The sequence below is a fragment of the Pinus tabuliformis genome, chromosome 5_2, assembly GCF_031772625.1.
Source record: "Pinus tabuliformis cultivar Carrire ecotype Pingquan chromosome 5_2, CPIR1, whole genome shotgun sequence".
NCBI lineage: Eukaryota > Viridiplantae > Streptophyta > Pinopsida > Pinales > Pinaceae > Pinus > Pinus tabuliformis.
This window is the reverse complement of record NC_142306.1, coordinates 933,269,574-933,341,662: the sequence shown is the minus strand read 5'-3', so window position 1 is coordinate 933,341,662 and position 72,089 is coordinate 933,269,574. Positions and strand designations below refer to the sequence as shown.

General features: G+C 42.0%; 3 protein-coding genes across 3 annotated transcripts; all 3 read right to left on the bottom strand.

Moving 5' to 3' along the window:
* Window positions 1–36,179: 36,179 nt before the first annotated feature.
* Window positions 36,180–38,907, bottom strand: LOC149162322 (uncharacterized). Its single transcript, XM_089435160.1, has 3 exons — window positions 38,827–38,907; window positions 38,392–38,691; window positions 36,180–38,254 (listed from the first exon to the last, which is right to left on the bottom strand). Exons 1-3 carry the CDS (start codon window positions 38,905–38,907, stop codon window positions 36,428–36,430), a joined length of 2,208 nt encoding a protein of 735 aa, XP_089291286.1. The 3' UTR covers window positions 36,180–36,427.
* A 25-nt stretch (window positions 38,908–38,932) lies between these two features.
* Window positions 38,933–40,726, bottom strand: LOC149162320 (disease resistance-like protein DSC1). Its single transcript, XM_089435159.1, has 2 exons — window positions 40,022–40,726; window positions 38,933–39,929 (listed from the first exon to the last, which is right to left on the bottom strand). The coding sequence occupies exons 1-2, from the start codon at window positions 40,114–40,116 to the stop codon at window positions 38,933–38,935; spliced, it is 1,092 nt and encodes a 363-aa protein (XP_089291285.1). The 5' UTR covers window positions 40,117–40,726.
* On the bottom strand, window positions 40,164–40,661 carry LOC149162321 (putative 2' cyclic ADP-D-ribose synthase BdTIR). Its single transcript, XM_089435158.1, has one exon. The coding sequence runs from the start codon at window positions 40,659–40,661 to the stop codon at window positions 40,164–40,166; it is 498 nt and encodes a 165-aa protein (XP_089291284.1).
* Window positions 40,727–72,089: the final 31,363 nt, after the last annotated feature.

The window sequence follows — 72,089 nt, the reverse complement described above, 5'->3', positions numbered from 1 at the left end:
GGGAGAATATCTTCTACAAGTTCATGTACCCAAGAGAGTTAGTCACAGATCAAGGAAGTCAGTTTACTTCTAACCTGATTGAAGACCTGCTTGCTCATCACAAGATCAAGCATAGAACTTCCACCCCTTATCATCCGCAAGCGAATGGATAGGTGGAAGTCACTAATAGAGCTTTGGAGGAGATTTTGACTAAAATGGTGAGCAGTAGCAAAAAAGATTGGGCAGATCACTTGGTTGAGGCCACCTGGGCCTACAACATTACTTGGAAAACTGCAACAGGTTTCACACCTTATGAGGTGGTCTATGGGAAGAAGGTTTTGTTGTCCATAGAATTTGAATATAACACATTGAGGTTGGCAACTCAGCTAGACCTAGATCTCAGCCATGCACAACAGGAAATATTTCTTCAGTTGAATGGACTAGATGAACAGAGAATGCAGGCCCTTCTCCACTCAGAGGTGATCCAACTTCAGAGGAAGATATGGCATGACCGGTACCTTAAAGAAAAGCAGTTTCAGCTAGGAGATTGGGCACTGTTATATGATTCAAGATATAAGGATTTCAAAGGGAAGTTGAGGACAAGATGGCTGGGACCATATACAGTGGAGAGATGTAATGACAATGGTTTAGTCCTTATCAGGACCATTGATGAAGAAGCCATCTCCATGCTTGTCAATGGGCATCGATTGAAAAGCTACAGGAAGCCCCTTTCTAAGCAGGAGTTCATTGAAACTCTAGATAAATCAGTATTGGTAGTGGAGCAGGCCCCTGCCTCCACTCCACCCACACCTTGAAAAAAAAATGAATAAAAAATAAATAAATAAATAAAAGATCCTTGGGTGAAAACCTCCTGGAGGTGCCCAGGGCAGATAGTGAGGGTGAAAACCTCCTGGAGGCGCCCCAACTGTCTAAAAAAAAAACAAAACAAAACAAAAAAGAGAAAAAAGAAAGAAGAAAATAGAAAGAGAATGAACCTAATTTCTGTTGAATAATTGCAGGTTGCAGGAAGGATATTGCAGGTTAGGAGGATCGCACAAGACAAAGACAGAGGTTAGCACTAGGCTGCAAGCATCCCTCACCATCCATCCCTCCATGACCACTACCCTTTCCTAAGATTTGGTCTCATTCGGACTAAGATTTCACCTTCTACAGGAAGTTCTGTGTCTTCTACAAGAAGTTCCTGTAGAACCTGCAAACAAGCCAGAATTGATCTCCGAAGAGGACCCGAAGGTTGGGAACCTGTCCATGAGGCCTGTAAACATCCCTGTTTCCATCCATCGCCATATGTCACCTTTTTCCATCTCCGTACACCTCCATTGCACTCATTTTTTTTATGTTCCTGCATAGTCACACACAGAAATCCTGTTTTTTCATACTGCCAGCAAAAACTCCTTAATGACAAATCAAGCAGCAGTTTTACTCACCATACCTGTTACCCTCCATCTAGATTCCTCATCTACCAAGACCCTCGTTAGCAGTATAGCCCTGCTCATTCTAGCTTGCATTCCAGGAGGAGAAGCAGCCACAGGACATCCTACAGGAATCCTGTAGCAGCTGATCCCACTGAAAGACATACTCTAGAGATAGGGACAGCAAAGTATGGTAGAAGAGACATGCATGAAGCTCTTCTTGGACATAAGAACATCAGCAATAGCAGAGGCCAAGCATGCAGTATGCATGCAGCAATAGTAAACGAAGGAATGGGTTCCAAAACCTGAAGTCTGCATAACACGGTCGCGACCATGCAGGTAAGTGCCTAAACTCATTCTTCAATTGCATAAATCATATTTTAAAAGCTGCATGACTATGGGAATGGTCCGGATTGGGTGAAATCAATGGCTAGTCAACTGGCCACCCTCAGCCAGTTACATATCCTCGTGAAATCCAAACGAGCCCCGTTACATTCAAAATTTCCGATTAGATGTGTAGCCAGCACGTGCGGAGTGTCCATTCAGAGAGAAATCGTCAGGACTGGTAGTGGTGGCAGTGGATAATGGGAGAGCGGAGGTGATGGTAGTCAGAAACATGCAGAAACATTATGGCTGTGACGTCAGATCAACGGTCTAGTCCGGCCACCTCATTTCCTCACCACGAATCACGCCGCAGTTAAAAAATGCTCGGTCGAAACATGCACCACCCTCTATTCATTCTGCACTCACGACGTTCTTGACTAGAGTATGTATCCACCACTTCCAAAAATAGTTAACCAGTCATCCTCCACCAGTTTTTTGGCCTATTTTTAAAAATCTCCCACTTATTGGGCTCTATCGGAAGCGCAATTCCATTCTAAAGGAATCGAGAACCTTCTACAGGAAGGGTTCTACAGGAAAATCAGAGAACCACTCAGCAAGAGGTAACCCGGAGTCTCCGTTGAATTTCAAGCTCCAAATGAGGTAGGCCCGAGAGAACTTCCTGTGCATGATTTGTTGGTGCAAGGTGGTGAATTGAATGACGTGGTGAATTGAACGACGTCAGTTTGAAAAATAAAATTCTACCTGTGTATTCAACAAACCGTGAAAGATTGCCCGCATATCTCACTGTATTTTCCTAAGTTCTTTCTCTACACTCCAAAATCTCCTCATCATTTTTAAAATTCTCTTGTAAAGAAGATATATGCTGCAGTAGAGGCCACCTTGTGTGCATGAAAAAATGAATTTACATATCTATGTGTTGAGAAGAGAATTTGTGCCTTTATGCTCTGTTCTGCAAAAACAACATTCTCCTTTCAATAAACCGACAGTCGAATTCTAGGTGACAAAAACAAGGGAATTATTGCTATCTGGTATTGTGAGGAACACAAGAGAAACTCCTCCCTGGGTTCAGAAGACACCAAATTCAGCTATCCTCTGTTTCAGTGATTGACTGTTGTTTTCCTGAGCATTTTCTTTTCTGATTAATACATAAGAAGAACACTCAACACCATGCCAGGGGGATTCATAAGGAAAGAGCCCTCAAACTCCAGCAAGCTGTACGAGCACCCTGAGGTGGTGGACCTTTTCACCCGAGCAAATTGGATATCCTTCTTTGACAAAATTCAGGGTCATGATGAAGAGATAACCGAAGAGTTTTTGATATCCCTGAGACCACATTCAAGGACACATGCCACAGTTATTTTTAGGGGTTTGACCCTAGAACTCACCCCTGAGCTCATCAGTAGAATTATTGGTCTACCATTGGGGCTCCTTTGGAGAAAGGAAGAGAGATCAATGGGCCAGATTGCTAAGAAAATATTTTTTCTGCCCGAGGAGCATCCTGTAGAGGACAAAAATGGAGTTAGAAGGACGAGTCTGCCCCCTCTCTGGAGTGATGTTAGTTATCAAATTATGAAGTACATCACATGTGAAGGGAGGTTTAGCATCATCTATGGATACCATTTCAGGTTGTTAAGTGAATTAAGGCATGGGATTGACCTGCCTCCAGCCAAGAAACTAAGCATCCCATATTTCCTTCTTCAGTCCCTAATTGAATATGGTACAAAGCTAAATGAAGGGATCCCAGACGAGTTGGCCCACCATGGGCTCATCAAACTATTAGTGGAAGATGCTTTACACACCTACACTGTCCCCATATCTTGGGAAATCTTCATAAACATGTCCAGAAATGATAACATTAGGAATTTGGCTGAAAACATCATTCCATCCAGCAGTGAGGAGGGGGAGCAAACTGAGGAAATGGCGAAAAAAAATGATGAGGGCACACAAGGCATCCAAGCAGAAGGTAGAACAGAGGATACAAAGTAGAAAGGAAAAGGTCGAACAGGCCCAAATGAAGGCTGCCACAGCTAAGGCAAGCACCCAGAAAGAAAAGGAAAAGGCGCACCCTGAAATATCAGTCACACAGACAGAAATAGTGGACACAAAGGTTTCTACAGGAAGCAAAGAAAAAGACCAGCAGGAAGAGAAATCCCTGGAAATGTTGGCAAGGGAGGCAACAGCTGTGCTTGCTGCATTAAGCACACCTGCAAAACAAAAAGGAAAGAGAAAGAGGCAAACCTCCATGTACTTCAAAGCCAGGAGGAGCACACGGATCAAAATGGGAAAACCCCAGCCACAATCAAAGGAACCAATTGTCATTGAGGACACAACCACTAAACCAAAAGAAGAGTCTCCTTCAAAGATATCCATCACCTATGAAAGAGGAAGCCCAAAAACCTCCACCTGGAGAGAAAGAATTAGGATGATGGACTCAAAAACAACTCTACAGGAAGATGAAACGACTCTATAGGAAACTTTGGCGAAGTTAAAAGAGACCGAGAAATTGGAGGAGAAGGCAGCCAAACAACCACAAGGGGAAGAAAAGACTGAAGAAATCTTGGAGCTGAGCCCTCAACCTAGCTTGGGCTCATATTACAACCTGTTAGAAGGTGGGAAGATTATCCCACAGAAGTTTGTTGTACCACTCTTCTTTGCATTGGAACAAGAGAGGGTTAGGACTCACACTTGGATGAGGATTACCAAATCCAAGGGTGTTGCAGACATAGGCCACCTAGAGGAACAGCTAAAGGAATCAAGGAAAGAGTTGGCCATGGTGAGGCACATGGAAAGCAGTTAGAGAGCCAAATTATAGGAAGAGAATGAGCTGCTGAGGAAGCAGTTGCAGCTACAGGAAAGTCATAAGGAAGATAGGCCATCCATTGTGGGAGAGAAGCAGCAGCAAGAAAGACCTCCAGCAGACAGGGAGACAACTGAGGAACAGCAGAGAGAAGAAAAGCTGCCAACTGATGTTGAGATGCTAACAAAACTGCTACAGGAAAAGGAGTCACAGGCAGCAGAAGAAATACAGGCTTTGAAACAATAGGTGCAAGAGAAAGAAGCCCAAATGGCCTGCATGGCCAGCTGGGCAGTAGAAGCCTTACAATGTAGGCAACCTGCAAAGTCATATGCATTATATCTTAAGGATCAATGGTTGCAATTTCAAATTAACACACTGGCCCAAAGGGGCACCATTCCATTCCAGAACTACAATCAGTTCATGTATTTGTGTGACAGTAGCTCAGCGAAAGACAAGGCCAAGTTAGCAGAATTCTATTTACACAACTTGGCACTTCCAAACATGAACCTATGGGACCCCAATGCAGCATTGGGAGATGTGCAACTAATGGCCATGGCCTCTTGGTTAAACCATGAGGAAAAGAGGGTAGCAGAAATTCGGGAAGTTATGGACAGGGAGCTGAGTGAGCCACTCATGATCAGAGCAGAACCAAAAGATCCCTCAGCTTTAGTGTATGCCCATCAGCACTTGGCCAACAACCCTCGGGTTCTCCCAGACTACATTGAAAGACAAGCTCAGGCCATTGTGCACTTTGAGGACATGGAGAGACTGTTGGGTGATAATTGCATACATGCTTGCACCAGGAGATGGAACACCTTGTCCCACAGTCTAAAAATAAGGGAGTACCACTCCCCAACCAGGATGAGGGAGGCTTTGGCCAGAGTACCTCTCTACAAACAATCAATGCAAAATCTGAAGGCCAGCTGGATTGGCCTAAAGTTCAGTCCTCCATTACTTTTGGGACTACTGGAAGGGGTCAAAAAAGAAAAAGAACACAGGCAATGGGAGGAGGTAGAGAGAAAAGCAAGGTTTCGTGACCAAGAAGAGGACATCACCTCAGAAGCCTGGGATGTTAGAGAGGCAGTCAAAGCAATCAAAGACGATGAGCTAGATTAGTTACTCAGAGGATGAGCAACACATTCAGCAGGGGGTGATGATGAGCCCCAAAAATGGGTAACTTATTGGGCTCATTTTGCCTATTATTATCGATTAATCCACAATTCTTCATATTTCTATGCATTCTTTTGAATATATTTATGTTAATTGAATGAATGAGAATAGTCACTTTACCACAAAGTCTAATATGTGTTTATTGCAGATTTTTGGACATCTTTTGGACCAAGGTCAAGAATTTATGAGCCAGTTGACAGCCAAATACGAAGGAACAAGGCTGAGGATTCGTAATAAGGGTGTCTCCAACACTAAATGACACCTTCCTTGAGTTCTCCACCATCAGCTCGGAGTTCAACAACCCACCAAAGATGATTTCAAGGGGCAACTGAGCAGATTTTGTGAAGTGGTTGATCAACTGCAGTCTTGAGAAGCCAAGATCCTAAAGTTAAGGAGGGTTTTTGGGAGTCCTCGTAGTTCATATGTAGGAAGGTTTCCAGCCTTAGTAATTTAGCCATTGAACAATTTTTTTTCGCACTTGAGTGCAGCTCTGCATTTCAGCTCAACTTCGAGCTTTTGTTGTAAATAGTTTTGTGACATGATTATTTTTTGAGTAATGGAGATAAATTTCACCTGGTACCAGCTATGAGCTTTCTTAGGAGGCTTTAGCTCTTGGGGTTGGGCCCAACCCAAGTTCCAGTACCTCCTTTGTGTATTTTTATGTGTCTTTGTTGCATTCATAGAATAATTTCTACTATTTTGGTTGAAATCTTGTTTTGTTTCTTAGGTTGTTTTTTATGATTAAAGTAGTTTTTCATACTTTAGGTTAATTTGAAAGTTTGGTAAAGGAAAGGATCTGCAAAAAGGCCATCAAGCAATCCTTGATCCCATCTCTCCCTCCTTGGGACCATGAGCTGAGACCAAGGCATTCTTGCTGCCACAAAAACACTGTTCTTGCCTCTTCATGCAATTGCTAGTTTTAGATTTTTAGTTAGAAAAGTTGATACCAGTTGTACTTGCATGTTTAAGATCTATTCTTGCTTAGTTTCCATAGTTATCTTGCATGATTTCCTGTGTATAACCTTCTGTTCATCATGTTTCTGGTTTTTAGGTCAAATTAGGTCAAAATAGCTAGATCTTTGGTTTTCCTAGTCTTTGTTCGATCAGTTTTGGAAAATAGTGTGCAGAACACCTGTAATACCTCCCTACCTATCCTCCCTCCATTGTACAACCTGCTCCAACCCCTAACCCAAGATTCCTACCCTTCATTTGCCACACTTTTCCCAATTTTCCCTAATTCCTACATTCTTGTGCAGCATCGCTCCTTCCATCCTTGAACGAATCCAACCACCTTAATCACTCCTTAGCCTCATTTACCAAGTCCTAGGCCCCTTCACATCCTCATCCATCCTCCATTTCCACTTTCCCACCATTTTTCCACCATCAACCCTCCAAAATCCTCTTTCGGATCTTCCTGTAGAACCCCTGCAGACTTCCTGTAGAAGTTCACGTGAGCGGTTTTTCGAGATCTGATCACTGTGAAACTCTCTGGAAGGGTGCTAGGGACCCCTTAGGCCCTCTTCTCACCTTCCCAACCTCCTACAAGCACCTACCCCATTTCCTTTCATCAATCAACCTCTGCACAGTCAAAAATAGTTAAAGCACATGCATAATAATTCTGCAAAATTACTCAAAAATGCAAAAAGATGTTTTTTTCCAGATTTTACTGCAGAAGTAGCTTAGTCACATGCATTTTACCTTTCTAAAAGTCAATGGCATCCATTTCCACCGCTTTCATCTCTTTTCTTGCACTAGTAGGGCTAGTCAGTAAAAACTAGGGTTTGCCAGGGTTTGCATTTCTTTTCAGCTTTCAGCTTCTTTCTGCAAGTAGACTAGCCTCTTTTGAGTTAGATTTCATCCATCATAGTTAAAAGCTTCTTCTAGAGCTCATAGAAGTTGGCTTAAGCTCCTAGCGGACTTGTGCCAGTTGATCAAGTGACAGCGTGCGGCAAGAGCTAGTACTTGTGCATATAGCACCGTCGCTTCCAAGTTTGTTACGAACAACCGGGTTAATAAAAGTAAAGAAGGGAGTCCCAGGAGTTGCAACATCATTGCTGCAATACTGGAGCCCACCACTAACCCCAGGAAAGCAAGGGCCTGACATAACCATCAGCTCAGGCTGAAGTGCCTTGACAGCCTGCAAGGTTTCCACTTTGTCCATGGATAAATCATCGAAGACCAGTGGCTTACAAAGATTAACAGTGAGTGAATCAACATTGTGATCAAATGAAGAAGTACATAGATCACGACAGCCATGATCAGAAAATTCGAGATGTTCATCGACATCGTAATGATTTGATGAATCGTGCAGAGGGGTAGATGAGAAACAAGGATGTTCACCCCCTGTGTTTTGAGAAATGACAGATGATATATGGGACGTATTTTCAATGGAACATTTGTCATCTTCATAATGTAATGACGGGCTAACATCTGGTGTGCGTTGTGAATGGTCGGAAGTAGAAACATCTAGAGATGAGTTTCAGAGGGAAAATCAAAAGTGGGAGAATCACAAGAGATGTCGGGATAGAGTGGATGAGGGGCAGATGGAAGGGAGTCATCCTTCACCGCGGGTTCTTCTTTAGATTCTCACACACACTCATTATGAATGATAGCATAGGTTGGTTGCACAACACCAAATCCATTGATAGCTTGATCCTCATTCACAACAAGTGTGGAGAACAGAACGGAAGAACACAATACAGTACAATATGAAGGATCAGCAACACATGGGGATGGAGGTTGAGGTAACCAATCCACGTGACAACCAGCATGCTTGCAATCCAAGTCTATGCAGATATTGAGAGCAGGTGGGGTGGGAGGATGTGACAGTTCAACAGATGTGCACGCACCTTCTCCCACCTCGTACTATGAAGCTATAGCTATTTGATAAGAAGAAGACAGACAATCACTTGTGATAGCGACCTTGTCCATCTTAGATTTGGAAGCTCTAACACTGAGGTATGCTAGGAGGGGTTCGAATAATTCCAAGAATTGCGGATTTTCGGACATGTAAAGAAGATACTTAAATCCCATCGAGAAATTCTCAATCAATTTAATCTTTAGGAAATCGATACGCAATATTATGAAAGCATATGTGAAATTGTTCAATGGATTCATCAGGTGCTTTCCTTAATTTCAAAATTTATTTATTAAGTGCTTTACGGTAAAAAATGATTAAAATCACGGGTTATCTCTGTGAAAAAATGATGGAAAGAGTGAATAGATTTTTAGAGTAGTGTGGCACACCATAGCATTGGGTGCCCTTGAAGCGTGTATGTGAACAATGCGCATGTCATGTAATATTCATGGATTTCATACCTTTCACAGGAGCCTACAATGCCAACTACGTGTCTAAGCACAAATGCTCTTCCTTCACCATCTTATGTATTACATGAAAATTACTTCCATAACTCTTCCGAGATTTCAAAGTCGTTTCCATAAGACATACAGTCGAGAAGAGAAATTTTGTGGTTATTCATGATAAGTATACAAAGATTCAAAACAAATTGTGAGGACCTCAGCTTGTCATCTAGCCCTCCTTCAAGCGCCAGAAATCTTGATGACGCTAGACCTGCCAATATTCAAGGGATCTCCCCAGTATGAAGTCCCAACTAGACCTCACATAGTATGGTTTAGGAGTCTCATCCGATATGATGGCCCAGTTGCCATTATCTTAAAGATATGCCTTAACTCTTGCTTGTCAGCACATGAGAGTGGTATACATAGTCTTCAAACAATGAGGTTCGTGTGCCTGGTGAGTGCTCAGTATAACTTGTGTCTAAGTTATTTCACTGCAGAGGGAGAGGGTGAGAGTGAGTCTTATGTCGAAAGGGAATAGTCCCAACTCTGTTAGAGACACACAACACAACAAAATTTGTGCAACTTCTGGTGGAGTAGTCCACACAGATGTAGCAGTCACAAACACAAAGGTGAGTAGATAGCACGTACAACACCCAATGGAGTAGTCCACATGAATGCGATGGTCATTATAACAAGTTTACAAGAATGAATCTATTGAGTGACCAATAGAGTAGTCAACACGGGCGAGACATAATAGAATCTGATACAACACATATCCAATAGCATAGGCAGTAAAACAACCAAAATAGTTCAACTATCTTAGTACAGGTTAAAGCAACATGCATTACAAGCGTCCATATAATAGTCTTACAAACGAATACAATACATGTGTGAAAATGTGTTGGCCTATTAACAAGCTTCTGAATTAAGAGAAAATTCCAAGACACATTCATACAACATATATCATTAACCCCAATAGCAGGGCATTGGAGCCATTGGTCACTCCTCAAATAAAAGATTACAGACTCTCAATGCTACATGGGAGGAGACAAGGTGAAAATTCCATTGCATGTACAAGTGAGGGGTATATATAGCCAAGGGTGAAACTAGCCCTTGTGAATGTTTAACTTCCCTCATGACTATTCGACTTACATGAATCTTTGACAGACATGACTCTTTGACTTCATCCGTGCATCTCTTGGACTTCCACATTACACTACATTGATTACACAAGCATGATCCAAAGTAGTGTTGTGGCCGAGTGACTCATGACACAACTCGACATGACACTGTTGGTATGTGCATGCTCATTGTGTTGTTTGTGTCGAGTTGATGTGCTGCTGAGTGATGGTGTGCTCGTGGTGTACCATAGTTGTTTGGGTGTGGAGCATGATTGTTCAGAGGTATTTGTTTCAGTCGGATGTATACCCCAGGAAGTTTTTACACCCCTCCACGTGGGGGGTGCGGGGGGGACTTGTCCCCCCCACAGAGGTTCGGGGGGGCCGATCCCCCCTGGCTAGGGGGTCTGGGGGCCAGTGGTTCCTGGTGGGGGTTTCGGGGGCAACACCTCCGAAGCTAAAAACAAATGTAAAATTGCCTTGTAAAAGTATAGTAATTTCTAGTCAATCTAGTCCGTTCATTAGGCAGATGATCTGACGGTAGAACTTATGTTTAGTTTAGGTTTTTTTGCCCTAGAAGGCAACCCCTCTCTTTGTATGAGGGCATTATATTTGAGTTTGTATAATAGATGTGTATTCTGCGAGCGAGAAGTAGAGAGGTGAGATTGTGAGAGAAAATAGAGGATATTACAGTGGATCTGATGTAGGTTGTGTCTCTTCATTTTGTTGGATAATAGAAAGGAAGGACTCACTATTCGGGGTGGACGTAGCCCAAACTGGGGGTGGACGTAGCCCAAACTGGTTGAACCATGTATATCTGTGTCTCTCTTGTTTTATGCATTTTCTGTGTTTATATTTCTGCAATATTTTATGTGTTCCATTGCTCCGTAATATATAATTTTCTAACAATAGCTTCACCTTCGAATAGAAAAATGCATGGAGTCATCAATGGCCTTGGTGTTCGCTTGATGGTTCATGCATGTGCATGTGTCTCCTTTGCTTGCTACTTGGTTTGCTTCGTGTGTTCATCCAACTGTGAGCAAGCCTTCTAGCATGCGCTTCTTGTTCATCCCGTTCGTTGGCACACCATGTCTTATCCATGTCCCTGTTCCTGCAATCACTCATGACGAGACGAAATCAAATCCATAAATCCCATAGTTTACCATGATGCATTTCCTTCAATTTATGGGTACAAGTGACTGGGAGAGAGGACAAGGCTCTGAAACAGCATAGAGCACATGTCAGGCCGACATCTGAAGCTCCGGGGCACTATCGGGAAAAACTACGTAGAGGTCACTAAGAGGCTAGGTTAAGCAAAAAGGGAAAGTAGTGACATCTGCGGGATCTGGTTCAGCTGGGAGGCAGACCTATGTAATTTTTTCAGGGAGGGCAATGTGAGCAGTAGGAGGCATTGGTAGTGAAAACTACATAGATTTCCAAAGGAGGTCAAGATCGGGTTGCGGGAGCTTGTTGGACTGAACTGTGCAGATATGGGAGGAAGTCATGCAGGACATGTCTGTGTAGTTTTCGAGTTGAGTGGGTTGTCAGGAAGCAGGTGGACTGTCCAAGAAAACTACGCAATTTTCAGGAGGAGTGGCTAGCAGACCAGCAAGGGGCTGACTAACAAAACTGCGCAATTTCCAGAGACGGTGCAGTGACAGGCAGCGGGTGCCTATTCCTCTTATCTGCACAATTTCTTCAGGCAGTACAAGCAGGCAGGCTAGAATCTTCTATGCAATTTTGGACATGAGTGCAACCCTTGGTCACTACTCAGTGAAATTCTCTGGTTGACCAGCGAGAGGCTTGATGGATAGGCTTGCGGAAAGCGCAGACTAAAATGGCTTCTTGGGCAACTTCTACATTGTTTTGGGTGATAGACTGATCCGTGTTGACTCAACTTCCAGATTTAACCAAGATCTTTTACTTCCATGATGTAGTTAGAATTGCATTTTACAAGAGCATAAATGAACATATATGTATGCTTAAGCAAATGGAAAAAATAAGGATGATCAACAAATCATAAACAAGAGACATTGATAACGGATTTCATTTAATGTGGATTTTGTCTCCAGGCCCGGTGTCAAGATGGTGTTGGCTGCTTCATTCAATGCTGGAAATGGTGAAGATGTACATGGACTATGTTTTCAGTCATACAAGGATATGTGCCCTCTACATGAGTGGCAAAGTCTCTTCATGAGACATTCTGCTACAGGAACTATCACTCACAATAGACCTCCTATCAGCATGACATACAATGAGTATCTTGGCATCGTGGCATCAAAGGGATCTCAAACAAAACACCCATGGTGACAATGAGTATCTCACCGTCATGGAAACAAATGGATTTCAATAAAAAAAATATACATACAATCCATGATGAATACATCTCACATGTATTAGACACAGATATTCTTCACCATACATCAAGTAGGAATCGAAATAACATAATACATCTCACAGCAAATGATCAAAGAAGTACATGACAACAATACTTCATATACCTCGACTTTGCTACTGGGTGAAGAATATAATACTCATCTATTGGATCTGAATGCACCATCGATGTTGGGCATGGAATCCCCAGAAGGCATATTTTGGGACTTAAAGCCCAAGTTTTGACCGAATCTTGTTGTAAAGCTCCGCGAATTATGGGTGTCATGTGCGAAAGTATGATAGATTCACAGGGCTCTCCTCCCTAGTTTTGTAATGTAATGTCGGCTGGATAGACCTACCCATGGTCCACGGACCATGGGATTGTATAAATAGAGTGAGGCTCTAAGTGTAAAAGGATATAGAAGACACATAATAGATAATAGAAGAGAATCATGAGAAGTATGAGTGATTGAGTTAGAGAGTGAAGTGTATCTTTGGGTCATAGAGTAGGAGAAGGCTCTGTAGTTGAGTGTGCAAAGGCCTAGTAGTCTACAGCTCAGTGCGCAGGGCGAGTCTAGTCTGTAACTGTAAAGAATCAATAAAAAGAAGTTTGGTTATAATTTTTTGTATCTGTTCTTGGGTTAATGCATGATCGATATAATTTGCAAATATACTGTTTATTTACTATGTGCACCTGTATGAATGTTTTATGTTGTAAAGTATAACTTAAAGCACTCAAGTAGGAAAAGATAATTAACTAACATTGGAATATAAGCAAGCTCTTGGGCAATCACGCAGAGCGCGGTGCTCAGTCCCTAGGTAGGGCTACGGAAAGGCAATCTATCAGGCCGTGAGGAACGGGAAAGTGCGTGAAGCAACATGCACAGGGACAAACCGTAAACCATTCGAACTCGTCAAACATCTTTAGGGTGAAAAAACTTGGTTCTAGTACCCTCCCGTACTACTTCGGGTGAGACCTCAGTCCGCGCTCCACGGACTGTTGCCAAAAGGGCTAGTAGTACCCAGATTTGTTTGGCTAATCAACTCTAAACCTGGGTCAGGCCCCAACAAGCCAACAAATGGTTCCGTTATTAGGACTGGGATATGCATAAAGATGTTTGAAGTCGAATCACTAGAATCCAACAAAGAAAGGAATTGAAGAGTGGTTGGAAAGAAAGATTCACGAGTTTGCAGCACAGGAAAAAAGGAATCCGCGATTATCAAAGGAAGAGTGGTTAGATTGCTATTTATATATGAAAATCCACAAAATTTTCTTTGCATCCATCCCTACTGAGTTGTACGAGTGGATCGCGAGGTTAACAGATAGCCAAGGAAGGTGTAAACTCAACAAACCTATTGTGTGGACTCCAGAGTTGGTGCGCAGACTGGAAGAATCGGAAGATAGGATCGCGCACGTTGTCGATCACTGGCTGGATCGGATCATAGGATGGTTCATCACCGAATTCATGGTAGATACTTCAGTCAGCCACAACAAGGCAGAACGACGCTTCCTCAAGGGACCGCGAGATAAGTATGTTAAATCTTTGAACACTTGGATTAAAATTCTACTGTGTGAAAAGCAAGTTATGCGAATAAATTGATGTTTGGGGCTATGCAGAGTGGGAGGATCTACAGAAATGGAGGTAGCTCAGTACTAGAAACTAGCCCCTTGATTTCACCTCCACAAGGAGGCGAAGAAGAACTCGCCAAGGTTTCACCAAGAAGTGTGATCAATCTGAAAAAGCAGAGAATTCCGCGCATACCACCCCCACCCACACCACCACCAGTTTCACCATCTTCACCTCCGACTTCACCCATACCACCTCTGCCACCACCGCAAAGCAGTATGGCCAATGCGATAAAGCTACCAATGTTCAAGGGAGTAGGGAATGAAAATCCGGACCAATTTTGGTTCATGGTAAAAGTGGTATGGGAAGCATAGGGTGTCACAGACGACAATATAAGGAAGGCAATGTTGGTCAGCACTCTGCAGGATCACGCATTGACCTGGTACATTAAGCATTCCAATGACAATCCGAATGCGGGGATAGTGGATATCCAAACTGCGCTAAAAAAGGAATTTAGTAGACCAAAATCGAAGGCACAGTCGATCATTGGATTCAAGAAAATCACAATGCTACCAGGTGAAACCTTGTGGGAGTTGGATCAAAGACTGAAGTGCACAATTCGCGAAGTGAACATGACCTTAACAGATGGGCAACACCACGAATGGTTTGTAGCCTCGTTAACACTACATCTACAGAATGCACTGGCACAAGGCTAACCACTCAGGCTGAAGCTTTGTAGGTCACGATGAGATTGCACGAGACTTCGATAAAATATCCTAACCTGGAAGTCCAACAAATTCACGCGCAGTTGAAAAACTTGTGCCTTGAGATGTAGAGTTTGAAACAAGACAGGACGGCTCGTCCAGAAGTGCACGACGAGGTATGGTGCGTAAAGTGCAAGGGCCAGGGGCACGACAAGGACCACTGCCTGGTGTTCGTGAATTACCTCACGGGAGGAGGACCAATGCCATTGAGACCAGAAGCACAAGTATGACCAAGCGTGGTGCCTGCATTGTGATGCGCGATTTGTCAGATAGGAGGGAAGCATGCTACAAATAACTGCCATCTGTTACAGAAGTATACACAGAATTCCCAGCAGTTGTTCTGTAATTTCTGTAGGTCAGTAGGCCATGATGAGCGCACCTATAGAAGTTATGAACTAATGATGGATCAAACTCCTGCCTACAGAGTTCAGGCCGAAACACGGCCCCTCAATCAAAATGCAGGAATGATGCGCACTGGATTTCAGGGGCGCGGACGAGGCGGAGGTGGAATGGCACCAAGAAGAGGTCACAGACAGTTGATATGTTACAATTGTGGAGGGCCGAGGCATTATTCCCGTGATTGTACAAATCCAATGAGAGCATCATGCTTATATTGTACCTAGTTTGATCATGAGACGGAGGACTATCCCACGCTAATAGCAAGGTTGTGCGATAAAGGAGCACTCCAACCTCCCCTTACTTAGAACCTGCAAATGATGAGGTCTGAGCCGTGTGAGGAAGACCTGAATCTACATATCGTGCTCCAGAGTGATATCACAACAGGGGATGACAAAGGTAAGCAACCTGAAGAAAGTACCTAGGTTCGCAAGGCTCCAACATAGGAACCAGAATTTGATTTGGAGCATGCTAAGGAGACATTCATGGAAGCTAAGAAGGGCTTCGCAGATGTCTCCATTTCAGGAAGTAAAGATAGACTGGAATAAAAAATTCACCCATTAATGCTCACTACATTCTTGGAGACATGCATGAAGTTGCTGCGCGATAGCAAAGTTGTGAAGGGGATACAAGAACTCATCACTAGATGTGCTGGGACCACACTAGAAGAACCGCGTGTAGTCTGGAAGCTCAGGAAGCACATGATGCAAACAAGAAGGGAGATGAGATTGACCGCACAAATAGGGGGAATATGAAATGGATCAAGTGATTTTGGATCTAGGATTGGACACGAACCTCCTGCCAAAGCAGACATGGAAGTGCATGGGCAGGCCTGTGCTATAATGGTCTCCTATCCAACTACGAATGGCAAAGATCCTACCTATGGGGAGATTGCAGGGAATAACAATAGATATCGAAGCTGCGAGTGCACTAGCAAATTTTGAAGTGATAGAGATTATTGATGACAACAATCCCTATCCTGTGCTACTAGGCATAGACTGACATGAATGGAGTGATAAATCTAAAGAAGCACAAGATGATTTTTGAGAAAAATTCACTGTGCATAGTGGTACCTTTAGACCCTGCGGAAGGATCGCGCTACATAGAACTAGTGCGTGATTATGATAACGACACTGATCTAGACTATATCTACAAGATAACCGTGCGGGAGCAAGACTAGGTAAATCCAACCACGGATGGCAGAACAAGTTACACGAGGTAACCACGCTCAATTGTAACATGATGACAATGTCGCTGTGCTGCGTAGCAATATAGGTAAGGGATCTGCCTACGTACAACGAGATGAGCGAAGTGGACGAATTCATGAACAAATTTGAAATAGAAGTACTGGAACAATAGTGTTTTGACGCTCTGAAATGGGTACAGTGTGCTACGCCCACAAGGTGGTGGGGTACGCACCAGCAGAGTTTTGAGGACTAACGCGAATCCAGAAAGATGATGTGCCTACAATTTGGGAAGCCTCAGATGTGGTTAAAAGACAAGTATGACGGACGAAACGACTTGCGTGGCCACCTTTCCAGATGGATAAAAGCATATGGTGCGCAACCTACATGAATGCACACCATCCTCGCGGTAGGAAACACGATCGGTAAGTAGGAGTGGGCAAGACAATGGCACGAATGACCCCTCTGTTTGGGACCAGGAAGTATGGTAAGACTAAGCACACATAAGCATATTCATGTAGAAGCTTTTGACAAGGTATGCAAAGCACTGAACATAGTCCACCATGTGAAGAGGGTTGACTAGGACCTGCGCGTACCAATGGTTCTCTGGGCATATAGAACCGTGTGCAAAACCTTGACCGTGTGGGCACCTTCGAAGCTGAAGTATGAAGCAAATGTTGTAATCCCCATGGAGCATGACAAGCCTAGTTCGCGCATAGTAGCACCAGTAGATACGATGGTTCGCAGAGCCTGGAAAGAAGGGATCACACAGCCACAGGAAGCAAAACGCATGGGACTTGAGGAAGAAATCCAACAGGGAAACCTTAGACTCCACGAACTTGAAAAAGAAAGGGTACAGTTAAGGAAGAAAAACGCTCTGGTGGATGCGGAAGTCAAGAAGCTAGAGGACGAGATAAAGGACAATTTTCTTGGCAAAAAGACTAGGGTGGTAAGGCAGGATGCGTACAATCACGATGACAGGTTTAAGGCCTATTGCCACGAATTGATCAGTCTGATGCCTTGGCTTGGACTGCATATTGCTAAGCATAGTGACCAGGGTAGCACATTGCAAATGATAAAGTGCGTGATGCCAACCATAACAATAAAAGGTGGGGATTCTCCAGGAAACATGATGGATGATCGAACGAAAATTTTCATAGGTGGTGCGACCACCTGACTAGCCGAAGGAAGGATAGTCTTAGCACTCCAAGCAATTGAAAGGAAGCGTGGGACTATAAACTACTCTGCCCGGGAGCTACGCGAGGTTGGAGCTACACGCAGAAACAAAAGTCACAAGCTCCCCGACTGCACACGGGGGGCTACTGTGCTGCGCGGGTTGGCCAGAAAGTGACCGTTGAAGTCACTATTCATGATGGAATGCTCGACTTGAGGCCAAATGGAACAGCCGATAGGCATTTAAGACGCGATTTATGAGCAAGATCTGGGAAAATCTACCGCCAAGGAAGAATTAATGAACTGGATTTGGGGGGAACAGTCGAATTCAAATTCAAAAAGCATTATAAAATACAAAAGGTTGCCCAGCAAACAACACTTGGTCATTTTCGAATTGAGTGATCGAGCAGAGCCTTGATTGTTGTGAGTCGAGCGTTGATTGATCCCCTGAGTTCGCGAGTGCTAGATTTCTGGACGAATACAATGGCAACTGCTAAGGATGTTATGGAAATAACGGAAATAACCGCTGAGGAGGCCGCATAAGCCCTGACTGTGGGGGATGCTTATGAAGGTGCCGAGATTGTGGCATAAATCTTGAAATCACCACGCACGCCAAGACCTAAGAAGGACAAACAAGTGATGGTTCTTGTACGTGTGTCCCTATGGAACCCATTATGAACCAAGTTGTCAATGGAGGAGAAGGGGAAGGCCGTCACTATAGAAACATATGAAGAAGAAGAAGATCTGGAGGATCTTACCATCACAGAGGAGGAGGATTGTTACGCAGTAAATTGTCACTGTCTCCCTGTCAGTCTCCCTAATGTCTCATGGAACCAAATGCACCGTGCTCATGCTCTCTAAACTGGCCAAGTGACCCACTTTTCCAAAGTTTACTGCATCAACGCATCTGTTATTAAAATAACGGCGCTGACGGGCGGCTTATAGTGTTACTGGTGCGCTGCCAACGCGGAAGCACACGGGTTTCCCGCGCTGGTCGAATTTTGTGTGCCAGCGCAGCCTATGAAAGTAACAAGCCGCGCTGACACAGCTTCCACTGTTATTGTGATGCGCTGTCAGCGCGTCAGTTCAGTGTTGCACCCGTGCTGATCCAGTTTGGGCGAATTTGTTCCAACAGCCAGCCTTCCAGATGGTTCCAGGCCTGGTTGTTAGCCTTGTGAGTGTCGCCCTCCCTTCTATGGCATGTCTGTTCGTCATTTGGAACCACCTTCCTTGAAGATAAGCTCATCCTTCCACCATTCAAGGAGACTCCTTCTCCTATTTAAGCCTCTACCATTGCCATGAGTAGCTAGTTTTTTGGATAGTTTTTGGATAGTGTGGAATTCATAGTGCTTGGATTGCTGCTGCTAGTAGGTAGTTGGTGTGACAAGTGTGGTTTTGCTAGAGGAAGCTTAAGGAAGGTTGTGAGTTTTGCTTGTGTGAGAGAGACCTTTGTTTTGGGAGAATCCACTTCCAAGGGTGAATGCTTAAGAGACTTGCTGGCTGGACCCTCAAGAGAAGGACTCAGCGTCAGAACTTTGGTTGTACCTTTCTCTGTTACTGATTTAATAACAGATGACTACTGTTATGGTTCCATTCTCATTTGTCTTGCCCTGGTTAATGTGAATTACATCCTTTCTGACTGATGTATAATTGCTTTTATTAGATTTCACGCTTGTGTTTGTCTGTCTCTTCGTGTGCGCAGGTATCTGTTCACGGAGATCGTGGAAGATTGTGACCGGCCAAGGCGAAGGAGCGAGAGCGGCATCTCTTCATCAAACAATAGCGTTGGAATCCAAGTAGGTGTTCTTTGCCTCTTGTTTATTTGCAATTAGGAACTTGCACAGTAGCATTGATCGATTGTTGCTAGACCCGTTCTGGGCTAGTAGGGATCGCCTCTATCCATAGAGGGGATTTACCTCTCCAACAATTTGGCGACTCCGCTGGGGAGCTGGCCTTTTGTCTCTTTTGTCCATCTTTGTGTTTGAATTTGATTGTTCTCTTTTTTTGAAATTGGGGATTAGTTCTCTGCTTTTAGCCCTCCTGATTCAATCTGGGAAGTGTTTTAATTGTTTAAAGAGTTATGGCCTTGGTTTGGGAGTTTTTGGCTTGATTTTGCCTCTTTTTTAACCTCAGCGCGGTTTATATCAAAACAGTTGCGCTGACAGCGCATAGCTGTTTCTTTAAACCTGTTGTCATCGCGCTTGTACGTAATACAGTCGCAACGTTTCTGAAATCGAACCAGCGCGCTTAATCCGTGTCCTTCCGCGCTGACAGCACCAAGTTGCTACGCGTGACCTCTTGTCAGCGCACAGTTGCTGAGCGCTACCCGCGCTGATCCTGTAAAATTGAATTTGTTTCAATTTTACCTCCTGAGCCTGTTGGTTTCACTATCTCCAGCTTTTTCTACTTGGTTTATGATTTGATATTCATTGCTTGAACTATTACACACTTGCTTGCGAAGTCTTGTTGGACGGATTTCATTTTTGTGTCCCGTGACCTAGTGTCATCATCCCGTTTTCACTGGATTGACCTTGTTTTGCTCACTTGTTCACAAAAGTTCGTTGCTGCTTGCCTTCGCTATTGCGGAAGCCTTCCTCTTTTTGCTTTCTTTGCTTGTTTGCTTGAGGTGATTGTTGTCAGACCAATCTTTCGATTGTTTCTACCCAGGCACAGATCACAGTTGCTAGGGTTCAATCGGCTCTTTTCACGCTTGTTGTGCTTTTCATTGAGTGATTTTAATTCTTTTTGCTCAGTGTTGTTGTCTCTCAAAATTCGTTTTAAAGTGCATAGTGCCATTGAAAGGAAAATCAAACTAGTGTCTTTTGCATCCAATAGTTAATGAAAAGAAGAGCATTTTATTGATTTGTGTTCTCAAAAGGAAAATTTTATTTCTTTGTCATTAGCTGCATTAGATTGTTTGATTGTTTGAGTTAATTTTGTTTGATTGAAAACTCTTAACCCTCTCATAGTTAGGATTCATCGAATGAAATGGTATTCTTTGGCATGTAGTTTGCATCTAGGTAATTGTGAGAGATCATACGATAAGGCCTGAAACTGAAACTTAACTCAAGATCAACCATAAAATAAACTGAATAAATCTAAAAACGCATTGGAACTTAACGCTCATATTGTAGAGGTCTAGGCTAGAGACGTGCTCCGGCGTCTTTAAACATAGTCACTGTTGTTTCACATTACGGTTGGGTGATTCCTCCTCCTGTGACTCGATAGTGGTCTAACACGGACTGTGCTCCCACGTACCGTCACGTATATAGGGAGACCCCACTAGGCTTTTATCCTTGATCCGTAGGAAGCCGAGTCTGCCGCCCTGCGAACCGTAACGCACCGAACACAGCATTCGGGAAGATTGACTGCAGTACGGAAAGTCCTTGGTTCTCATACGATTGCCAAGGTGTATAAGTAGTTTTACGGATTGCTTGGTAAACCCTTTGCCTAGAATCCCCAGAGCAGTCACTTTTGATCCTTTTCAGACTCCCTAAAAGAAAAGGTGCCAGTGAGCGTCTTGTCACTTCGTGCTCATTAAACATTCGAAGGAGACTAGAGTCATCTTTTCGTCCTTTTCTCGACTCTTAAAACATGAAAAGGTCAAGTTTAGTTCCTGTGTCTTAAAAATTTATTCGGCCACGTTAACATCACCTGGTTAGATCTTGTGTGCGTTAGCTTGAGTAGGTTTCTTTTTGTTTGCCATGGCAACTTTTCCAGGGTTCACCAACCCAAGTTCCCCTCCTGACGGGAATCCTGGTCATTTCCCTCCTCTCGGGAATGTTGGTGCTCCTTATATGGCAACGTTATCCCTTCCGGGGTTAACTGTCGGGTTGCCTGTTTGGTTGTTTTCAACCTCTTTGGTCCCTGCCGTGTCGGCTGTTAGTCCATCAGTCCCTCCACCTGAACAACATCATGTTGATCCTAAGGTGGACCTCTCCCCTTCGACGCCTACTTCTACGTCCTCATCTTCTACTTCGCCTGGTGAAGGCCTCGTTTCGAGTAACCAGGTGGCTAAGAAGAAGAAGAAGAAGACCAAGAAGAAGAAGTCTCCTAAGGGAGAGGCTACAAGTATAATTGTTACTCCCTCGAGTACACCTGAAGTCGGGCCCCCTTCCACTCCTCCGCGGAAGGTTAAGTTTCCTTGTCGATTATGCAAGGAAGACCATCTTCTTCGTGATTGTCCTGGCATTCCCAGGGTACTAGAAATATGGTCTCGCGATCTGGCCCACCCCTCATCATCCTCTGAATCTCACGGCGAGGCTACCTTATTAGTTGGGAATGGTAAGGGAAAAGGGAAGATTCGAATCCCTTGTAGACTTTGTGAAGGAAATCATCCCCTTCACCTTTGTCCACTCATGGATAAAGCCTCCTGTGTCTTGGAAAGTCTCCCAGCTCCCTCACCCCCACTTCCCGTTGGATATCAACGTCTTTCTGCAGTTGCAGATCATCCGCCTCCCGACAATGAGATTGGTTCACATTCTTCTCTTGTCCAGGCCCCTCTTCCCGAACCCGGCTCTGTCCAGCCTGTTCCAGACCAACCATTGGTCGGAAAGAGTGTCGACTCGAGTCCGCCACTCGCTCACTCTGTTTCGGAAGAGAATCATGCCCACGTTCTTCTCGTCTCTTCAGATTCTCCGGAGTCCCGAAATGACTCTCCTAACCCAGCTACTCCCGAAGGTTCTCCTTCGTTCCCTTTAGCACCTGGGGGCAATCATACGATTCCCCCACCAAGTAGTCTGGTCGCTTCCTTTGATTGGAATCGCCTGGTCGCCGGTCGCCTTCCATCCCATGTGCCTTTCCAGATTACAGTACTTGCCTGTGATAAGGCAGTACCTGGCACTGTTCTGGATGAAGGTGCATCGGTCAGTCTTATGTCGTACACTACTTGGCAAGCTTTAGGTTCTCCGCAGCTCGGGCCGGTCACGCAGAATCTGTTGGCCTTCGATGGAGGAGCCTGTCCATCTCTAGGAGTTCTCCCGAAGTTCCCTATTACTTTGGGAGGAAAAACCGTCTATATAGACGTCTTGGTTACCCAAGGTGTTTTAGACTTTAGTCTTCTCCTTGGTCGCGACTATGTTTACGCCATGGGGGCCCTCGTTTCTTCGCTTTTCCGTGTGCTTTTCTTTCCACACGATGGAAGAATTGTGACTATCGATCAATTGTCGTTCGTTAGTCCCCCAATGCCTCCTGCGCAGTTGTCGTCCCCTCCTAGTTTTTATCCACCAGTTGTATCTGCCCCACCGCAGATCAACTACGTGGCCACCTACCCCGTGCCTATATCCAGTGCTGACACCGTCGTGCATAGTGTCCTGGGGGCATTAGGTCCTGACTTCCAAGATGTGGTCCTTTCACCGGGAGTAACACTCTTGGAAGCACCGACTTCCTGTTCATTATGATGTAGTTCGGTCGGAGCATAGTTCACTTTCCTCTGTCAAGCTCCCTAAAAAATGAAATTGAGTCTGGTTGGAGCATAGTTCCTTTCCGGTGTCAAGCTCCTTAAAAAATGAAACAAGGTGGTTGGAGCATAGTTCCTGATCTTGTGTCAAGCTCGTTAAAAAATGAAACAAGGGTTATGAGGATAGTTCTTTTACTGTGTCAACCTCATTAAAAAATGAAACACCTCCCTTTCCAAATCGAGTCTTTGATTAAGATCTCGTAAAATCCAAGTCGAGTCTTTCATCGATCTCGAGAGTGAACCTTCATTCCATCCACTTTGTTGAATGCAATGAAGCTTGGGGGGCATGTACCTCAATTTGCGTTATTACGCTGGGGCTGGGGGCATGCGAACTTATAACAAGCATAGTTTTTCGTTTCAAGCTTGTGTAAACATGAAACCGAATCCAAGCAAAGTTCTCCATGGTTCAAGCTTGTGTAAAAATGAACCCATACCTGATTTACATCTCGTGATTTCCTTTTATCTGCTGATTTCTGTTAGATGAACCTTGGTTGTTTCATTCCATCGCCACCATCTCTTTGGCCGATCATATGCTCTCACTTGGTTGTTTATCCTTTCCTGAGGAACCGCAGCGATGAGTGGTTTTGATAGCCAGCCTCTTGACCATTACATGTTTTGAGCAGTTCCACCATTGCCGGAACCAGTTGCTACCCTTTATACCACTCGTTCCTCCAGGACGAGTCACCTTTAAGCTCTTTTCTAACTCATAAAATATGAAAAGATTGCCGAGTATTTTTTCCCTTTTTGACTCGTTAAAGAGAATAAAAATGGAGGTCTTCTTTTAGCTCTTTTCCGACCGTTTAAAGATGAAAAGATTGCCGAGTTATCCCTCTTGACTCGTTAAACGTAAATAAGAGGCGGTCGTCTTTAAACCCTTTTCCGACCGTGTAAAAACGAAAAGATCGTCGGACCCTTGTCGTTTCAGGTTCGTTAATGGTTACGAAACGATGTGATGTTGATTGCTTTTTTACTTTTTCAGGTCGATGTCACTATATACGAAAAGTACTCCTCGATCATACTGGTCGGGCGGTTCTTTTGAGCATCGTTTTATACTTTTTCGGGCTCGGGAGACACAACTTTACGAAAAAGGACCCCCCCTGGAGTTTTCTTTTCCGTTGTCTTTTCAAACTCTCTAAATAAGAAAAGACGCCGAGTTTTTCCTTTGTCAGACTCGTTAAAACTTGATGACATCGGGCATTGTCGAAATGACGCTCTCCAAGCATATGCTATCCCCGTCAAGCTTGTCATCCAAAAATAATTGGGGTACCTGCCAGAAGTGGTGGGGAAAATGGAACCGTAATAATTGTCGTGTCGGCAGTATGTCGCTCTTGAACATGGCACTGGTCTGCATTCGTGTCAGGTGGGGATTTCTCATTTTGTTTCACACTGGCCTCCGTGGGTTCGGGTTATCCTATTTGACCTCTCATTTGCTCATTGCCTTGTCACCATGACCTCTGTTCATTTGATGTCAGATACTGCCAAATCCGCTGTCGTGCCGCCGATATGTTCAAGAGAAGTTGGCATCTGCAAGCTTACCACCTCCCTCTGATGTCTCGCACAAAATATTTTATCCTTCTCTGTCTCGTGTCGATGATATGGGAAACATTATGGCCCACCTTCGATCAAGGTTACTTCCTGTCGACTCCAGCTCATTATCTAGGAAAGTGACCTAGAGACTCCCTTCAGGTGCCTTAGAGCCTGCATGCCTCAATGGCAGGTTCTTCGTGTTCGACGTGAGGTTTTCATCATTGGCCTCCGATCGGATGATTCTGCGGGTGTTCGACACCAGCTCATTGATTCACACGCCGCGGATTGTACCTATAAGTACCTTGAGGACCATTGTCATTATTGGTGGTACCTCTCGCGTCTGTTAACAGTTTTCATCATTGACTGGTAATCAGACGATGTTCATGCATGTTCGACTTCAACTCATGTATTCACATGCTTGAACTTGTACTTTGTTCGGATTGGGATGGAGCGCAAGACCCTGGTTTTTGTCTGTTATGAACCAGGTTGCGATTTTGTGGATTGTTATTACATGACTCATTGATGGATGGCTGCGCCCATACCTGAGTCTTCAGGATGGCTGCGACCATACCCTCTTATCTTTATGGTCTCTTCAGCAGGGTGGCTGCGTCCATACCACAAACCTTCTTCGTATGTCTTTTGGATGGCTACGCCCATGCCTAGACTACATGTGATCGAGATATCAGTTGTACATTCATGCAGGTCCTTCCTGGTGGTGTTCCAGTTCAGCAGTTTTGTAAAGCATTTCACCCCTCCCACTCTCTCGGGCTTCATGCTTTAGGGGGCATCTGTTACGCAGTAAATTGTCACTATCTCCCTGTCAGTCTCCCTAATGTCTCATGGAACCAAATGCACCGTGCTCATGCTCTCTAAACTGGCCAAGTGACCCACTTTTCCAAAGTTTACTGCATCAGCGCATCTATTATTAAAATAACGGCGCTGACGGGCGGCTTATAGTGTTACTGGTGCGCTGCCAGCGCGGAAGCACACGGGTTTCCCGCGCTGGTCGAATTTTGTGCGCCAGCGCAGCCTATGAAAGTATCAAGCTGCGCTGACACAGCTTCCACTGTTATTATGATGCGCTGTCAGCGCGTCAGTTCAGTGTTGCACCCGCGCTGATCCAGTTTGGGGGAATTTGTTCCAACAGCCAGCCTTCCAGATGGTTCCAGGCCTGGTTGTTAGCCTTGTGAGTTTCGCCCTCCCTTCTATGGCATGTCTGTTCGTCATTTGGAACCACCTTCCTTGAAGATAAGCTCATCCTTCCACCATTCAAGGAGACTCCTTCTCCTATTTAAGCCTCTACCATTGCCATGAGCAGCTAGTTTTTTGGATAGTTTTTGGATAGTGTGGAATTCATAGTGCTTGGATTGCTGCTGCTAGTAGGTAGTTGGTGTGACAAGTGTGGTTTTGCTAGAGGAAGCTTAAGGAAGGTTGTGAGTTTTGCTTGTGTGAGAGAGAGCTTTGTTTTGGGAGAATCCACTTCCAAGGGTGAATGCTTAAGAGACTTGCTGGCTGGACCCTCAAGAGAAGGACTCAGCGTCAGAACTTTGGTTGTACCTTTCTCTGTTACTGATTTAATAATAGATGACTACTGTTATGGTTCCATTCTCATTTGTCTTGCCATGGTTAATGTGAATTACATCCTTTCTGACTGATGTATAATTGCTTTTATTAGATTTCACGCTTGTGTTTGTCTGTCTCTTCGTGTGCGCAGGTATCTGTTCACGGAGATTGTGGAAGATTGTGACCGGCCAAGGCGAAGGAGCGAGAGCGGCATCTCTTCATCAAACAATAGCGTTGGAATCCAAGTAGGTGTTCTTTGCCTCTTGTTTATTTGCAATTAGGAACTTGCACAGTAGCATTGATCGATTGTTGCTAGACCCGTTCTGGGCTAGTAGGGATCGCCTCTATCCGTAGAGGGGATTTACCTCTCCAACAAGGATGAAGGCATGGAGGAGGACACTCAGCCTACACACCACACGACAAAACTGCTCACCTGTGTCCCCTCGCGAAAAGGGAAGGGGAAAGTGCCCAAGGACCTGGACGAAACCAAGAGCTCGCTCTAGACCCCGCTCCTCCCAGACAACATTATGTTTGAAGGCACGGACTTGGGACACGTGCCGAGCCTAAAATTAAAATATTGGGACCTCGCTGACCACGAGAAGTTCCCTCACCTTGAGACCAGAAACCTCATGAAGCCCAAGCAGAACACCGCGATGGGGGTGACAAAATTAGAGCCGTGGAAGTGGTTGTGTAGAGTGGAAAAGGTCGGGCTACTGAACCTACTCTAGATGCCGCACTTCCACCATGCCCCAATAACCATTTTCGTCATCACGCAGCTTCTCTACCTAGTGCATGATGGGTGTTCATGGTTGGAGGGGCCCATCCCCATCACGACAGACTTGATTCATCGCATTTCCTGGCTTCCATGCAAAGGAGAGGACCCCGTGGACATATCAGAAGGGAAGGGCAGTGACTTGGCCATCGCAGAGGCCATGAAGAAAAAGTACAAGCTAGAAAAGAATAAGAGGGGCTACACCATCTCTAGCATCAAGGAGAAATCAGTGTGCGCAGAGACCCAAATCATGGCAAGAAAGGCCCTGCGCAAGTGTCGCGCAGACGAAGTACCCGCATCAGTGGTAACACTGGTTGAGCAGTGCGTAGAGGGGGTCCAGTTTAACTGGTCTAAATTCCTCTACAAGGAGCTTTTAGAAAATTTCCGCGAAGCTCAAGAACAAGGCAAAACATTCCACTATGCATGGCTTCTGCTGTCCATAGTGCTTGTGGCTGGGGAATTTCCGGAGGATAGTCAATTCCCCATAATTGATAGGGATTTATCGGAGGCTGCAAAGTACGCTTCGCTCTGGGCCACGAAGGATGCTAAGAGGATACGCGACAACAAAATCTTCTGGGTGTTCATGGAGATGAACCTCAGAATGGGGATCAACCGTAAGTCGTGGTTGTCACCCACTGTTTACAACAGTCTGTAGAGTTTTGCAGAATTTAAAGTGGACATGCATAACATTTATATCAGGGCGCACAAGGACCCAACTAAACAGTGGACAAAGCTACCCTTTGTAGCCACAGATGACGTCATTTTCAATGTCCTGGAGGCATGGCCGCCAGAGTGGTGTGCCCTAGACATTGTAGAGATCAAGAAGTCAGTAGCGCAAAGAAAGAAAGACGAGGCCAAGCTGCGCATCGCACAGTTGGCCGAAAAGTGAAGGAAGGAAGCAGTGGCAGCAGAAGTGCAGGCTGCGTGACACGACACAGAAAGCCACTAATTAGGACAAGGCCGCAGTAGCAGCAGCAGCATAGGAGGCAGCCGCGAAGGCGGGCGAGGGCCACACGACATAGGGGCAGGAAGAAGAGGAAGCAGAAACAAAAGAAGGAGGCGCGAACCCACAAACTGTGTCAATGCAGCTGAAGTGCCAGCACCCAACAGAGCGGGAAGGGTCGTAGAAGAAGGTCAAGGCCTTGAAATTGTCCATTGACCCGATCACCCTAATTGAGGGTGATCTGCATGACATTGGTGAAACTATGTGCAATGTCACCTCTGAGGCTCTCCAAGATTTCATGCAAGAGAACCAAATTGTGTTGGGGGCCCTCAGAGCACAGCTGCAGGAATTATAGGCGTGCCCCCCCAGGCTGGTACCCTTTCGGCCAGCCTCGCATTCGGCTCAACAGCAGTAGAGCAGATGTTACGCGCACGAATGACGAACACCATAGTGTTGCCAGAAGGAGCACTAGTACCATCAAATGAGGCCGATAGGCCTTTGGTTAGCACGCTGAAAGGTCTCAATATCAAACTAGCTGCACTCCTACGCGAGACCTTATATGTGCTACAGGATGGGGTAACTACAAAGCTGCAAGCTAGGGAGAGTCACGCACTCCAAGTCCTCATTGAGCATAAAATAAATGTGGAACAACTAAGCTTGCAGTGCAACGAATTGGTGTCATAGGATCCACAACTGGTATAGGTGATAGACGACGCTTGCCAAAGTGTCCCAGAGCTATCCATCCCAGCAGACATACCAGAGGAGACGTAAATCCATATGTTAGCAGTAGGGATCTACGAGGCGAAGGAAGAAATGACAAAGGTTCAGCTGGAGCTGAACCTTCAGATCGCCAAGCTACGGTTAAAGGCGTAGCCATCCACTCTCATGGAAGTCAGAGAACAACGCGCTAGTGCTATCACAACGAGATTGGAGGAAATTGGAGGTGCAGTGCGAGACTGCACCAATATGTTGGAAGAATCACTTCAGGTGCTCTCAAATCTGTAGGAGGACCCCAACATCCGGCGCTTAGAGACAGAGATGCGAGAACTCCAACAGCAGTATGATAGTGTCTGAGGAACTGCACAGATGGTGGTCCTCACTAAGAGGCTTGCGCGGACGCAGCAGGCTAAAGCGCTGAAGGAGCAGGTGGATGCGGCACGACATAAGGAAGCAGTCCTAAAGGCACGCGTCTAGCCTTGGATCAATGAGGCCTTCACCATCATGGCAGAAATCGAAGGCAAGCTCACACACATGCAAGGGATGCACACATTGATGCAGAGAAGCACTCCTGACATAGAGGTCTCGGAACAGCATATGCAGCAGATCCAGCAAGTAGCAGCTCAGTGCGTTGCTGACCTCCGCGCAGTTTGAGAATAGTTGGAGGCACTCTACGCAAAGATAACCGCGCTGATAGAGTGACTAGCGGGTGAGCCACAATGTTTGTGTTGGGGCCTGTTGGGCATGGAATCCCCCCAAGGCATGTTTTGGGGCTTAAAGCCCAAGTTTTGACTGAATCTTGTTTTAAAGCTCCACGAATTGTGGGCGTAAGGCACGAAAGTATGATAGAGTCACAGGGTTGTCCGGCCTAGTTTTGTGATTTAATGTTGGCTGGATAGACCTACCCATGGTCCGTGGACCATGGGATTGTATAAATAGAGTGAGGCTCTAATTGTAAAAGGATATAGAAGAGACATAAATAGATAGTAGAAGAGAAGCATGAGAAGTCTGAGTGATTGAGTCGGAGGGTGAAGTGTGTCTTTGGGTCGTAGAGTAGGAGAAGGCTCTGCAGCTAAGTGCGCAAAGGCCTAGTAGTCCGCAGCTGAGTGTGCAGACCCCTCAGCTGAGTGCATAGCGCGAGTCTAGTCTGTAACCGTGGAAAGAATCAATAAAGAGAAGCTTGGTTATAATTCGGTGTATATGTTCTTGGGTTAATGCATGATCGATATAATTTGCAAATATATTGTTTATTTACTGCGTGCACCTGTATGAATGTTTGATGTTGTTAAGTATAACTTAAAGCACTCAAGTAGGCAAAGATAATTAACTAACATTGGAATATAAGCAAGGTCTTGGGTAATCACGCAGAGCGCAGCGCTCAGCCCCTGGATAGGGTTGCACAAAGGCAGTCTATCAGACCACGAGGAACGGGAAAGTGTGCGAAGCAACCTGCGCACAGGGACAAACCACGGACTAGTTGAACTTATATGACATCTCTAGGGTGCAGAAACCTGGTTCTAGCACCCTCCCATACTACTTCGGGTGAGATCTCATTCCGCACTCCGCGAACTGTTGCCGAAAGGGCCAGTAGTACCAGGATTTGTTTGGCTAATCAACTCTAAACCTGGGTCAGGCCCCAACAAGCCAACAATTTAAATCGTGGAGTCGCATGGCATAAGATCGAGTGTCCATACTCTGAAATATGACACCCTCATCCTAATCTGGAAAGTGGCCAAAACATAGAAGGCTCAAATGTAAAAACTAACTACACCACTAAATTTGTGTCGTCGAGGGGTGTAAAATTGACTATCCATTTTCTGAATTCTGACATAGGAAAAATCTGGGCCTGTAAGAATCTTTTAGATTCCCTCTCGATTCTCCAAAGATTCCCTCATCTGGGTTGACTGGAGATCTGCAACTCAAATAAGAAAACTAATCTCTCCATTGAGATCCTTACGAAATTCTGAGAAGAATGAGTATAAAGTTGGCTGCATTCTAGATCTAGGAAATTTTAGCCTCCAAGGAATCTAGAAGATTCCCTCAAGATTCTCAAAGATTCTCCTCTGCTGGGTATCTGCAAATCCGCTGCTAAAAAGGAGAATCCAACTTTTCCATTGCATTCCCTGCGAGAATCTAAGAAAAATGAGTATAAACTTGATTACATTCTGACAAAATGAATTTTTACCTCCCAGAGAATATTAAAGATTCCTCAAAGAATCTGCATGAAAAATATTCCCTAGAATATTCTAGGCATCTGCCTCGATTTCCATGCCCAAGGCAGACCCCTCTGCAGTTCCACCCCTCCATTCTGTCTCTCTCCCGTTCGATGCTCTGTTCTTCTCCCATCCCAGCAGACATACCAGCGGAGATGTGAATCCATATGTTAGCAGTAGGGATCTGCGAGGCGAAGGAAGAAATGACAAAGGTTCAGCTAGAGCTGAACCTTCAGATCGCCGAGCTACGGTTAAAAGCGTAGCCATCCACTCCCGTGGAAGTCAGAGAACAATGCGCTAGTGCTATCACAGCGGGATTACAGGAAATTGGAGGTGCAGTGCGAGACTGCACCAATATGTTGGAAGAATCACTTCAGGGCCTCTCAAATCTGTAGGAGGACCCCAACATCCGATGCTTAGAGACAGAGACGCGAGAACTCCAACAGCAGTATGATAGTGTCTGAGGAACTGCGCAGATGGTGGTCCTCACTCAGAGGCTTGCACGGACACAGCAGGCTAAAGCGCTAAAGGAGAAGGTGGATGCGACACGACATAAGGAAGCAGTCCTAAAGGCACGCGTCTAGCCTTGGATCAACGAGGCCTTCACCATCATGGCAGAAATCGAAGGCAAGCTCGCACACATGCAAGGGATGCACACATTGATGCAGAGAAGCACTCCTGACATAGAGGTCTCGGAACAACGTATGCAGCAGATCCAGCAAGTAGCAGCTCAGTGCGTTGCTGACCTCCGCGCAGTGCGAGAACAGTTGGAAGCACTCTGCGCAAAGATAACCGCGCCAATAGAGTGACTAGCGGGTGAGCCACAATGTTTGTGTTGGGGGCCTGTTGGGCATGGAATCCCCCCAAGGCATGTTTTGGGGCTTAAAGCCCAAGTTTTGACCGAATTTTGTTTTAAAGCTCCACAAATTGTGGGCGTAAGGCGCGAAAGTATGATAGAGTCACAGGGTTGTCCGGCCTAGTTTTGTGATTTAATGTTCGCTGGATAGACCTACCCATGGTCCGTGGACCATGGGATTGTATAAATAGAGTGAGGCTCTAAGTGTAAAAGGATATAGAAGAGACATAAATAGATAATAGAAGAGAAGCATGAGAAGTCTAAGTGATTGAGTCGGAGGGTGAAGTGTGTCTTTGGGTTGTAGAGTAGGAGAAGGCTCTGCAGCTAAGTGCGTAGAGGCCTAGTAGTCCGCAGCTGAGTGTGCAGACCCCTGCAGCTGAGTGCACAGCGCGAGTCTAGTCTGTAACAGTGGAAAGAATCAATAAAGAGAAGCTTGGTTATAATTCGGTGTATATGTTCTTGGATTAATGCATGATCGATATAATTTGCAAATATATTGTTTATTTACTACGTGCACCTGTATGAATGTTTGATGTTGTTAAGTATAACTTAAAGCACTCAAGTAGGCAAAGATAATTAACTAACATTGGAATATAAGCAAGGTCTTGGGTAATCATGCAGAGCGCAGCGCTCAGCCCTCGGGTAGGGTTGCACAAAGGCAGTCTATCAGGCCACGAGGAACGGGAAAGTGCGCGAAGCAACCTGCGCACAGGGACAAACCGCGGACCAGTTGAACTCATATGACATCTCTAGGGTGCAGAAACCTGGTTCTAGCACCCTCCTATACTACTTCGCGTGAGATCTCATTCCGTGCTCCGCGGACTGTTGCCGAAAGGGCCAGTAGTACCAAGATTTGTTTGGCTAATCAACTCTAAACCTGGGTCAGGCCCCAACAAGCCAGCAATTGAAATCGTGGAGTCGCATGGCATAAGATCGAGTGTCCATACTCTGAAATCTGACACCCTCAACCCAATCTGAAAAGTGGCCGAAACATAGAAGGCTCAAATGCAAAAACTAACTACACCACTAAATTTGTGTTGTCAAGGGGTGTAAAATTGACTATCCATTTTCTGAATTCTGACATAGGAAAAATCTGGGCCTGTAAGAATCTTTTAGATTCCCTTTTGATTCTCCAAAGATTCCCTCATCTGGGTTGGCTGGAGATCTGCAACTCAAATAAGAAAACTAATCTCTCCATTGAGATCCTTATGAAATTCTGAGAAGAATGAGTATAACGTTGGCTGCATTAGTTGGCTGCATTATAGATCTAGGAAATTTTAGCCTCCAAGGAATCTAGAAGATTCCCTCAAGATTCTCAAAGATTCTCCTCTGCTGGGTATCTGCAAATCCGCTGCTAAAAAAGAGAATCCAACCTCGCCATTGCATTCCCTACGAAAATTTGAGAAAAATGAGTATAAACTTGATTACATTCTGAGAAAATGAATTTTTACCTCCCAGAGAATATTAAAGATTCCTCAAAAAATCTGCATAAAAAATATTCCCTAGAATATTCTAGACATATTCCTCGATTTCCATGCAGTTCCACCCCTCCATTCTGTCTCTCTCCCGTTCGATGCTCCGTTCTTCTCCGATGCAAAAGGAAAATATAAGGTTTAAATATGTTTTATGGGCAAAGCTGCCTAGGAGGTCGTTGTGGCTTGATGGTTAATGTGGAAACATTGAGATAGCGAAGTCGGGGGATCAATTCCTGACCCCTCCAGAAATATGCCTGTTTCAATTTTTTATTGAATTAAACCTATATATTTGGTGCATTGTACCCGTTGTAGTATTAATGGGTGTTGTTGGTTGGCGTATGATCGCCCAGTGAGGGCTGGCACACATGGGCCAGGCGGGTTCAATCCCTGAAATGTGATATGTATGGTAGTTGGGTGTTAATACGAAAACATGGCACGTTTTGGTTTTTAATTCCATTACCTTCAAGTGTTAATATGGAATGTTTGGTTGGCATATAAAATATGTGGGTCATATTATATGGTTTTTAATGCCATTACCTCCAAGTGTTAATATGGAATGTTGGGTTGGCATATAAAACCTGTGGGTCATATTATATGGTGTTATAACCATAACCCCTTCCTTTTACATATTCATTGAAATATATTCAACCGCCATTCTTTTTTCACATAATTCGTTGGTTTTTTCAATGATTTTAATATTTGTTTTATTTTTATTTTTTTTGTTTTTATATAGTTATATTAATAACTATTTATTAAATGATTTTTGTTTGATTAAATGCTAGCATGTTATGTGTCGATAGGATAGTTTAGTAGCGATTTGGTCACCACATAAACATAGTGGTTTCACTTGTTGATTGGGATGCCATGTGGTACACTGTGGGTCCCGCTTTTTCCCTTGTCACATCAAACTTTGACGAGCTCTATCTCCCTCATACGAACTCAGATTTGAGTGTCATTTGCATTGTTTGAATCAGGGCAATGAGCACTTAAATATGATGCTGGTTTAAGAGCAATATGATCAATTTGAATTTTGACAATTTCTGAGCCCCCTTGGACTTTTGCATGTCTCTAGAGCCACTTGAATCACAGACAACTAGGTTGATTCCAGGATTGTGCATTGCAGACTCCCTGGAGGGAAGCCTCAAGCTCTTCACAGTTCTGAGCAATAGTGCTTGATCACTGAGGCCTGGGGATGCGCAATGCAGCTCAGTGGAGGTCCCGCTGATGGAGGTTGGTCCTGTCGACAGATTTTCGAAAAAAGTAGCCAAGTGTGTGAGCGAGTGAACTCCTGTATACATGACCTTGCGAACACACACTCAACATGACTCGACGACAGAACACCTCAAATCACAAGACAACATATGCTCAGTGTGACTGACTGTGGGACTGTCTAATGGTGAAAGCGATAAGTGCGACACTTCGGATAGACCTTCAGACGATAATGATGACACTTGCACGAAATTGTGTGTGAGTGCGACAGGTGTTTACATAGTTGAAACAACTCATGCACACGAAGACAAACCTTCGATGTCACCAGAAGAAGGTCACAAGCATGATGTGTCAATCAATATGCCAAAGACGACAGCTAAGAGTTTATCTTCAGCAGAAACAGAGCATCAAGCAATTTGTGCAGCAACATATGAGACAGTTTGGTTGAGGAGACTTCTCCACGATGCCGGACAAGAACAAAAGGATGCAACAGTTATTAGATGTGACAACCAGAGTTCAATCAAACTTGCAAACAATCTAGTGTTTCACAAAAACACTAAGCATATTGATACACAGTTTCACTTTGTTAGGGAGAATGTTTAGTCAAAAGAAATTTATATTGAATATTGTAATACTTCTGATAATGTTGCAGATATTTTTACCCAGCCCCTTGGAAGAATTAAATTTGAGTTATTTAGGGAGATGTTAGTAGTACTAGTGAACCCTTTCTCCATTAAGGGGGGTTGTTGAAATTAATGGAGAATGTATTATTGGAGAAAGTCGGTTCATTTGTTATGAGTGAGTCTTAGTTTAGGAATTAGTTCTTACATTCTAAGTGATTGTTCTAACTCTCCTATTTACATGTCAACTATATATTATGGATGATTAATGATGACTGTGGAGCGTTCTACCAGATGCGAAGTTCTTCAAGTGTAAGCTGCATAGCTTCTTGAATATATCTGTCTTCCATTTTTTAACAAATTCCCCGACACATACATTGTTAAAATATTACAAAATATTAAGTTACTTCTTCAATTCCCCTCTATTCAAATGTTATTAAACATTACCAATGCTCAACTTATCTCACACACTATATATAATAACATTTGAATAGAGGGGAATTATATATATATATCCCAAACTCATTTAAGGTCGTATTCCGGTGTACTGGTCCATCCACTCCACAACACAATGAAATGATAAGAAAGACTTGTTGAAGCAAGTCAGTGGCGAGTTAACAATGAAATGATAAGAAAGACTTGTTGAAGCAGGTCAGTGGCCAGTTAACCTCGTACCGAGAAGAATTACAGAGGGAGCTGAAAAAATGAATTGGCTATCGGACCTGTGGCTAACTGAGCAAGGGTTTCTTTGTTTGTTGCCGAGTATATTTTTAAGTTCTTTGAAAAATGGGTTAGCTGCCAACGCTTTAACCAGAGCGAGGGTTTTTCATCTTCACAGTGCACTTGTTAGCTGCCAGCGTTGGAATGAACCAGACTGAGCGAGGCCATTTTTCTTTGCCCAGTATATCTCAAGTTTGTTGAGGTTCTGCGTTTAAATTTTGACAAATAGAGTTTGGATGTAAAAGCATATGTCAAATGTGTTTATATGTCAAATCTGGTCACAAAGATAACATTGAAACTTTGTCAATGGGAGATGAACATTTGGAGGATAGAAGGAATGTATTTGGAGATAAAACTCATTTAATGGAGGCCTAATTTTACCATCTCCAAAAACTCATTTCCTGCAATTGCTGTCCTGACATAGGTGGCATTTTTCAAAGCTCCTACGCAATGGGCTTCTTTCTTAACTTGGATTCTTTTCGTTCTTGACATGTTTGGAATTTTCCTTAGAGAAAAACATTCATGGAACACGCTATCGATTTTTATCGAAACCCAATGAAGGGAAAATATATTTTAGAACAACCAATGAAATAAAATGTAGAGCATTCCATAGATCGTATAATTCATTTTGCTTCTGATAAAATGCCTTTCATGGTTAACCACAGAACTCTGTATACAGCTTCCAGTGGGCACTATGGCCACGGTCTTGACCACTGTTGTAACTATGAAGTGCCGCTATCATCTGAATACGTGCTTTTCATTCAATGAAGCCTTTCTTCAGTCGCTGGCGCAGCTGCTGGACTACTCCCTCACCCCATTGCAATTCGGTACACCCATACACATCAAGCTTCTCCAACGAACTCAATTGTTCAACATTGGGCAGCCTCCTCAAATTGAAGCACCGGCGCAAGTCAATACTTTGAAGATTCCTTAAATTCTCAACTGAATTTGGGAGGACCTCTAAAGTGGAGCACCCCCTCAAGTCAAGACTCTGGAGGTTTGTTAAATTCCCAACTGATTCTGGGAGCATCTGCAAACTGGAGCACCCTCTCAAGTTAAGACTCGGCAGTTTCCTTAAGTTGCCAACTGAATCCGGGAGCATTCGCAAAGTGGAGCACCCGCGCAAGATAATACTTTCGAGGTTCGTTAAGCTCCCAATTGAATTAGGCAGCATCTGCAAAGCGGAGCACCGGTGCAAGTGAAGAGTTTGTAGCTTCTTCAAGTTCCCAATTGAATCTGGGAGCATCTGCAAAGCGGAGCACTTGGCCAAGTTAAAAGTTCGGAGGTTCGAGAAGTTCCCAACTGAATCTGGGAGCATCTCGAGAGCGGAGCACCCTTGCAAGCGAAGAGTTTGGAGGTTCTTGAAGTTCCCAACTGAATCTGGGAGCATCCGCAAAGCTGAGCAGCCGCCCATGTCAAGAATTTGTAGTTTCTCGAAATTCCCAACTGAATCGGGGAGCATCTGCAAAGCTGAGCACCGAGTTAATTGAAGATTTTGGAGGTTCTTGAAGTTCCCAACTGAACCTGGGAGCATCTGCAAAGCTGAGCACCCGCCCAAGTGAAGAATTTGTAGGTTCGTAAAATCCCCAACACAGTCGGGGAACATCTGCAAAGCGGAGCACCCGCCTAAGTGAAGATTTCGGAGGTTCGTGAAGTTTCCAACTGCACCTGGGAGCGTCTGCAAAGCTGAACACCCGCTCAGGTCAAGAATTTGTAGGTTCGTGAAATTCCCAACAGAGTCGGGGAGCATCTTCAAAGCAGAACACCCGCCTAATTGAAGATTTCGGAGGTTCCTGAGGTTCCCAACTGAGCCTGGCAGTATCTGCAAAGTTGAGCACCCGCCCAAGTCAAGAATTTGTAGTTCCCTGAAATTCCCAACTGAATCGGGGAGCATCTGCAAAGCGGAGCAACCCGCCAAGATAAGAGCTTGAAGGTGGGTGAAGTTGTCAACTGAACCTGGGAGCATCTCCAATGCTGAGCACCCGCCCAGGTGAAGACTTTGTAGGTTCTTGAAGTTTCCAATTGAATAAGGGAGCATCTGCAAGGTGGAGCAGCCGCACAAGTGTAAACTTTGGAGATTTTTTAAGTTCCCAAGTGAATTTGGAAGCATGTGCAATGCAGAGCACCCGCCCAAGTAAAGACTTTGGAGGTTCATTAAGTTCCCAATTGAATCTGGGAGCATCTGCAAAGCGGAGCACCCGCCCAAGTGAAAAGTTTTGAGGTTCATTAAGTTCCCAATTGAATCTGGAAGCCTCTGCAAAGCGGAGCAGCCATCCAAGTGAAAAACTTGGAGGTTCGTTAAGCACCCTACTGAATCTGGGAGGATGCGTAGAGCAGAGCACCCGCGCAAGTCAAGATTTAGGAGGTTTCTGAAGTTCCCAACTGAATCCGGCAGTATTGTCATATTTTTACAGCCCCATAAGAGCATGTGTCTGAACGAATGCATATGACAGAATTCTTCTGGCAATGTTTCAACATAATTCTTGTGTAGGGTTAATGATTCTAGGTTTTTCAGCTTACCAATGGAGTTTGGAAGCGTTAAAACGGGAGCATCAATAGTCAATTCTCTTAACTGCACAGGTGCCTGCAATGTTCACAGTTTTGAACGGGGTAGATGTCAGTTTTTTGGCATTGTTATATATGAAGACACATGGAGCAAGCAATTTCTGAGATTTGAAAACAATACAAAACAACATTTCTGTGAAGAAATAGCATGATTACCTGGGATTCATGTTGCCACAGAGTTTCCAAATTCCCCCCCTCTATATGTAGAACTCTTAAATTCTCTAGTCTAATCGAGGAAGGTAAGGATGCATACGGAAAATTCTTCCAGCAGAGCCATATGAGTTGGGGTAACCATATGAGTTGGGGTAAGTGCTCAACGCTTAATAAGGTTTGATCAAAATCACCTTCAGCCCTAAGAAGCTGCAACCGGCTCATATTAGTTAATAAACGACTTCCCACAAGGTTTTGGGAAGATTGTTTAGGGTCATTTCCATGAACCATGCTAATTCCACGCACCTGAATTGTTCAGTCCTACATGTTAGAAACAAAATCGAGAATCTTGCAATGTTTTGAAAACTCAAAACTTGACAGATACAGTTTTGATAACACAACCCTATTTTGAATATCAGTTGAAAGCTTCAAACTACTTACAGGTGGTTGGTGAGACATATTGCCAAGAAGGTTGAGGCGCCAAATTCGACGTGGGCACTCAGCAGGTTCTTTCTCCGCCATATGTCTGCCGAGGTCTCTAATGTGGTCATGCATTCTTATACGGTTTTCCCCGTCCACATCTACAAGACATCTGTTCTCTAGGTTGCGAAGACCCAGCCATCCTTGCCAGCCGGAGCCGTTCCATATTCTTATAACAGTTTCCTTGTGTTCTCCAATAAAAAAAACAGGCAATGTCTAAGAATATTTGCTTCTCCTCTGGATCTAGATTTTCGTAGCTAATTTGGAGTCTGTTCCGTATATCGCTGGGGAGTATGTTGGATATTTTATTGAATTGCGCTTCCCAGTACTCCAAATCTTTTCCACAAAGCAGCGCTCCAATCACTTTAAGAGATAATGGTAGTCCATGGCACGCCTCCAAAAATTTTTCAACTACTTCTTCAAATCCCATAACTGGATAACTCTGGTTGAAGGCGTGCAAGCAAAAGAGTTTTAGGGAGTGTTGTCGATTAAGGCCGGTCTGCTTGTAAATAAATGACTCTACAATCCCCGAGCTGGTAAGAAGATCCTTGTTGCGAGATGTCACTATAATTAAACTCTCTGTATGAATGGTATCTTTGACTGGTGAAAATAATGCATCCAGTTGGTCGATATGATCCACATCATCTAAAACTATGAGAGCGTGGTGAGAAGATGAGAGATGTGTTCTGAGCTTCTCTGTGCCTTCATCAGTGCTATTTATTTGTACATCCTTGTGAATCAAATCTTTAAGAAGGTTACTCTGAAGGGAATGTAAAGATCTAGTAGCTGCGTTTTCTCTGATGTCACATAGAAAGCAAGATCGACTGTAATCTGATCTGTGTATGTTGAAGAATTCTTTTGTGAGGGTGGTTTTTCCTACCCCACCAAAACCCACAATACCGACCGCTCGAGCCTCCCCACTTTGGTGCTGGGATAACACTATCGCTTCCAGATCCTTTACCTTCTCGTCCAAACCAGTTGGATATTTAGCAACATTCAGACGTGTTTTGCTAACCTTTTTCAAAACTTGTTCCGCGACCTTATCCACGAGCTCACCCTCATCACTGAATAATAATATTCACAATGAAATGACTAGTAAGGAAGGGCTACAAAGAACGAACGAAAGAGTAACAGAGTGAAAAGTGAAGGCCCTTACCCGTTACACGCGCTCAGCTCAAAACCGCTTATTTGTGAGCAATCCGAAAGAGCTTTCCTCCATTTTTGAATGGTGTTGGAGTCATGTCGTGGCATCCATTTCTTGGTTCGAGAATCGAATGTGGTCTTCTTTTCGAGCTTGCTCAGTGCCCGAGCATAATCGCCATTTTCGCCCCTCGTACACAGGAAGATACATTGGAGGATGCTGAGGGCTGTAGCACAAATTCCATCTCTGCCCCGGTCCACCGAAGTTCTGAAGGATGAACGCCATAGAAGACTGGAATAATTGTGGACCCCGACTCCAACATCTGGACGAGCTCATTGAGACACCAAGTGGACTCGGCATATCTTGGAGAGAAAATTGCTATTTGGACTGAGGACGTTCGAATAGCCCCTTCAATTTGGGGAGTTAAGGTGTCGCCCCTTTGCAATTCCTCAGTGTCTAGAAAAGCTCTTAAACCATTTGAGGAAAGACGACGGTACAGGTGGCTTGCGAGGCCTTTCTTGACGTCAGGCCCGCGGTGATTTATGAATACGTTGTACGCATAGTCGCTGGAGTTGCAATGTGAGGAGGCAGTGGAGGTGGATACCGATCCAGAGAATGTTGCGTCTGGAGCAGGCGTCAAGTTAAGGTTTGCCATTACCAGAAAGTAAGAATGGAGATATTTTGCAGAGATGGGAGTAATGCGCGTTCAGTCGCTATATTTTCGTCGTCCTCGTCTGAATAGTTCAGAGATGCGAAGTAACCACAAGCTGCGCATTTGCTACCCTCTCTGCATCAATACCTTAATAGTTAGGTAATGGATTGATTAAAAGAGAAAGCACATAACGCGTTTATTTTCCAAAATCTCCTGATGACAATCACAAAATAAATACGATTACTCACGCGTTTGTTTTCCAAAATCTCTTGACCACAATCACAAAATAAATATGATTACTCACGCGTTTATCTTCCAAAATCTCTTGACCACAATCAAGAAATAAATGTGATTCCCAAAAATTGTTATGGCAGACGATATAGTTCTGTCACTGCATTTTCAAATCTTGTAACGACCGAATATTACGCGGTGAGGAGACATAAAGCGTTTATTTCCCCGGAAATCTGTGTGTGAATGTTCACAGTTTAAAAAATTGATGGCAATTTGTTGTTTATGTGTTTTTTCTTTTTCGTTTTATAAATAATGTACGGAGGTTAATTATGTTTTTTTTTTTTAAGATTTCTTTATTATAATTTACTTAAAAAATATGACATGAAATTATGTCTAAATAAATTTGGTAAATATTTTGATAGATTTATGTTTTAAATTGCTGGACTACAATCACAAAATAAAATATGATTTCTTAGTGGACCACAATCACAAAGTCAATATGATTCCTTACGGACCCAATCGCTGGAGAAAACTGGTGGCATCCACCAACAAAAAGACTTACGGCAGATCATCTACTTATGTCACTGCATTTTTTAATGTTGCAAAGGACAGGATGTTAAGCATTGAGTATACGTATATAAATTTATTTCCTCGGAAATTTCTTTATCACAATTGATCGGGTCTGAAAACTCAATGGTCATTTGTTTTTTACATATTGAATACATACAAAGTGTGTATTTCTCGATGCAAATCCCTTTGTCAAGTTTAAAAATGGGATGCTCCATGTATTTTAATTTATCTTCTGTTTTTATATGCTCTATTATAGCCAGCTTTGAAAATATGATGAATTGAAGTTTTGTCTTTATTATAAATAAATATAAATTTAATTTCTAATAAAAAATTAAATTTATCAAAAAAGCAAGGAGAAAAAGGAAAGAAAGATAAAGATTAAATAAAAAGAAGTATGAATTCAACAAATTAAGAAAATGAAAAGAGATAAAGCAAAAAGGAAGCGATAAGAAAAAAAGAAGAGAATATACACAAAGAAAAAGGATAAGGCAAAGGAAAAGGAAAAGGAAAAAATAAGACAATATACACAAAGAAAAAGGATAAGGCAAAGGAAAAGGAAAAAGGACAAGGGCAACAAGAAAGGAAGAGAAGAGGAAACAAAAGACGAAAGTAAAGGAGACCTAAGAAATGAAAAAGATGGGGCAGGGAAGGGTAGGGCAGGGCAAGGCGGTGTGGGGGAGGGAAGGGGGTGGTTATGAGGGAAGAGGACAATCAGAGGCTAATACGAGAGAAACTAAAGATGATTTAAATTTAATTGTTGAGGGAATTAGATTGATAGATAAGAGGAAGCCAACTTTTATTGATTTCAAGGCCACTACCTCTCTATTTACGTTACTAGGGTTTTCTTAACAATTTCCAAAGCTTCGTTGACATTTCGATTGAAACAATGATTTTCCCTAGCTAGAATTTGGGTGTCTTCAATAGAAACATGATGTTTAGTTTTGACAAAATGTTCAATGAAGGCCAAGAACGAATATGTTGATGTTTAATGTTTGTAACGTGTTCTCTTACTATATTCTTGAATGATCTCCTTGTTTCACCAATACAGCATTTTCCACAGGCATAGGTGACTTTGTATACTTTTTTTTGTTGATGGATGTCAATATTATCCCTAACTAGCCTCATTCCTTGTTTCATAGGAACATGATGTTTAAACTATGTTATGACATTATTTTTCTCTAGGACTCTCGCAATTTTATCATTAGTTCCTTGAATGTGTGGAAGGTATGCCTTTCTAGCATTGTCGTTAGGAGGATGGATGTGGCATGACCTGTTTATTCTAGCGAAAGTCTTGTTCATGTATCTCCCCTTATAGCCAATATTCTTAATACCCTTTTCTAAGTGATCAAGTTCTTTCTCTAGATGTTTTGGGTTGAAAATTATAATTGCTCTAATGGCCAAGGTATTTAATATCCCTATTTTTTGAAGCGGTGGTAATGGGAACCAACATGTAGGTAGTTTTTAGCATGGGTATTTTTTTGAAAACTTTACATTTGAGGGTGTCATCCTATAATTTAGGTAACAAGACATCTAAAGAGGGAATACTTGCATTGTCCTCAATGTCTATGGTAAATTGTATTTCCTCAGAGATACATATTAATCTTATCTTCTCCATGGGGCCATTTCACATTAGTGTAGTACACAAACCTCTTCCACCATTTAGCTTTGAGTTAATAGGAATCAAGGGCTATTCTTTCAAACTTTTCTATATAAAGGTTACCAACAATAGGTGAGACTAGGGATCCCATTACTACTCCACTAATTTGCTCATACTATTCACCCGCAAACTAGAGAAAGCACCTCTTAAGTAGACTTTAGCCAATCTAATAGTATTAGGATCATAAACTTCTTTGAGCACCTATACTACTTCATTTAAGGGAATTTTTGTGAAAAGTTGGACAACATCAAAGCTAAGAATAATGTATTCAAGATCAATTCTTTCTTCTTTGATGATCTCAACAAAATGGACTTGAATTTTAGTAAATAAATCAATGTTACCAACTATGGGACCCAAAATCTTGGCAACAAATCTATAAAGTTCATACATAAGAGAGCCAATAGTATTAACTGTAGGTCAGATGGGAACTCAATTTTGTGTATCTTAGGAAGGCAATAGATTCTTGGGGTAGGAATGCCATAGATTCTTGGATTAGGAATGTCATAGATTCTTGGAGTCATTTCAATATTGGGGGATATAATTTCTTTTTTGTATCATCGTGACTAGAACATTCGAGTTCCTTTTCAAAATATTTAATAACCTTAGCTATAGGGTTACTCTCTAATTCCCTACATTGTTTTTGTTCTTAAGGTTCTCATGCATCCTTTATGTTATCACTTGGCTGGAAAGGGTTGGGTTGTATCAATCTTCAACCAATTGTAACTATTTTAAATCGACTTTTAACTAGAAGTTAGTCCTTCCAATTTGAGAGGGCTCTCTTAAAATATTTATAAAATGACTGTGTTAAACTCAAAATTCATATGACTAACTTTGATTTTTTTTTTTTTTTGTGATTTTGTAGGTGAAGAAAAATGTGATGACTACTACGATTGGGCATGGAGTTAAATTAAAACAAGATATGATCAACAACAGTGTTTAATGGAAGCTAAGGAATCTATAGCTTTAAAACTTATACAAATTGATATGAAAATGGGGCTTTCAGGCTTCTTGTCTAGCTTACAAGAACCTCTCCCACTTCCAAAGCTTGAATTTTACCAATTCTATTTGATTAACCAATGCGGAATTAAAGAATGCTTGAAAATATAGGCATATGCTTGTTTTTATTGTTGGCTATTATGTACTTTAAAATCTATTGTGTATGCTGATATTTAAATGCGCTTGAACATATACATAAATGCATAAAACAATGAATAATGCAACAAAGAAGAAAACACATGAGACAACAATGTAATATGCAATTCACCATGATATCTTGGGCTACGTCTCCTTGAGCTATAATCAACTTGATTAGACTCTTTGGGATTATGGTTGAATTCTTTTTACAAGTCCTTGACTCGACTCCATATGGTTTACAAATTAACCAATGGGCTAAAAATACCATCTTACTCCTGGTTGTCCTTTAGGTGCAAACAGCTCTAGGCTTCTCTGGACTAATTCTTTCAGTTAGTGCTCTAAGACTCCTTTGAGCTTCTGGCTTCTCTGAATCCCTCAGAATTGTTTACTATCTCTGGAATCCTTCTTCTATCTTCAACTCAAACAACGCCAACAACATCTCGAGCAATCGGTCTCTTTGTTGTCTAATACTTCACTGAAGTATTTGTGCGCTGCCTCCAACCTCCGGTGGCTTTGCTCTGTTAAGTGCTTTTGCATACTGAGCCTCGCAATTGGTTCCTCAGCACTCCAACTCTGCCCACACATTCATTGAGCATTACGGGCCTCCATGAGCTTCTCGGAACTCCTCCTGAGCATCATACTGCCTCCATGAATGAGCATTCATCACTCCCTGTGTTATCAGTTCTTCGTTCTACCTCCAAGCGAATGAATCAATTGTGCTCTCAAACTCAGCCCCCACAGTCTTTGACATTCATGGCTTTTAGCCAAATCGGCGCTGTCTGTTGGCTTTCCCTTTCGGGCTCTCTGTCTTCTGGCTTTGGGTCCGCTCGAATCCCTCTCCTAAGCATTCAATAATCATTGCGTAACACCCTTTGGGCAGGTGACCACCTGTTCCGTAACAGATGAGGGCATCGGTGCTTGAAATCCATTAAAAATAGTCGTTTTGTGTTTTACATAGAGAACGCTGCAATACACAGAAAAATCCACAAAGCACTGTTCTTCCCAGACTTTAAATATTCATAATTGCACTTTATATTCCTATCGGGTCCACCCATAGGTCACTATCACATGTCGCAAGGCTCTGTCCCTTTGTATTTCGTAACGCATTAAAACATGCGAAAATACATACAAAATGGTATTTTACAAATTTCAAAATATATCCATTATCGCCTAGAGCCCTGTTGGGTATGTCGCAAGGCTCTATCCCTTTGTATTTCGTAACACATTAAAACATGTGAACGTACATACAAAATGGTATTTTACAGATTTCAAAATATATCCATTATCGCCTAGAGCCCTGTCGGGTTCAGTTAACGCATCACATATCACAATGACCCTTTGGCTTCCCCTTTGGTATCGCCGATGCCGATCCACCGATATCGGCAATTGTAGTTAGACTATCGCATATCTATATATATATATATATATATATATATATATATATATATATATATATATATATATATATACATATGTATATATATGTATATATATATATATATATATATATATATATACATATGTATATATATGTATATATATATATATATATATATATATATACATATACATATACATATATATACATATATATATATATACATAGATATACATATACATATACATATACATATACATATACATCTACATCTACATCTACATCTATATATATATATACATATGTATATATATATATATATATATATATATATATATATATATATATATATATATATATATATATATATATGGCTGCTCCATGGTGTTCGTCGATGGCGATCCACCAATTTCGACGATCGCTCCATCGCATAGCCCCAGGTTCATCGCGCTATGCCTCCGATCAGACCTACCGATCATCGTCGATGCGATATGCCAATCGAATTTGGATCATTGATCAGCCAGATCCGATAGTCCCTATGCACCCATTGTTTAAGCCTTCGTTAGCTTGATTTTCATGGTTTTCTTCAAGTTTTTAAGGCCCGATAGTGTAATCCGTCAATGCGATATTTCCTCTTTGATCAATCAAACAAGGCCACGTGGCCCAATCCTGGCTTACCACATGTCAGCTATGGATTGGTCCATGAGCCTATCAAAATTTTCAATATAGTTCAAAATTTAATGAAATTTCCTCATTTTCTAAGGATAGTGGGCAATTTCCATTTTACAATAACTCCTTCATTTGGAGTCTGTTTTTGCCCATTCAAGTTGTGTTAGATTCAGAACAAGGAGATCTCTACAATGAGACTATTTTTGAGAGCCATCTGTGACTTTCATTTTCCTCTGATTTACAAAGGATTTGTGCCATTTGGCACCTTTTACCTCTTACATGAAGTCTTTTAGACTTAGAGGTTTATCCAGGATCCATTTTTGGATCATGCCTTCCCACTAAAAGAAATTTTGGTCTCCAAAAAGACTGATATACTAATCTGAACAGTAAATGAGAGTGATTCACCCTCTTCTTTCAGCCTCCGAACACTTGCCTTTGTGTAGTGCCTTTGAACCAAAGTTTCTGACCACTTCCCTTCTCTAGATGGGCTGGTCTCCTTGAGAAGAACTATCTTCCTCCTTGCCTTCCTGCAAAAATTCTACTGAAATGGTCATAGAAGGTAGTTTGAGCTTCTTTGCCTTGATCATTGACCTAAGGTGGCTCAAACAAATGTGAAGTACATCTGCTCCATAAAACTTTCATTTGTACCTATTTGACAAGCTTCCAACAACAACTGTTAACAACAACAAGCATATAGACAACAACCTAAACTCCTGCTTCAACCAAAGAAATAGATTTTTCACATCTTGTGAACACTTCCATGTCTTACATTTGCATACAAATGATGGACTAGACAACAAGCCCACAAAACATGCCTTTTAAGCAATCAACCCTTCAAGTCAATCACACACATGTTCTGAAAACAAGGAAAACATCAAAATCCCTGTGTTCATGCACATCATCTCATGCATGCATTTCATCCTTCAACTTTTGCTTAAGCACATTGTACTTTCCAAGCTGAAATAAAATATAATGTTGTAGCAACCAAGCGAGCTTCCCACTCAACTTCTCCATTCACCTTCTTGGTAAAATCCTGCAACTTGCATTCCATTAACAAAGAAATGCAAATAGATGTATAAATAGATATGCAACTTTTAATTGGATAAGAATTCTAACCATTTCTTACCAATCCATTTCAAAGGTCCTTCCTTTGTCTGTACATCAGCATCAATATGTGAATCATCTTGAGACACATCATTCATGGAATCTTCCTTTCCATTTTTGTCATTTTCTCCTTCCACCTCCTCCCTCAGTTTTAGTGGAAGCATTGTTGGATTCAGATTCCAACACCTTTTAGCAAGATGCCCTTATGGCAGTAAGTGCAACACATGTGCATCCTCTTGATAGCATGATTTTTCTTGTCCAATGTACCTTTGGTTGCTTTCTTTCTTTCCTACAAAAGTTTCTTGTATGTGGCCATTCTCTTCCAACATCTAGAAACATGATGGTTATCCAAACCACAAAAGGAACATGCAATTCTTTTCCCATATCTATGTGGAAATTTATCATGCTTTCCAAAATCAAAAGGACTATGGTTAGAACTAGATCTATACCTACCTCTTTCACCTTTATTGCCTTCATGAGGAGGTGAAGCAAATGAAGAAGTAGCTCCCTTTGGAATCCCATCAATCTCTTCAAGGCTGTTAGAGTTTCCACAACTCTTTGGCTCAAGGGTGTGCTTCTGAAAACCTACACCCTGCAAATGATGTTTCAAGCCATTGCATTCCTCTTGAACACAATCTTCACATTCTTGAGATAGGGGATCTGCAATGAAACTCCTTCTTGGAATGGTTTCAATGGCCTTCATGGCAGCTTTGGAACTTTCTCCATAAGACTATCCATAGCCAAGACCTAAATACTTAGGCCTTTCCTCAATCATTATTGGTTTAATAATACCTTGTGCATGTTTTCCCATGCCCTTGCCTTCATAGCCCATCTTGGACATTAGCTTGGAACCTATGCCTCTAGTATGTTTTTCAAAAGAACCAATATGAGAATTCTTAGAGGAATTTGAAGACAAAATGGAATGGCTTACCTATTCTTCAAGCTGGTACTTGACTAAGGCTTCTTGGGCAACAAAGATTTGTGACTCCAACTCATGCATCCTTTTCAGGTTCATATTTGCAATATGAAGTTGCCTCTCCATTTCCTGCAATTTGTCAATAAGCAACTACTTCTCTTCCTTCATGGAATTCAGCTTCTTTCTAAGCAAGCTGCTCTTCCTTCCATCCGCATACATTTCTCTCAACATATCCATCATGGTGGACAATTCTTGCTTCATGTCTTCATCAAAGAGTCTCGTGAAGAGAGCAAAATTTGAGGACCCACTTGTAGAAGTTGTCATTAAGTCATTATACCAATGAACAAAAAAACAACTTCAACAAGATAATTAAAGAGCTTATTCAACAACCTTTTGCAACAAACCTCTTGTGCTCCAAATATTGACTTGAGGTCCTTTGGGGTAGAAGAATGCCTTCAGCCCTTCTCCTTCTTGTCCTTCCTAGACTGAGCTATCAATAGCTTTCCCTTCACCTCTGCAAACTCAGCAAATAGTCAGTCTGCAAACAAGCATACAATCAGCCTCTTCTTGTTCAAACACCTTTCAGACAAGCAAACTCTGCTTTGTCAATCAAGCATTCTGATAATATATTCTTTGAAGGTGTGGTTAATCAATCTTAAGCTCCGATACCACCTGATCTGAAAATGGGGCTTTTAGGCTTCTTGTTTAGCTTACAAGAACCTATCCCACTTCCAAAGCTTGAATTATCCCAAGTCTATTTGATTAACCAATGCGGAATTAAGGAATTCTTGAAAATATAGGCATATGCTTGTTTTTATTGTTGGTTGTTATGTGCTTTAAAATCTACTATGTATGCTGATATTTAAATGCACTTGAACATATACATAAATGCATACAATAGTGAATAATGCAGCAAAGAAATAAGCACATAAGACAACAATTTAATATGGAATTCACCCTGATATCTTGGGCTACGTCTCCTTGAGCTCTAATCAACTCGATTAGACTCTTTGGGATTATGGCTGAATTCTTTTTACATGTCCTTGAATCAACTCCATATGGTTTACAAATTAAGCAATGGGCTCAGAATACCATCTTACCCTTGGCTGTCCTTTAGCTGCAAATAATTCTAGGCTTCTCTGGACTAATTCTTTCAGTTAGTGCTCTAAGACTCCTTTGAGATTCTGGCTTCTCTGACTCCTTTAGAATTGTTTACTGTCTCTGGAATCCTTCTTCTGTCTTAACTCAAACAACACTAGCAACAGCTCGAGCAATCGATCTCTTTGTTGTCTGATACTTCATTGAAGTATTTGTGTATTGCCTCCAACCTTTGGTGGCTTCGCTGTGTTAAGTGCTCTAGCACACCGAGCCTCCCAATGGGTTCCTCAGTGCTCCAACTTTTCCCACACATTCACTGAGCATTACAGGCCTCCACAAGCTTCTCGGAACTGCTCTTGAGCATCATACTACCTCCACAAATGAGCATTCATCACTCTCTGTGTTATCGGTGCTTCACTCTACCTCTAAGCAAATGAATCAATTGTGCTCTCAGACTTAGCCCCCACAGTCTTTGACATTCAAGGCTTTTATCCAAATTGGCGTTGTCTGTTGGTTTTCCCTTTTGGGCTCTTTGTCTTACAGCTTTGGGTCCACTCAAATCCCTCTCCTGTGCATTCAATAATCATTGCATAACACCCTTTGGGTAGGCACCCACCTGTTCCATAACGGATGAGGGCATTAGTGCTTGAAATCCATTAAAAACAGTCGTTCTGTGTTTTACACAGAGAACGCTGCAATACATGGAAAAATCCGCAAAGCATTGTTCTTCCAGGACTTTAAATATTCAAAATTGCACTTTATTTTCCTATCGGATCTGCCTGTAGGTCGCTATCGCATGTCGCAAGGCTTTGTCCCTTTGTATTTTGCAATGCATTAAAACATGTGAAAATACATACAAAATGGTATTTTATGGATTTCAAAATATATCCATTACCGCCTAGAGCCCTGTCGGTTCTCGCTATCGCATCGCATATCGCAATGGCCCTTCGGCTTCCCCTTTGGTATTGCTGACGCTGATCCACCGATATCAGCGATCGTAGTCAGACTATCACATATATATATATATATATATATATATATATATATATATATATATATATATATATATATATATATATATATATATAGATAACATGGCTGCTCCATGGTGGTCATCGATGGCGATCCGCCGATTTCGGTGATCGCTCCATCGCATCGCCCTGGTTCATCGCGGTACGCCTCTGATCAGACTGTAGAAATTTTTAATAATTAATCACTTATTCACAGAGATTATCCTGATTATGCACTATTGCGGAATACATGCACAATACATAACCTCCTCTACGTTGATCATCAATTTAGCAGCATTAAAAACAATGAAACATCAATCACATGCACACATTAACACAGTATGTAACCCAGGGAAAGCATACAACTGAAAACCACACACTATCTATATATTATAATGATTGAGAACATGTAACAATACATAGTACAATACTCCTCACAAGTGCTCAGTACTATATCCACCTATTACACACAAAACTAGCTCAGATCTGATCAATCACAGCTCAAATCTCCTCCACTGCTTTGCCTGCCTCCACTGCACAATCCAAAGTGAAAATCACGTGAGCACAAGCTACAATTGCCTTGGTATTGGCCCACACTGCGCAATCCTCATTGGCATAACTCAATCCCATTGATTGTGCAAGATCTCATGCACAACTATAGTCACAACTCATAGCAATCTCAACCTCTAACACCTGTCTCCACTGAACTGTACATGCACTGAGTTAACTGATGTATTCTTCAGTTGCTTTATGAGTTAATAATTAGTGAATTAATTAATATTTAATTCACACAACTCATCACTAGTGTATTCTTTAGTTAGACTAAAATACAACTAGTTCAACCAAGTCAAACTGAACACAACTCCATCAACTCCACAATCAACTCCACCAAACTCAACCACATGAGTTCTAACTGAAGTCCTGCATGAAATAGCTCAACTGACCCATAAAGAAAGCGTATTTCCTTCTGACAGCTACATGTGCCACATCTGTAGCTCAAACTGAAGTGCTCCAAGAGGATAAGATAATGTTTATAGTCCAAATATTATTATGAGACAATAATATTCGACTATTCTATTTTTAGCCTGGCAGTCTAAAAATAGAAACCTTCCTATATGTCTAAAAATAGAAGTCCATCTATTTTCACTGACATGACCAATCATCCACAAATAGTATCCTGCAACTCATAGACCATGATCCATATGTCTAAAAAGAGACATAGTCTAAAAATAGACTTTGCGCCAAAAATAGCCTGCGGGCCCACTTAGTGAAGGCGACTTCTTTCCACTAAACTCCATCATCTTGTTGCATTCTCAACACTCCCTCTCAACAAGATATGGATTATCAGCAACCCCTATCCTGTCTTGGTGGTATTTGAATTTTCTCCTGGTGAGCGCCTTCGTCAAGATATTAGCATCCTAATCCTCCGTTGGAATGTATGAAAGTAACATGATTCTCCACTACACACAATCTCTGATATGATGGTACCTGATGTCAATGTTCTTAGATCTATCATGAAATACAAGATTAGCCAAGAGTTTAATGCAACTCTGGTTATAACAGTAAATCACAGTAGGCTCCAAGTAAGAACCGAACACCCGACCATAATCTTCCTCATCCATATAGCCTCGCATGCAGCCAAAATTGCTGCCATATACTCAGCCTTTGCTGAACTGAGTGCCACGGATCTCTGCTTCCTACTATACCAAGAAACTGCTGTCGACCCGATACTAAAGACCCCTCCTGATGTGCTCTTTCTGTCCGTTGGGATCCCTACCCAATCTGCATCCGTGAAGCCACATAGCTTCACCTCATCCTCCTGTCTGTACCACAATCCATATCCCGATGTGCCTCTCAAATAACGCAATACATGCTTGCCTGCCTTCCAAAGGAGCTTGGTTGGCTTAACCATAGCTTGTGAAAGCTGGTTAACAACATAGCATATATCGGGTCGTGTATTGACCAAATACATAAGCGACCCCACCAACTATCGATAAACAGTGGCATCCACTTCTTCTGCTGAAGTGGCATCCTCCTTCCTCCAATCTCCAGGAAGAGGAGTATCAACAGGCTTGCAGCCATGCATGTTGAACTTCTCCAGTATCTCCTGAGCATACTTACCCTGAGAAACAAATAGTCCATCACTGCGCTTCTAGATTTCCAGTCCCAAGAAATAACGAAGGAGGCCCAAGTCCTTCATTTCAAACTCCTTAGCAAGATCATCCTTGCATGAAAGTATCAACAGCTCATCACCTGTTAGAATCAAATCATCTACATAAAGTACAATGATAAGAAACTTACCCTCCACCACAATCTGGTATAGGTTAGGATCCGCCTCACTCTTGGAGAATTCAAGTCCGGTGAAATAATTGTCTATCCGTGTGTACCAAGCATGTGGTGCTTGTTTCAACCCATACAACGCTCTCTTGAGCTTGCACACATGCAACTCGCTACTGAAGATCTCGAAACCTTCGGGCTGTTCTATGTACACCTCCTCCTCAATGACTCCGTTGAGGAACGCAGTCTTCACATCCATCTGATGAATGTGCCACCCCATCTGCATTGAGAGAGCAAGAATCGTCCGTATGGAAGAATACCTTGCGACAGATGCAAAGGTCTCCTCATAATCGATCCCCTCTATCTGTGAAAAGCCTCGGGCAACAAATCTCGCCTTGTACTTCTCCACACTCCTGTCAGCTGCCTGCTTAACTTTGTAGATCCATCTCGAACCCACCACTGATTTCCCTTCCGGTCTTGGGACAATCTCCCATGCATTGTTTCTGACAATCGAATCATACTCTTCCACCATGGTGTCTACCCATGCAGGATCCTCCACAGCTTCCTCGAAAGAGGATGGCTCAGTCACAACACATTTTCTGACAAGAGCCATGTATCCAGTGTACTGATTGGGTGACTGTCTCTGCCTGTGTTGGGCTGTAGGTGGTCTTCTGTCAAGCGCTTTCGCCCTCTGATGGTTGGCACTGCATGAGTGGTCTCTTCCACTCCATGAACCTCGTCCTGTGGCTGATCCACATCCTGAAGCTCATCTTTAGGAACTAATAGCTCCTCATCTGCATGCAAGTGTGGCTTCCTCACAAACGAACACTTCATGGCTTTCTCCTCTTGAAATTTTATATCCTGTCGCACAACATTCTTGCCACTGTCTGGAAAATACACACGATAGTTGTGGGGTGTATCAGTGTACCCCACAAATATCCCAACCTCTATGGTCGGCTCCAGCTTCTTCCTGGCATCCTTCGTTACATGCATGTAAACGTTAGCACCAAAAATCCTCAAATGAGAAAGATCAGGCTTCTTACCAGAATAAGCCTCCTCGGGTGTACTCATGCCAAGTATCCTGTGAGGACAACGATTCTGCACATATACTGTTGTATTGCATGCTTCCGCCCACAAGTGAAGGGGTAGGCCCTGATCATGCAACATTGCCCATGCAGCACCCACGATCGTTCTATTCTTCCACTCAGCAACCTTGTTCTGCTGTGGGTTATGGGGAGCTATGAGCTCTCTTCGAATCCCTTCTGCACTGCAGAAATCCTTGAACTTGCCAGAGATGTATTCACCACCATTGTCACTCCTAAGAGCCTTCACCTTCTTCCCGACTCCTTCTCGACCAGTGCTTTGAACTCACAGAACTTTGAGTATGTCTTGCTCTTCTTCTGCATGAAGAAGATCCAGCACTTACGAGAGAAATCATCAACAAAGATCACATAATACCTGTGTTTTGCTGTCGAAGCTACTGAGAAAGGTCCACACACGTCTGTGTGAATTCTCTCAAGGATCATCGTGGCGCGACTATCCTTCTCGTGAAAGGTGGCTTTCACAAACTTTCCCAAAGTACACCCCTTGCACTGATCTGACTGTGCAAGAGTGCCTTTAGGAAGCCCTGTAGTGATCTGCTGCAATATCTTCAAGGCTCCATGGTGAAGGTGACCCAATCTCCTGTGCCACAACTCGCCATCATCCCGGCTCACCAATCCTTCTGCCTTGCATGCCATTGCTGCGCAGCCATCTACATGCAACTGATAAAGGTTCCTCACTCGAACCCCTATCTTCCAGGTTTCTCCAGTTGTCTTGCTGCGCAGGAAAGCCTTTCCCTCGCTGAAAACAACATCATATCCCTTGTCTTCTAACATCGCCACAGAGATAAGATTCTTCTTCAATCCTGGAACATGCATCACTTCCTTCAATACGAAGGGTTTACTAGACTCCCTATCAAAGGAAATGGTACTGATACCGGTTGCATTGTATCTACCATCATCGCCCATCTCGATGTCTTTCTCCTCCAAATCAGAAAACAAATCTCGATCTCCTGTCATGTGAAAAGACGCACCACTGTCCAAGAACCACACCAATCCCAACACACTTGAAACCAAGCATGCGATCAATGAAAAATCAAGCTCAAACTACGAGTCTAGAGCCTCTCCTGCTGCAGATCCAGCAACTTGCTTGTTCTTCTTCTTCTGCGGACAATTAGTGGCATAATGTCTGTGCTGGTGACAGTGAAAGCACTTCACCTTGGACATGTCCTGCTTCTTGCCTTTCGCACCAGACTGAGAAACCTTCTTGTTCTTCCCCTTCTTTGCTTTGGCAGCCAAAGCGCAATTTTCTTCATCAGTTCCCTTTGATGAAGATCTGTCCCTGGTATTCCGCCTGATCTCCTCCTGCACAAGATCTGACCAAAGTCTCTCCCATCCTGGCAATTTCTCCCGACCATTGACAGAGTCCTGATAGGAATGCCAACTCTTCGGAAGACCAAGGAGAGCCAAGCTCACCAAGTCCTCATCATCGACAGTCACCCCCACACTTCCCAGCTCATCCCTGCACTGAGTGAACTTCGTGAGATACTTGGGCATACTGTCTCCCTTCTCGCATTTGATGTTTCTGAGTTTATCTTTGAGCGCCAGCTTCCTCTGATCGCTCTTGCTTTGGAATAGATCTGTCAACGCTTTCCACATCAAGTATGGAGAAGCCTTTCCATGCAGGCTGGACACAATGTGATCCTTCATGCCCTCTAACAGAATCCTTCGACACTTTGCTGTCTTCTTTTGCCAAGCATAAACTTGTGCAGTGTCACTAGGCTTTGGGACATCAGCCTCTATGAACTCCTTCAACCCGTTATCATCTAACATTGCCTCCATCCTGTCCTTCCATGCAATATAGTTCGAGCTTCCCTTAAGAGCATACTCCAATCGTAATCTGTTGAAAGACATTGCCACGTTGATACCAAGAAAACACTGCTGCAAATTCGAATTCCACCAGCTTCAAACTCAACCGCCTCTGATCTAGAATTCGTGAGAAAAAGGTATTTCTCGTATAGAGATTGACTGTATGGACTTTTACTGAATATCTCACCTTCCAAAGGAAGGATGAATTCAGAGGCTACCTGGCCCGATTACAGACTCTGCCTGAAGAAATAAAATGTAAACACTTTCTGAATAATAGATCTGATGATCAACAGCTCTAATACCATGTAGAAATTTTGAATAATTAATCACTTATTCACAGATATTATCCCGATTATGCACTATTGCAGAATACATGCACAATACATAACCTCCTCTACGTTGATCATCAATTTAGTAGCATTAAAAACAATGAAACATCAATCGCATGCACACATTAACACAGTATGTAACCCGGGGAAAGCATACAACTGAAAACCCCACACTATCTGTATATTATAATGATTGAGAACTTGTAACAATACATAGTACAATACTCCTCACAAGTACTTAGTACTATCTCCACCTGTTACACACAAAACTAACTCAGATCTAATCAATCACAGCTCAAATCTTCTCCACTGCTTTGCCTGCCCCCACTGCACAATCCAAAGTGAAAATCATGTGAGCACAAGCTACAATTGCCTTGGTATTGGCCCACACTGTGCAATCCTCATTGGCATAACTCAATCCCATTGATTGTGCAAGATCTCATGCACAACTATGGTCACAACTGATAGCAATCTCAACCTCTCACACCTGTCTCCACTGAACTGTACATGCACTGAGTTAACTGATGTATTCTTCAGTTGCTTTATGAGTTAATAATTAGTGAATTAATTAATATTTAATTCACACAACTCATCACTAGTGTATTATTTAGTTAGACTAAAATACAACTAGTTCAACCAAGTCAAACTGAACACAACTCCATCAACTCCACAATCAACTCCACCAAACTCAACCACATGAGTTCTAACTGAAGTCCTGCATGCAATAGCTCAACTGACCCACAAAGAAAGCATATTTCCTTCTGACAGCTGCATGTGCCACATCTGTAGCTCAAATTGAAGTGCTCCAAGAGGATAAGATAATGTTTATAGTCCAAATATTATTATGAGACAATAATATTCGACTGTTCTATTTTTAGCCTGGCAGTCTAAAAATAGAAACCTTCCTATATGTCTAAAAATAGAAGTCCATCTATTTTCACCGACATGACCAATCATCCACAAATAGCATCCTGCAACTCATGAACCATGATCCATATGTCTAAAAATAGACATAGTCTAAAAATAGACTTTGTGCCAAAAATAGCCTGCGGGCCCACTTAGTGAAGGCGACTTCTTTCCACTAAGCTCCATCATCTTGTTGCATTCTCAACACAGACTTGCTAATCACCACCGATGCGATATGATGATCGGATCTGGATCGTTGATCGGCCAGATCCGACGGTCCTTGTGCACCCATTGTTTAAGCCTCCGTTAGCTTGATTTTCATGGTTTTATTCAAGTTTTTAAGGCCCGCTAGTGTAATCTGCCGATGCGATATTTCCTCTTTGATCAATCAAACAAGGCCACGTGGCCCAATCCCAGCTCACGTGTCAACTGTGGATTGGTCCGTGAGCCTATCAAAATTTTCAATATAGTTCAAAATTTAATGAAATTGCCTCCTTTTCTAGGGACATTGGGCAATTTTCATTTTACATTAACTCCTTCATCCGGAGTCCATTTTCACCCATTCAAGTTGCGTTGGATTCAGAATGAGGAGATCTTTGCAATGAGACTATTTCTAAGAGCAACCTGTGACTTTCATTTCCTCTGATTTACAAAGGATTTGTGCCATTTGGCACCTTTTACCTCTTGCATGAAGTCTTTTAGACTTAGAGGTTTATCCAAGATCCATTTTTGGATCACAAATGAACACCCACAGTCATACACAGTAAATGAAGGAAGTTGTGTGATAGATTTCAAAGTAATCAAGACACTATGTAAAACTTGGAAACAACATAATAAAAACTCATAAAAGCCATAATAAGAATCTCAGGTACAAAAACTGAATGTAGAATTTTCTACACATCCACCTCTTAGACCATGTAGAAATTTTCTCTACAAATCTCGCTCTGAGATCGTGTAGAAAATCTGCTGTAGATTAGCCTGATAATGCAATATACCAAAGCAAAATACTATAATCTACTTCTACTATCAATTTGCTTTGCGAAAGCTTAAAGATCTATCTGAATCAGAGCTGAACAATATAACCATAAGAAGAAGAATCAATGCACACGAAACACAGAAAATACTCAGGGGAAAGCCTCAGCTAAAAACCCCATTATATGTATTATCATAGAAGGTGGAAATACATAGGAATTATACAAAGCCTTAGCTCTCTCACAGCTAGCCAGCTCTCAGTATAATCCTCACAGATGAAGGTGGAAATACATAGAGATTATACAAAGCCTTAGCTCTCACAGCTAGCCAGCTCTCAGTACAATACTCACAGATGCTCACAGGAAATCAAGGCTTCTCACAAGCCTTCTCCTCTGCCCTCCAAGCCTCCTATTTCCTTGCATAGTTTCTCCTAGGTGATCCTCCTGTTACCAAGTGGAAGACTCTCAACCAAGTGGAACACTTCTCTCACACTGATCTCACACCCTATCAAAATTGCGCAATCCTCAAGGGACCTTGCCTTGACTGCATGCATTGGTTTCCTTTATAGGCAAACATATGCAACTGATAGTACATTGTCCTTGACATTTAACTCAACTGGGTCTTTCTCAGAATAGACATGCATGAGTTTCTGATGAGAGAATCTTCAGTTAACTGAGTAGCACTAGTTTCATGCATGCATGCATCAACCAAATGATAACTCTCTATTAATTCCACAAACAATTTGGAACTAATTTAACCGGAGTTAACTCAGTAAACTAAGTTAACTAATTACAACTCAAATATAACTCAATCTTATTTCCTTAATTAAGGGATAATCTCCTTAATTTAAGGGATAACTATTGCATGACTTCAGAAATACTTCTAACTTGAATTTCTCTAACTAATTAACTCAAGATGAATTAATTAATTATTTTTCAAGTAGCTGGTGAGACTAAATTCAAATTTTAATTCAGAATTTTAATTCAAGGACAAATTAAAATTGGAATATTCTGGATTCTATTTTTATCATTTTTTGTTGCTATTTTCAACACAGAATGCTGTAGGTTTTCTATTAAAAGAACAAAATATTACAGAAGGCCAATTTCTCACATTCCCAATCAACCCTTCTCAGAGTCAGAAATCTCCTTATTTATAGAGAAAGATCTCTTTACATATCTTGCCACCTGGGTCAGATTCAATCCATTGTTCTAGAGACCTGTTCCTATATAATTAATAAAAATTTGAGACTTCATAGGGATTTATGTTACAATAGAATTCAAATACAAATGGAAGTCATATGAACAGAACCTATTTAACAGTTACAATTTTTCAAGAAAATAAAATTGTTGTAGCATTGGTGCTGTATTTGTGGAAATTCATAGCATCCGGCCTTTCAAATTCTGTTATGTTGTTTCCAGGATTTTAAATGATAAATATTGTTTATCCTGCGGATAGACGTGTTGTTTGTTGTTTGAAACATGTTTGAAATTTCCATTAATGTCCACTGTGTCTCTGTCTTGTTTTCTTTTTGTCTTTGCGTGATGACCATGCTGCAGGATATCTGCCGAAAAGCACCTTCGTTGTCCTATTATCTTGTTTTCCTCTTTGATGACCAGTTTATCCTGCTGACAAGCCTGCTATTTGTTGTTTGAAACATGTTTTAAAGTTCCATTACTTGTCCCACCGTGTCTCTATCCTATTTTCTTGTTGTCTCTGTGTGATGACCATGCTGCTGGATATCTGCCGAAAAACATCTTCGCCGTCCTCTTTTCTCATTGTCCTCTTTGATGACCATGTCGTTGAAAAACATCCTCATTGTCCCACTGAGCAGAAGTGGAATGGATATTTTAATGTTCATTGATATCAGTCGTTGTTTCAAGATGATTTGATTTGGGTCTGTGATCATCGCAATACTCCATCGAAAAGAGAAAGGGGGCTTTAACATTGATTTTATGGTGATTTTCTAATAAGTCAGACCTAAAATTACTCAAAAAAATAATACATAACCTTTAGGATCCATCGAAATCTCAAGTCAGAAGGGAGTTCAGTGGAGGAGGGAATTATGTGTGATCCCAGATTACGATATCACAATCAATGGGGGAAAGATTTATCACGATCGACACAGAGATGGAATAATCACAATTTGCGTGGAATACCTTATCACAATCATCGAGCGGAGTGGTAATGGAACGTGGATATGATATTGGCGGGGGACTTGCGACATGCGATTGACGGGAGACTTGCGATATCGCAATCGGCGAGGAAACAAATTTATTGTGGTAGGTGGGAAAGTTTGTTGTATGCAATATCACAATCGCAAAAGGAAAGGAGTAATGGGCAAGGATGTTTTTGTAAAGGGAAAAAGGGTCGATAGTGATAAAGTTTTGTGGTCCCAACCTTTTGAAAGTCTTATGACATGTTTTATTAAAGTTTTAAATAAATTTCAAAGGGGAATGGGGGAAACATGGCTAGAGTTGGAAAAACAAAGGATTTATGACTAGAGTTAAAAAATGGGTCACTGCGGCTATAGTTTTTAGAAAACAAAGGGAAAAATGGGGTTATCATAGATAACAATGGTTCCAATGGGGATGTTGTGCCCCTGTGGTGCAACAAAGAACTAATAAACTAGTTGTGTTATTGAAAACTAAAAATTGACGACATAATATCCAAGTTTTTATGGCCTTCACTTTAGGCTCAAACTTGTTAATTATATCATCCACACCTACAAATGAGAAAAATAGAAAAATAGAATATATAAAATGGTATTTCTTTCAATTGGATCAAGAGATATAATGTTTGAGAAACCCACCATTAACAGGTCCTCCTGCATATAGTTGACCATCAATCTCTTGCAATATAAATGTATTATTCCCCTAGTAAGTTGCAACCTTATACAGCCCCTTCCAGAGATTCTCAAACTTGTTTTGTTTTCCTTTATCTTCAATCTTCGCTTTCCACTTCAAAACTACATCTTGAGCATTGTAATTTTATTCTTTGATCTTCTTGTCGAAAGTGTTTTTGATTCTGTTCTGAGATTGTTGATGGTTGTTGTAAACTTCTTCTCTTTTTTCTTGTCGAGCAATTAGTTGGTTGATCCTCCTTTGGATAGCATTTGGTTCTTCCTCTAGAACCTGCAACAGTTTCATGACCATAACTCCAAGCGAACTAGGCAAGATAGCTTTAGTTCCATAGACTAACTCATAAGGAGAAACTCCTATAGATCTTTTAGTACAAATTATGTCAGCCCATAGAGAAAATTTTAACTTTAAATGCCATGACCTTTTATTTTTCTGCAAAAACATTTTGTTGCGCTCCCCGTTAATGGCAGTGTAGAAGGATAATTCAATGCTCCCCGTGTGTTTCGTGGCATGTGCTTAACACTAGTGATGTGTCTGTTTAATAACACCTGTGGATTTTGGTGTAATGATAATCGTGAGTCCAACAAGTGGTATCAGAGCAAAAGGTCTCGAGTTCGAAACACACCTAGCTTGTGTTGGGGAGGAGATTGTTTTGCTCCCTGTTAATGGCGGTGTAGAAGGATAATTCAACACTCCCCGTGTGTTTCGTGGCATGTGCTTAACACTAGCGATGTGTTTGTTTACTAACACCTGTGGGTTTTGGTGAAACGGCAATCGTGACTCCAACACTTTTGGATGATTCTAACTAGGCTTTTGTTTGAAGATTCAACTAAGACATTACCTTGGGGATAATAAGCTGTAGAATGACCAAGAGTGATATTATACTGGTTACAAGAACTTACCAGCCTTTTTGATTTGAAATCCTGAGCATTTTCAGTGATGATCTTCATGGGGCAGCCAAATCTTGACATGATGTTATTTTCTAAAAATTTAATAATAACTGCATATGAAGCTTGTCTTGTGGGAATTGCTTCAACCCACTTTGTGAAGTAACCAGTGGTTGTCAAGATCCACCGAAGTTGGCCTGAAGTAGTAGAATGTATTTTTCCAATAAAATCTACCCCCCACTGATGGAAAGGGGATTCCACAAAAACAGATTTTAAAGGCAATGAGAACAACTTCCTTTTCCCTTCAAATATTTGACATTCATGATAAGTAGCAACCTTTTTGTATACATCTTTGAAAATTGAAGGCCAATAAAATCCTGCTCTGATTATCTTATTCACTTTTTCTCTCTAGTAATGATGTCCTCCACAATCACCTTTATGAAACTCTTCAATCACTTTTTCAGCTTCATCTTTCAATAGACAATGAAGAAGTACTCCACCTGAATCTTTCTAATACAAGCATTTATTAAAAATACAATATCTTAATGATTTGAACTTGAAAAATCTGGATTTTGATTTTTTTAGTTCAGAAGGGGCTTTATGATTTTACAGTACAAAGATAACATCTTTATACCAATATGACATTGTCAACTTTTCTTCGACAGGGATCAGCTCTTCATCTTCAATTGTATCTAAATTTTCTGCTACAAAATTAATATCTAGACGGTTAAAATTTGATTGAGTCATCAACTTTGTCAATCCTTGTCCTTTTACCAATTTTGTAGGCTTGATTTCCAGATCATACTCTAGTAGAGTAGCAATCCATTTACTCCTTTTACAATCTGGATCAACTTGGGTTAGCATGTCCTTTACTACAAAGAGGGAATAATGTGTGAATTAATGACATACACCCTGAAATATTTAAGAGCTTTCACCAAAGCATAAGCTTGTTTCTCCATGATGTTATATTTCAATTCATAATTTCCAAGTGTTCTATTGAAAAATGAAATAGGTTGTTCATAACCTTGATGTCCTTTCTACAACAATACTTGAGCAATTGTGTGTTCTGAAGCAAAAGTAAAAACCAAAAAATGCTTTGAAAAATCAAGATTTATGAGGATTCGAGCCTGAATAAGAGCCTTTTTTATTTCTTCAAATGAATGTTTAGCCTCTACTATCCATTTAATATCACAATCTTTCCTAAGAATCTTTGTGATGTGTTTCAAAATTTCTGCAAAGTTAGGAACAAATTTTCTCACAAAATTCACTTTGCCTAAAAAAGATTGGATTTCTTTTCTATTTCTAGGCAGACCAATTTTCTGGATAACAGAATCCCTACTTGAATCAATCTTAATTCCTTCCTTTGATATAATATGACCCAACAACTTTCCCTTTGTGAAAGAAAAAATACTCTTAGCTGGGTTTAAAGAAATATTAGAAAATATCAAATTTTCTGTATTTTTGAAAGACTTTATCCAAGTGTTTGAGATGTTCTTATTATTTTTTAGAAAACATAGTGATATCATACAAATCTACCACTATAAACCTGTTTATCTCATCTGCAAATTCAATGTCCATACCTCTCTGAAAATTTCCTCCTACATTCATAAGTCCCAAAAGGCATATTTGCATACATAAATGTTCCCCAGGGTGTAGTAAAAGTTGTCTTCTCTTGATCATCATGATGTACTAATATCTGATTATAGCCTGAGAAACCATTCAGCATCGACATCCTTTGTGATCCTACAATTCTTTGCAAAATATGATCCATTTTGGGAAGTGGATAATTATCTTTTAATGAAGCTTTATTCAAGTTTTTGAAATCAACTCATATCCTAATTTCCCCATTCTTCTTTCTCACGGACACTAGGTTACCCAGTGTGCTGAAGTAAAATTATGAGTGCGGACACAAACAATTCCTCTAGCCCGAAAATGGGTCTAGCCACAATTGGTACATTCTATGGAAGAGTTCCTTAGGTTGGAACCAATTAAGAGGGCATACCTCTTAGTAGGTTTATCCTGTTTGATGATGTCCTTGCTTGCTGTCTCTGACTATCTCTCGTTTTCTTCTTCAAACACCTAAAATAAGGAAACAACAGCAAACAACAACCATGATAATAGACAAATTGTAATTCAACCTACTTAACAAGTCAAGAAACATTAAGACATGAACATGTAAGATAACACGTCATGTAGGAAATCAATCAATAGTTGCATATATATTGGATCAAGAAGAGATTACAACCATTGTCTTGACGTTGTCGTTCTCCTCCAAAAAAACCAAGTTCCCACACACTTATTCTAGCATTCCATGATGGCCTCAACAATAATAGTTTTAAGGCTCTTCCCTTTAGGCTTCACACTTAACCAAATTCACACTTCTCCCTCACAAAACTAGAAAGCTACAACTATGAATAGTTTGCTATTTACTCCAAACTTAATTAGCACTAGCGCACCAACATTAACACTAGCTTGTGCTTGGGAAAAAGGGAGGTTTATATAGCATGAATGGATGGGAGATGGATCCTCTTCTCTTGGGTGAAGGTCTTATCTCTTGATGTAGTTACATCATTATAGGGGAAAGGAGCCCAAACTGACATCCTCGACCCCACCCGGCTAAACCATTTACCAAACTTCCGTTACAAAGCTTCTAGAGCTGGAAGCTTTGGCTCTTTATTTAAAAAGCTTTCCATAAGAGGACTGACGTGACTAGAACAAATCTCAGTATCTTTGGTCGGTGATAGGGATAGTGTTAATCCATGCATATCGGTGCGAGGAGGACAAGGGCCATTACCGCCGGTCTTGTAAACTGGGAAAAACATAAGATTTTGGGAAAATGGTGCAAAAGGGAATTGTTCTGCTCATGAAGAGGGAAACAATGGGAGTTTCTTCATGAAGGGAAAGCATGAAGCATTCACTATAGAGGTCCTCTAGGATTAAGGAACGGGGAGTACAGGGACAGTGACAAAATTTTGTGTAACAGATGTCCCATAAAGTGTGAAGGCCGAACTAGAGTGAGGGATGCAATGCTTTATGAATCAGTGTGGGGAGTTGCAGTTTGCCGTCGGAAAACTTGCAAGCAAGTACAGATACATATACATATCTGAAATCTCTGTCAAATGATACATGAATCGTGGTATGGACGTAGCCATCTAGAGAATGATCATGTGAATGGATCCAGGCATAGGCACAACCATTCATTAAAGAGGATCATGATGAAACCAAGGTATGGTTGTAACCATCCAATAATGAGAAGGATCACATATGATAACTCATGGTATGATCACAACCATCCATCTGAGAGGGACATGTATATCAACATAACCATGTCACATCACTTCGCAACCTAGACTTTTATGATCTGAGTCTAGGGTCTTGCACTCCAACACGACCTGATCAAAGTACAAATTCTAACATGTGAATAGATGTGTTGATGTCAAACATGCCAGAAAATCACTTGATTACTAGCCAATGATGTAAACTGTTAACAAGCGTGAGAGAAACCACCAATAATGAAAATGGTCCTCAAGGTACTATTAGCACAATCCATGGAATGTGAATAGAGGAACTAAAGTCGAACACCCGTGAAATCACTCGATCGAAAGCCAATGATGTGAACTTGTCGTCGAGTACGAAGAACTTGACATTAGAGCATGCAAGCTCTAAGGTATTGAAAGGGAGTCTCTCGGTCAACTTCCCAGATAATGAGTTGAAGTCGACAAGAAGCGATCATGTTGAAGGAGGGCCATAATGAATCCCACATCATCAATGCGAGACAAAAAGATGCAAAATGATTTTGGGTGATACAGAGAATCAGAGGTAAGTGTAATTGCAGAAGGAAAACTCTTGAACATATCGGTGACACAACTGGAAATTTGGTAGCTTTTGGATCCATAGGATCGGTGGTCATAATAACATGGCAGAGTTCAAATGGAAGGAAAAAATGAATGGCCAAGCCGAGGAAGGTCATCGATTCAAAGGAGGATGTCTCAACTCGACACGAAGAAAAAAGTGTCATGTTCAAGAGTGAGCTGTCAACACAACTTATTAGATTTCCAAATTTTCCCCCACCATTTTTGGAAGGTACCCCAATTATTTCTTAATCGCAATCTGGAAGGGGATACCATATGCTTGCACTGTAAGTTCATACTTTAGATGAATAGAACCTAGTAAGTTTAACGAGCCCTAGGAAGGAGAAGCTCATGTTTATCTATTGAAAATAACAACAAGAAATGCTAAAAATAGAAGTGTTAAAAATAACATTCCTATAGATAGAATTTCGGGATATATTCCAATTTTTATTTGTCCTTGAATCAAAATTGAGAATTAAAATTCGAATTTGGTCTCACCAACTGTTTGAATGATAATTAATTAATTCATATTGAGTTAATTAGTTGGAGAAATTCAAACATGAAGTATTTATGAAGACATGCAACAATTATCCCTTTGATTGAGGAATTTATCCCTTAGTTAAGGAGATGAGGATGAGTTGTAATTAGTTAGCTCAGTTAACTGAGTTAAGTTTAGTTAAATTAGTTCCAAACAGTTGGAGGAATTAATTGTGAGTCCAGTTAGTTAATGCTTGCATGCATGTAACTAGTGTTCTCTAGATAACTGAATATTCTCTCATGAATAACTCATGCATGTCAGTTCAAACAAAGACCCAGTTGAGATCAGATGCAAGGACAGTGTACTATCAGTTGCTAGATTTTTCCTATAAGGAAATAGCATGCATGTAGAAGGAATTCATTCCTTTAGGATAGCGCAATTTAGATAGTGTGTTGGAGCAATATGTGAGAGAAATGTCACACAAGGTTACAGTAGGAGCACCCAGGGAAAACTGCGCAAGGAAACATGAGGCTTGGAGGACAGAGGGAAAGGCATATGAGTTGTGTGGTCTATCTACGAGTAGTGAGGGATTGTATTGAGAGCTGGATAGCTGTGTGAGAGCTAAATCTGTGTGTAATCTTTGAGATACTTCCATTCTATGATAATACAGATAGCGGGGTTTTTAGCTGAGGCTTTCCCCAAAGTATTCTTCTGTGTTTCATGTGTGATTGAATCTTCTTCTCTGTTATATGTGTTCTATTTGATCTTGCTCAAATCGGTTAAGATTTCGCAAGTTTGATTGTAGAAGTAGATTAAGTATTTTGCTTTAGTACATTGCTATAGTGAGAATTTCTACATGGTATCGAAGCAAAGTTTATCAGAGCTGTGAACAACATATTGATAAGGGAGAGGCTTGAAGTTCTTGATTGCAGGTACAAAATTGATTTCTTATCACATCTCAAAATTCACCAATGGCATTCAATGGCTTGAGACTCGAATATGCCCTAGATGGTAGCTCGAATTACATAGCTTGGAAGGATCGCATGGAAGCGGTAATAGAGGATAGTGGTTTGAAGGACTTCATTGATCAAGAAGTCCCCAAGCCACCAACAGTTAATGCCCAAGAATTGGCGGAATGGAAGAAATGTGTGGCTAGAGAGAGGAGGATTCTTCTGGAGGGAGTTTGAGACCATATTGTCTCGAGTCTCCATGGGAAGGACACTCCATATTCAATGTGGAAGACATTGAAGGACCTATATCAGAACAATAGTGACCAAAGGAAGCTGGCGCTAAAGGACAAGCTTCAAAAAATCAATATGGAAAAGGGTGACATCATTTCTACCTATCTGAACAAGCTCACCACCTGCATGGATGAGCTTGGTAGTGTAGGAATCATGACAGCCGATGATGATATGGTGAGCCTTGCTCTCCTTGGTCTTCCTAAGAGCTGGAATAGCTACCAGGACTCAATGAATGGAAGAGAGAAACTGTTAGATTAGGAATGACTGTGGTCAGATCTGATGTAAGAGGAGATCAGGAGGAGCACCAGAGATGGTTCTTCATTTAAGCTTGATCATGAAGAAAATCTAGCCTTGGCCAGTAAGGCGAGGAAAGGGAAAGGGAAGGCTTCCCATTCCAATTCGAGTTCTTCTCATGGTGGGAAGAAGTTTGAAAAATATAAAGTGAGATGCTTAAATTGTCATGAGGTGGGTCATTATGAAACTAATTGCCCACTAGAGAAATCCAAGAAGGGATCCTCGAAAGGATCAGAAGGTGAGGCATTGGCTTCACAATTCGAATTGGGTTTTACCCTCATCACATGTACGGTTTCATCGATGGTTGGGTGTGTTTGGTATCTGGACAATGGAGCCTCTTTCCACATGACCGGAGACAAAATTTTATTCAGTACCTTGGAGGAGAAAGACCTCCAGATGCGCATAGAGATGGGCGATGATGGAAAGTACTGTGTTTCAGGTGAAGGTACGGTTGTGTTTCAGAGGGAGCATGGAGCTTCTCTCACCCTAACTGGAGTAAAGTATGTGCCTGGTTTGATGAAGACCTTGGTCTCGGTAGCAATGTTGGAAGATAAGGGCTATGATGTGGTCTTCAGTAAAGGAAAGGCGTTCCTGAGACACATAGCCACGGGCCAGACCAAGAGGATTGGGATTCGAGTAAAGAATCTCTACAAGCTGGAGGTAGATGACTGTGCTGCATTGAGTTCAAAAGAAGAGATGGTGCAAAGCCAATATATTGGCAAGTTATGGCACAGGCGGTTGGGCCACTTACATCATGGAGCCTTGAAGATCATGCAACAAATTTCTACCAGAATTCCCAAAGGTAAAGTTGAGTAGGTAGATACATGCAAAGGTTGTACCTTGGGTAAGTATGCAAAGTCTTCCTTCCACGATTGAGACAGTCAAGCAGAAGCAATATTGGAGGGAGTTCATACAGATGTGTGTGGACCATTCTCAACAGCCTCCACTACTAAACAAAGGTACTATGTGATTTTCGTTGATAATTTCTCTCATAGATGCTGGATCTATTTCATGCAGAAGAAGGATCAAACCTTCTCAAAGTTTTGTGATTTCAAAGCTTTGGTTGAGAAAGAATCTGGGAAGAAAATCAAAGCCTTGAGGAGCGAAAATGGTGGAGAGTATGTCTCTCAAGTGTTTAAGGACTTCTGTGCATTAGAAGGAATTAAATGGGAATTGATGGCACCTCATAACCCACAACAGAATGGGGTGGCCGAGAGGAAGAATAGATCGATTGTGGGAGCAGCTCGGGCGATGCTGCATGACCAAGGCCTACCACTTCATTTGTTGTTTGAGGCATGCAATACAACAGTCTATTTGTAGAATAGAAGACCACATCGTGTACCTGGGATGAAGACACCAGAGGAAGCTTTTTCCAGGAAGAGACCAGATATGAGTCACTTTAGGATCTTTGGCTCATCGGTTTATTTCCATGTGACCAAGGATACCCGAAAGAAACTTGAGCCAATAGTTGAGTTGGGAATACTTGTGGGGTACACTGATACACCCCACAACTATCAGGTGTACTTGCCGACCAGTCAAAGGACAGTGGTTTGCAGAGATCTTAAGTTCGATGAGGAGAAGGCCTTAAGAGTTTCCCTTGAGAGGGAGCTCAAACTACAGGATGTGGAGGAACTTTTAGTTCCTAAGGAGGAGGAGCCTCGGACTGATGCAGAGCAGCTGCATGCAGAGGATCCAGGAGTGGAGACATTCACTCATGCAGAGTCTTATAGATAGGGACGGAAGTGCACCAGGGGAGCTGACAGATTGTTGTCGGATGCAAGAGACAATGTGGGAGAACCATCTTCTCAGCGCAGATAGAGGAGGTCACTTGTTAGGTACAATGGATACATGGCCCTTGTTGGGGAATGTATTGAGACTGAACCTTCTTCTTTTGAGGAAGTAGTGTAGTAGCCGATTTGTGTTGATGGGATGGTCGAGGAGTATGACTCCATAGTTCGGAACAGTGTTTGGGATGTAGTCCCAAGACCGGAGAACAAGTCAGTGGTGAGTTCTCGTTCGATTTACAAGGTAAAGCATGCAGCTGATGGTAGTGTTGAGAAACATAAGGCAAGGTTTGCCCGTGATTTCTCACAGGTCGAGGGGATTTACTATGATGAGACTTTTTCTCTTGTAGTAAGGTACTCATCTATCAGATCTATGTTGGCACTATCAACACAGATGGGTTGGAAGATCCATCAGATTGATGTGAAGATCGCATTCCTCAATGGCAATATTGAGGAAGAGGTGTACATAGAGTAGCCAAAAGGATTTGGGACCTTCGATCGTGAGTCACATGTGTGTCGACTCAAGATAGCTTTGTATGGGCTAAAGCAAGCACCTCGTGCTTGGTACACTAGGATCAACTACTTCACCAGGTTAGGCTTCACAAAGAGTGAAGCAGATGCGAACCTGTACCACATCATGGTAGAAGCTAGGGAGTTGATCATTTTTCTTTGTGTTGATGATCTCATATTGACAAGTGATGATCAATTGATCATGTCTTGCAAGGAGGACCTTGCAAGAGAATTCAAGATGAAAGACATGGGTCTCATGCACTACTTTCTAGGCATGGAAGTGTGGCAGAAGGATGGGGAGTTGTTTGTGTCTCAAGGCAAGTATGCCAATGAGATACTCAGGAGATTCCACATGGAGAAGTGCAAGCCCATGCAGACTCCTCTAGCAGGTAACTAGAGGAAGGAGGATGCTACTTCAAGTGAGGTTGTAGCTACTATTGTTTATCAACAGCTTGTGGGTTCATTGATGTACTTAGTCAACACACGACCAGATTTTTGTTTTGCGGTGAACCAGATGAGTCAAGCTATGGTTCAGCCTACCAAGCTGTTTTGGAAGGCAAAGAAGCATGTATTGAGATACCTTAGAGGCATATGTAATTATGGATTATGGTACATATGGATAGAGGGAGTGAAGATTCAAGGCTTCATAGATTTAAATTGGGCAGGGAGTCCATCAAATCGGAAGAGCACTTCAGGTGGAATTTTCAACCTTGGGTCAGCGGTAGTTTCTTAGTACAACAGGAAATAGAGGTTGGTTGCACTCAGCACAACGGAGGCCGAATACATGGCTGCAAGTCAGGCAGCATGTGAGGCTATCTGGATGCAAAAAATTCTAGTTGGGTTGTTTGATCAAAGGATGGATCCAATAGTGATATATTGTGATAGTCAGAGTTGTATCAAACTCTCTGAGAATCCAGTGTTTCTTGATAGGTCCAAGCACATCGATATCTAGTATCATCATCTTAGAGATTGTGTGGCAAGGAGGATCATGTTCTTGCAGTACATTTCGATCGAGAAGCAGGATGCTAATATTTTAACTAAGGCATTGTCAAAATACAAATTCGAGTTCCATAGAGACAAGATTGGGATGACTGATAATCCCTTTCTTGTTGAGAGGGAGTGTTGAAAATAGCAACAAGAAATGCTAAAAATAGAAGTGCTAAAAATAGCATTCCTATGGATAGCATTTTGGGATATATTCCAATTTTGATTTGTCCTTGAATCAAAATTGAGAATTAAAATTCGAATTTGGTCTCACCAACTATTTGAATAATAATTAATTAATTCATCTTGAGTTAATTAGTTGGAGAAATTCAAACATGAAGTCTTTATGAAGACATGCAACAGTTATCCCTCTGATTGAGGAATTTATCCCTTAGTTAAGGAGATGAGGATGAGTTGTATTTGAGTTGTAATTAGCTAGCTCAGTTAACTGAGTTAAGTTCGGTTAAATTAGTTCCATACAGTTGGAGGAACTAATTGTGAGTTCAGTTAGTTAATGCTTGCATGCATGTAACTAGTGTTCTCCAGATAACTGAATATTCTTTCATGAATAACTCATGCATGTCAGTTCAGACAAAGACCTAGTTGAGATCAGATGCAGGGACAATGTACTATCAGTTGCTAGATTTTTCCTATAAGGAAATATCCTGCATGCAGAAGGAATTCATTCCTTCAGGATTGCACAATTTAGATAGTGTGTTGGAGTAGTGTGTGAGAGTAGTGTCACACAAGGTTACAGCAAGAGCACCCAGGAAAAATTGCGCAAGGAAATAGAAGGCTTGGAGGACAGAGGGAAAGGCATATGAGTTGTCTGGTATGTATATGAGTAGTGAGGGATTATACTGAGAGCTAGATAACTATGTGAGAGCTAAAGTTGTGTGTAATATTTGAGATATTTCCATTGTATGATAATACAGATAGCAAGGTTTTTAGTTGAGGCTTTCCCGAGAGTATTCTTCTGTGTTTCATGTGTGATTGAATCTTCTTCTTTGTTATATGTGTTATGTTTGATCTTTCTCAAATCGATTAAGCTTCCGCAAGTTTGATTGTAGAAGTAGATTAAGTATTTTGCTTTAGTACATTGCATAATCAGATTAATCTACAGTGAGATTTTCTATATCATCATGGCGACGAATCTGGTGTCGTTTAACATTTTAACGAGTCTGACAAAGGTGCAACTCGGTATCTTTTTCATGTTTAGATATTTTGAAAAAGACACGGAAAAGAAAACTCCACATGGTCCCTTTTCGTACATTTGTGTCTCTCAAGCCCGAAAAGGTAGAAAATGATACTTGAGAGAACCGCTTGACCATTTCAGTCAAGGATTACCTTTTTTGTAAATAGTGCCTCCCAGCCCGAAAAAGGG

Coding starts and splice junctions, on each gene's coding strand:
- LOC149162320 (XM_089435159.1), bottom strand. CDS start 40,116: ATGCCACGACATGACTCCAACACCATTCAAAAATGGAGGAAAGCTCTT. Junction 39,930..40,021: donor GAGCTGAGCGCGTGTAACGG/GTAAGGGCCTTC, acceptor ATTATTATTCAG/TGATGAGGGTGAGCTCGTGG.
- LOC149162321 (XM_089435158.1), bottom strand. CDS start 40,661: ATGGCAAACCTTAACTTGACGCCTGCTCCAGACGCAACATTCTCTGGA.
- LOC149162322 (XM_089435160.1), bottom strand. CDS start 38,907: ATGGCGGAGAAAGAACCTGCTGAGTGCCCACGTCGAATTTGGCGCCTC. Junction 38,692..38,826: donor ATATGTCTCACCAACCACCT/GTAAGTAGTTTG, acceptor TGAACAATTCAG/GTGCGTGGAATTAGCATGGT. Junction 38,255..38,391: donor TGTGGCAACATGAATCCCAG/GTAATCATGCTA, acceptor TGAACATTGCAG/GCACCTGTGCAGTTAAGAGA.